The sequence below is a fragment of the Myripristis murdjan genome, chromosome 16, assembly GCF_902150065.1.
Source record: "Myripristis murdjan chromosome 16, fMyrMur1.1, whole genome shotgun sequence".
NCBI lineage: Eukaryota > Metazoa > Chordata > Actinopteri > Holocentriformes > Holocentridae > Myripristis > Myripristis murdjan.
In genome coordinates, this window is record NC_043995.1 from 1,350,347 (window position 1) to 1,422,435 (window position 72,089).

Here is a 72,089-nt window from a genome sequence, read left to right on the forward strand (position 1 = left end):
AGATGAAATAAAGTAATTTATAAATGAATGAATAAATAAAATAAAATATATAACGTGTTTTATGTTTTATTATGATCATGATGGTTGACCTATAAACGTCTACCAGTAAACAGAGAGGTAGGTGAAGTACAGTTGTCAGAGAGTTAGTTAAGCTTTTGGTGTATCAATCCTGAGGGAGAATTCTATAAGTGTTTTATATTTGAAGTGTTCATTTGGAAAACATCTCCAACTCTATCCATTTCTATAAAGCATGTTTTCTTCTGTTTGCTTGGGACTGCAGGGGCTCCCTGTGACAGTCTTTGATGTGTTTTGCTAATAAAATCAAGGTGGGAGAGATATTACTGCTTTCTGAACTTTGGACAATCCCCTGCACACATATGATCCCACACTTGATGCTGCTGTGCATGATATTATTTGTGTGCGCCTCTTGTCACAGGAGGAACAAGTCTCTGATCATTTTCCGGTAGAACCCACACCAGAATGGATCAGAAATCCTTTTACCACCACCATCTCTGGAGTTATCATCTGATGAATTTTGAGAGACCAGACTTTATTTAAACAACAGTTCCAACTGAATTTCTCGCCATGTGTTTGAGGCGCCCTGCTGTGGACCCTGACATCGCTCCGCTGGGTTCCACTAAACAGGCTCAGTCCTCTCACTGAAATTGTAATTGCTAGCTTGTTGGATCAAAGCCAGTGATTTGCATGGAGTGTTTGTCTCTGGCTCTGATGAGGTGACCTGTTGCTAGTGTGTGCATGCAGTTTTGAGCCTGCATGGCACAGAAAAGTTGCTTCCTGTGAGATCACAGTGAAATGGTGAGATTGTAGTTGGTACTTTTGTGATGAGAGGTGATACTTGTTCCAAAAAGTGTGAGAATCACTGTCTTGGGTGTGGATTTGTCATGTGACTTGGACTTGACTTGGACTCAAGTCACAAATTTGATGACTTTAGATATCAAATATATATTATATACGACAGTCACATTTTAAGAGCAGGTGACGCCAGTGGCCCCTGCTCTGGCAGCGCATTTGGAGCATGCAGCCGGCACCAAGCTCAGACAACCAGAGGAGGACAGCAGCAGGACTGTCCTGCAGCCAGGAGCCGAGGGCAAGAGAGGTCCTTTGTCCCAACGGGACAACTATTCCTGTGCATTAAGTGTCTGGACATTATATGAATGTTTAATATCTTTAATAATACAATGAATACTGAGCCACAGGAGATCATAGCACATAATCAATGACTTCATACATTACATCACAATGAATCATGCATTTGTTATGCATAAATTAAAAATGAGTTGTGCACCCTTATTTTCAGTAAACCTTGAAATATTTTCTCTTCTGACCTGTTGGTTTTTAGGACAGTGCTGTAAAAACTGGGTGACTGGAATTCAATAAAAGCTGGAGAGACACATTTCAGTCGGCTAATGTGGCCGATCTTCTCCGTTACACAACATTCATGTCACAGTGGTAAAGACTAAATATAAAAACACTATGCTATGAAGAAAAAACATTAATAGAAAAACTGAATCATAATGAATGATCAACCATTTACTTAAAAAGCTGAAATTTGACTAAAATGGAAAGATGGCCATACATGAGAATAACCAGTTATGTTGGACAGTGGCGTGTACAGGATTTTTGAAGGGTAGGGCAAAAATGAAAAAAGGGCACTCTCTCGAGTGGGGGCGGGGGGCATGCTCCCCCGGAAGAAAATTTTTTGAAAATTGTACATTTAAATCCATCAATCTGGTGCCTTTTGAAAGCAAAATCAAGCTAGATAGAATAACAGTGGTACTCAGACCTATAGGTCCAGGGCTATGTGAAAATACAGGTGCAAAAAAACCTCATGAATTTGCAACTCTACTGTGACCAAATACACAGCAGCAGCGGCATTTTCAACCAGAGGGCACTGTAGCGCGGCATTTTCAACCAAGAGGGCACTTTAGCGCAGCATTTTCAACCAAGCCCCCACCACCCCACCTCCCCCGTGCACGCCACTGATGTTGGATATCAAATTGAGTTTTCAGATAGCAGCCTTTATCATTTGCAAGCAGGAATCAATATTATATATAAAAAAGCAAAAGTCATACATTACATGAGTCCTATCACTACATGTTATATACAAGACTTTTTTTTTTTTTTTTGGTTTTCTTTTTTGGGCATGCAGCAGTCAATTATGTAATACCTTCCTGTAATAACTGGCACAAACGTCATCATTTTTCTGTGCTCAATGTAGTAAAAGTCAATCATGTAATAACATTACTGAACCAATGACATAATTACTTTTTGCGCATAATGTAATAAGGTAGTACATTATTGGCAGGTTATTACATTTTTAGCTAGGCTGAATCATAAAAAAAAATATAAAAAAATTTATAACTGAAGCCCATAATGTAATAATATGGAATATTATATTTATATCACTTTAATTAAGTTTTATTTCATGGCTATAAAGTGTCACACTTGCATGACACTTACCCTTACTGCTGCCTCTGTCAAATAGCTGCTCAAAATCTGACCACACAAACAAACAAACACACACACACACACACACACACTCACATATCTCTAGGAATTATGAATATATTTGTTTGTGCTACTTGATGGCTAATATGAAATCTATACCCCTTTGAAGATGCTTTGTCCTTGAATACAAAGACCACCACTTCATTTGATGAAAAATATCATCTTTAATTGAACTTGAAAATTGAAGTAACTTTTTCCAGCAAACTGTTTGACCCACACTCCTCCAGCCACTCAGCGCTCCCTCTTTCTCTGTGTCTGTACCAAAGCTGACTCCTGACACGTTACATGAAAATGTAGTACCAAATCACAATTATTGCCCTGTTTACATCCCTGGCTATTTGAACACAGTCATGACCAGCTTGCCAGAGTCTAAAACCGAAGCAAATCATATCTATAGTCCACTCTTAAGAACATGTATTTTCTTTGGCAGTCCCCATAACTGACCAGTAAGTGACAGTTATCCAGTCATGTGACTCTGACATTAGGCTTTCCTCCTTTGTCTTCCTTATCAGACTTGTTGAAAGGTAATTAGTGATTTGATTTAATTTAGTAAATACAGTTCATTTAATTGAGATTCATGCACATGGACTAGCATTTGTTCAATATTTAGTGGAAGAGGATATACAGGTTTGTGAGCTCACTCTAATTAAAGTTAACTACGACGGTGTCTTATTATTATTATATGGCCACTGTAGGGAAAGAACAAATTATAGAGACTGGGGAGGGGTGTAATATTAAGAGAAAAAAAACGGGATTTTCAAAGATTAATGTGGTAAATTTATGAGAAAAAAGATTGAAAATGAGTTTGAGTCTAGGTCTGGGTCTGTAAAGCCACAAATTTATCAGAAAAAAAGTTTTTGTTTTAGTTTTTATTTTATTTTATTTTATTTTTTGAGTTTTTCTTTTTTTTTCACAAATTTGTGACTTTATAATCTCAGAATTTTTTCATGTTTTTCTCATAAATTTGTCAGGTGTTTCTTGTAAATTTACCACTTTAATCTCAGAGAACCTGACAACAGTTTGATAATAGCAGTGACATCATATACACTGCAGACCTCAACCCTGGTCCTTCACTGCTTGTGTGAAAGACAATTAATGAAAATCCCAGTGAACATAGTTATGTGTTCTGTAAACCACTGTGTATCAGCATCTTGTCAATATTATAATATTAAATATAATTTCTACATATCAATAACATAATGGGGAACTGCTAAGAAGAGAGAGATTGGTAATATGTTTATGTAAGATACCTGTGTAAATGAAGCTAAATACACTTGATTGAAGATTCTATTTTTCATGGGAAGAAGTATAACCTACTTCTCATTTGAGAACACAACATCTTCAAAGAGGTATACATTTCATATCATATGACATGAGAGGAAGTGTCTGTGGTTGCAAACGTGTGCTCGCACTTCATTTGGTACTCAAAAGGTTAAGGAGTACAAGGCAGGGCTGGAGATCAGTCTAACCATCCAGAACCACAAACAAATACACAGGCTATCCCTTTACAAGATATATCACAATATGGATATCAAAAAAAACCTTATGAGTATAATTAGGTTATTTATTATTATTGATTAAAAAAATCAGACTGCAGTGCAGCAGTAGGTTAATCTTGCCTACATTGATGTATGAAAGCTGATATAATTATTTGTTTATAAATGATTTTTTTTTTTCAACCCAACTTATAATGGTGACCAGCCAATAATGTAATATCGTATTGCATTATGGGCAAAAAGTTAAAATGTTATTGGTGTGTAAATTTGATCACATTATGGGTAAGTTATTATATAATCGACTTTTATTACATTAAGAAGCAGATTTGGCACATCAGATGTGCAGATGGTCAATAAAGTCACTGTCTGTGTTCTCTCTTGCTGGTCATTTGCTTATAGAATATAAGCTGTGTACCAAAAGCACACTACTTATTAACACTTAACAGTACCTACAGTATACTTATTTCCACAGTACCCTATGCTGTTTTGGCAGTCAGTATGATAGAAATTCAACATACTACACTGTTTCCCTTTTTACTGCATTTTCATAATTTTACAGTGTGAACACACTACATGCTCAAAGCTTGGTTTGAATGAGTATGTCGTATGCTTTTGAGATACAGCTTTAGTCTTTGTCTTGATCACAAATAGCAAGATAGTAGCCCTTTAAATATTCAAAAAAATCTAGTTAACAGGGGAAAAACACTTTACAGGGAGGAGAAACAGATCATTTCAACAATGTTCTTGCAAACAACAGCAATTACAACAGAGCTCAATACTGGTGATTATCAGGCAGCTACCTGGGATGAAAACTTTGCTGACAGACTCACACAGTGCACTGTATGAATAAGCTTGGTAATATCTACATTCACTCATCATACTAGAATTGATTAATAAATCAGCATGATATGGAATACTGAATGACAATTATGTTATGAGATAAAAGCAAAGTATATCTACAGTACTAACAGGTCAGGACTTTGCTTGGATAGATGTTAAACAATGTCAGTTGATAAGTGAAATACCAACAAGAGGTCAATAGCATATGAATAAAGCATACATTCTATTATTTATCTATTGACATTTTATTGTATGTGGAATGTGTTCGGGGCATACCAGGTGAGTCACTGGGATACCTGTGTTTACTGAATTTTAAAAAACATGTTACTGTGTTCTGGAATGGACTGGCAACCTGTCCTGGGTGTTTCCCCTGCCTTCAGCCCAATGCATGCTGGGATAGGCTCCAGTTCTGGGCAAGATATTGTCTGTTTTAGGCAATCCTGAAACTCTCCCTGCGTCATCTGACAACTGGACAGTTGATTGGAGAGCTTTGGACGAGGCGCAGGCTGTCACATTTCAGTGATACATCCCATCCTGGAGCCCCTCACTGCACACAAGCATTGAGTCACTCAGCAAGACTTGAAGGAAGTTTCAATGAACAAGATGATTCCCCACAGACTCAGTCCAAGGGTTAAGGTTTGGGTCTGGATCCATGTCCAGGTTCAGGTTAGGCAAATGGTCCAGGGTGCAGTTAAGGTTAGGCGAGGGGTCCAGGTTGAGTTTAAGGATGGGGTTCGGGTTGGATTAGGGCTTATGTCAAGCCTGTTTTAGCAAATGGGCAACAGGACAAAACATTTGATGACCAATCACAGTAGGTGGTAGGTGCCTCTTGCCCAGAACACTGGTGGAATCCATTATAATGCTTTACAGACATATTTTTGAAATATAATGTATGGCTTATTGATATTATACTGAATTCTTGTTGATATTTAACTCATGTAACAATTGACATTCTTTTGAATATCTACGGGACTATCCAAAGAAAGATTTACACTCTTTTTTCATACAAAGTATATATATTGAAATCTACCACAGATGTCGAACAATATTACTGACAAATTATTACAGCACTACACAATAAATACAGTACTACAGAATCATTAGCCTGGAGATATACTATTTCTGTGCTCAATTAGAGGCAACAGCCATCATAGCTACTGGCCTTCAGGGTGGCTAGTTAGAGGACAGCCAAAGCACGTCAGCAAGACATGATTATATTCACCAGGTGAACTGAAGTAGGAACTGGTTTTAGGAAATGTGGGTCCTTGTGATGGTTCTGTCTCTATAAAGATACTGTGTTGATGGTACGTTGTCTGTTGCGCTTGCCGTGCGCCCGCTTCTTGTACCATGCATGGAGAGCTGTGATTGGAACACAGCTGACTGACGACACCAGCAGCAGTCCAATAAACACTTGACCATAGACAGGATACTCCCTTACCACAGACTTACCCTGAGGAAACAACATGCATGGTAAAGGTTACCAAGTGCCTTCAGAGATGCAAGTGACCAACTCCACTTTTTATCACCTGTCACCAGTTTTAACTGAGGGTATTACCATACAATATATTTTTTAACATGTTCCAACTGTTTAAGACATGGTTCCAAGTTGAATAAATTATAACAAATTATAATGTCAGACAGAATAAACATCAACATCTACCCCAAGCGCACCTATTCATCATTATAACACGTCAGGGCTCATAAGGAAAACAATTCTCACAAGGTCTTCCACCAAATCTGTTCTTTTGTCTATTAAACAACTGCCGACAGTTTTTCTTATTAAATGAAATGCTAGTGGGTCATAAAATCACAATTGTCCATAAATGTCTCAAAAAGCTAATAAATTCCATAAAAGTTTCGATAAGAATAATTGCAATCACTAAAACAATATTTAGTTATTACTGTGCAACAATAAAGGTCCTTCAAAAAACAAATAATAATAACAATTAAGAGGTCTAGATCCAGTAAAACAGGCATCATCCCAGTTACTGCCAATTATTTTTCAAATTGTGATATGCAACCATGCCTCCTTGAGTAGCATCCAGCTGTTTCATAAATAAAATAAAATAAAATAAAATAAAATAAAATAAAATAAAATAAAATAAACTGCTGGGAAGTCACTAGACTGACTGACAGGGACTGAAAGTGATCAAAGCCACACATTGCTAACATAAATAAAGTGGTGAACATCAAATTGCTGAAAACACACATCCTTGAAGGCCAAGAAAGAGAAAATTCAGAGTGATTACAGAATGACATCATCAGTGGCTTTGCTGTTTAGCCAAACTGAAGTTAAGATTTGAAACAGAATGTGGAGTGCTGTATTTGCCAGCAGGGCATAGGCGGTTCTAGGGGGTTGCAGGGGGTGGCAGCTGCCACCCTAGAAAAATGCCTTGCCACCCTAGCTGCCACCCCAATTTCAGACAATTTATTTCTTTATTTTTTAATTGTGGCTGTTCGGAAACTCGCTGTTACGAGACTCAAATGTCCGAGTGCAAGTAAATGCAGCAAAAGATGACACACTTGATAAATAAATAAATATTTCTAATGCCACCTTTTGGTTTTCTATTCAATGCTTTACTCATGTACCACAATAATAGAATGTTTTTGAGTTAAAATATCCTCATTTGGGGGTTTTCCAAGCAAATACTGATATATGTGATTGTTTGGTATTAAATCAGCATATATATTTCTGCCACCCCTTAAAGTCTCCATGCCACCCTCTTGCCACCCCATGAATATTTGTCTAGATCCGCCCCTGCAGCAGGGACAGGTCAGGTTGCAGGAATTGCATTATTGGATCAAGTCAGGCCCAGAATTGATTTAGAGAAAATTGTGGGTTACAGGCTGAGTGTGGTGTTGAGCTTTGTGGGTTGGACACAGGTTTGTAAAACTAGACCCATGAAGGACTTTGGCCTCTACCAGTGCCATTCTGTGGCTCAGTGGAAGGGCGCTCCCACTGGTTGAATAAGCCTGTGTTTAAGAGCAACTAAACCTCAAACCCAGATCTCTGTGAAGACGGAAAAGTAGGGTGCCTGTTGTTCGGTGGCAGGTGATATCACCACATCAGCACAATTAGAGATCAGGCTTCACAGAGGTTTGGGCGTGAGGTTTAGTTACGCTTTAATTTGGGCTACATCCTCATACTTGCCTACCTTCCTGATTTTCACTTTGAGACTCAAGAAGTTTATGCTGCTCGAGTTTAATTTCTGCTGATTTTCCCTCATACTTTGATCAAATGTCACACTTTGCTTTCATTGTACTTGTTGCAAGCAATAGAAGTCTCAGACATATATTACTATTTAGTATTACTGTTTAGTTGCCATAATTGCTACCAATAAAATACACTACACCAAAAATATAGTGTCCATGGTTCCCTTAGTGGTGTATTTACAGAAAACACATCAGCACGACTGTTTCTATTTTGCCTGTGATTTGGATGACACAGTGGGCTCTATTTTCCCGGGGCAGCGCAGGGTGGTGCAGTGAGGCGAACCGTGTGCAGAGCTAGCTTCGAGCAGCGCAACCCGAGGGGTGCTCAGTTTGGTAGTTTGGCAGACCGAGGTGCGCTGAGATGGGAGTGGTGGAGCAGCAGGGGGAGGTGCTGACAGATTCAGCTTGGTGCAGTGACAGTTTCATGCCAAAAGGCTTCACCGAGGTGCGCCCAAAGCTCACCATCTGAAACCACATCTACTTTCAGCACAAGGTGGAGCACAGCCGGCGTAGTGGAAGTTTGGCTGACAGGCGGGCAGTGCACACACGTCACCAAAACCTCACAATCAGCACAAACGGTGCCAATCTCCTTTGATCTGACATCAGTTGTGACGGGACAGTTGATATGGAGATACATTTATGTGCTGATTGAGATCGTAGCATTGAATGGTGGTTTTTGTGGGTATTTATTGCATTGTTAATGTGCCTGACATTCTGGACACCTGCCGTGAGGTTTTGGTGACGTGTGTGCACTGCTCGCCTGTCAGCCAAACTTCCACTACACCCACTGCGCTCCGCCTGAGGCAGTAGACCTCCATGTCAGTTGTGTAAACTTTCATTACGCCTTCGCTCAGCGTGTTTTAAAGGCGAGGACAAGGGCTCATTTGATTGGTTAAAAGTGAATCAGCTGTGTCAAACCCACTCCACGCCTTCTCTCCTCCCTTGTGCCGGTAGGAGGGACGGCGGAGTACTTGCACCACAGTGCACAGTGTGCCAAAATTGCAAAATCCACTTGGCCACACCAAGTTGGTGAAGCGCAGCTGTGCTGCGCCCCCACCTCACCCAGTCTGCGAAACTAGAGCCCAGTGTGTTATTCTATTGAGACAAAATAAGCTTTAAGTCGTGTTTAAGGTATTGGTGAGGAACAGTGAGATCCCGACTAGTCTTTGTATTAGTGGAGCTTTATTTTTGAGAGTACAGTAAGTTTCTAAAAATATGAAGGGCTCACCTGTTCTTTGTCCCATGCTTGGTAGGTAGCGGTCCCTCCCTGGATGTAGTTGATGATGTAGAAGAGGAACAGGGAAATTAAGAGAAGTGGACTTACCACAGCCCACATTATTTTCCAGAACCAGTTGGGTCGATGACCCAGCATGTCTTCTATATCTTTTTCAAACCTATGGAAGTTACATCATACAGAATTAAACTTAATGTAATACATTGTTTTACATAGCCTGAAAGAAAACATTGCTGTGTATTCTACACTTTACACTGCAGGGCGCTTTATCGACCTGAAATATTCTACCAATGGGGGGATTAGATGTTTTATTACATTGGAATTTACTTAAGTCTTGTCCCAGGGGCAGGGGAGAAAGAGTTATTTTGACCCATGGCTATTTAAGAAACCATACATCAAATGGAAATGATACATATTTGTCTGCATATAGAGCGGGAGAGTGAGATCTGATCACAAATGGGCAGGTGAGACGCATGTGGAGATGCATTTGAACACCAGGTGTGAACAGACAGACTGAGAGCTGTCCACTTCTGATTGTATCGCTAAAGACACATTTCAATGCCAGGTGGAGACAGGGCCTTTGTGCACATCCTCGCCATTCTATACACATTGTTGATGGTTCATTTCGATAGTTCTAACAAACACCGGGTAAACTGTGAGGAGTGGGATGGGGTCTCGGTCCTCTCTCGTTTGTGTGTCACACAAGGACAGAAGAGCAAAAAATGACATTTTACTGTCAGGTGATTTTATCAAGGTACAGTTTTTTTTTTTTTTGGCATTTCTGCTTTATCTGACAGTCACAGCAGAGAGAGACAGGAAAGGCAGGGGAGAGAGAGCGGATGACATAAAGCAGAGGGCCTATGCTTGGATCTGAACCCAGGACGATGCGGTCAGACCTCAGCCTTGACAAGTGGTGCACTCTACCATACAAGCTACCGGGGCAACCCCCATTTGTCCATCTTTTAGCTATGTGGCAGTACATGCCAAACATGCAGAATATTCTACAAGTCTCTGGAACTCTACTACAGGGAATACCATTCTTCTAAAAGATACTAACCATAGAGAGGTGTATTATAATAGTATGACTAAGACACGTTATGTTGTTTTTTTCCTTGAATCTGTCACCCGTCTATATATTTATTAGTCTTGGGTGTATGAGGTACAACATGAGACCATAAACTTAAAGTGACATGTTGTGCCAGAAAGTGCAAGGTGACAAATTGCCCAAAAACACTTCCTGGAATCTACTCATCATTTACTGCGTCATTTGACTGTCAAATGCCAGAAATTCAGTCTTCATGGATTACACGCTTTATACATGGACCCTGGTGATTAAAAACTATCTGGGTGACCTACACGGCAATTTCCTGATTCACAGTGAAATATTTAAATACAGTGCTACTATTTGCAGTGATTTTTTTTTTTGTATAATGCAACACACCATGTGTATTACCATGGCAGGGTTATATATGTATAACTTGAAAAATGTATATGTGAAAGATGTGATGGGAAACTACTGAAGACACAAACACACAGATACACATACCTCTTAATTCCGTAGATATAACTGACAGTGATGATCTCAATGAGAACAACGAAGAGTAGTGAGAAATTGGCTGCATAGTCATTGAACATGGTAAACCAGTAATTGCCAGGGGGTGTGGAGAAAGAGAGGCCAAGAAGAAACAGGAACAGACACACCAAGCCTGCAACAAAACAAAGGGCTCATTCACCAGCACCCATTCAATCACATTTACATTTCTGTCCACTGCATCACATCCTATAGTGTGGTAGTAGACAAAAAAAACAAAACAGAAACATAATATAATGATAAGAAATATTACTTCATTTCTCATAATTCCCACAATCCATGTATCTTTTGGTCATTTGATTTTCCTCTCAGGATCATGACTTAAAAGAACAGAAAATTAGTGATTGTGTGATCTATGTTTTAAAATATAACAATACAAATTGAAGTACAAGGCAAAGTACAAAGTTATCTTTTTCACAGAAAAAAAATAGATGATGGCGATCCTGATGCTACAATCTTTTAAATTCATTTTTTCTCTCATTAATGTACACTCAGTACCCTATAATGACAAAGTGAAAACAGAATTATAGAATTTTTTGTAAATTTATTAAAAAGAAAAAAGTGAAATAACAAATTGACATAAGTATTCAGACCCTTTGCAACAACACTTGAAATTTAGCTCAGGTGCCTCCCATTTCTCTTTACGGTTGCTGAGATGTTTCTACACCTTGATTAGAGTCCACCTGTGGTAAATTAAGGGGCTGTTTACATGACAACGGTTTTCACAAAGGACGGTAAACTTTTGTTGCGGTTTGGCCTTTCATTTACACGACAACTGGGTTTTAGGTGCTTGAAAACGCAAACTTTTGAAACCGGGCTCCAGAGTGGAATTTTTTGATAATGCTGTTCTCCCCGCCGCCGTGTAAACTGGCAATACGCAATTCTTGTGAAAACGATGGCGACACGGCCCCACTTCTTGCGTGACTATGATGTTTTCAGCCAGGCGCGAACAGGAAGACAACAACAACGCCGCGCCACCAAAGCTTTGGTACGCAGGCGCGCAGTGCTACTCTGTGGTGTTACATTGCAAAGTTACACTGCCACCCACTGGCCTGGCATGCACACTACAGCGTTTTCAGTTGTTTTTGCAGATCCGTGTGTACGAGGATCGTTCTCACAGCATTACTGTATAAACATGGAACTTTTTAAAAACGCAAAGGAATGAGTTTTCCATTTTCATCAGAACTGTTGTTGTGTAAACGGGGCCTAAATTGACTGCCAAGCCATGAGGTCAAAGGAACTGTCTGCAGAGCTCAGAGACAGGATTGTTTCAAGGCACAGATCTGGAGAAGGCTACAAAACAATCTCTGCTGCTCTGATGGAGCACAGTGACCTCCATCATTCTCAAATGGAAGTTTGGCACAACCAGGACTCTTCCAAGAGCTGGTCGCCTGGCCAAACTGAGCAATTGTGGGAGAAGGGCTTTAGTAAGAAAGGTTACCATGAACCCGATGGTCACTCTGACTGAGCTCCAGAGATCCTGTGTGGAGATGGGAGAGAATTCCAGAAGGACAACCATCACTGTGGCCCTTCACCGATCTGGGCTTTATGGCAGAGTGACTAGACAGAAGCCTCTCCTCAGTGCAAAACACATGAAAGCCCACTTGGAGTTTGCAAAAAAGCACCTGAAGGACTCTCAGACTGTGAGAAACAAGATTCTCTGAGCTCTCTTAGAACACAGCCAGCCAGACAACACAGGAGTGGCTTAAGGACAACTCTGTCAATGTCCTACAGTGGCCCAGCCAGAGCCCTGACTTGAACCCTATCCAACATCTCTGGAGAGACCTGAAAATGGCTGTCCACCGACGGTCCTCATCCTACCTGACCGAGCTTGAGGGGATTTGTAAAGAAGAATGGCAGAAAATCCCCCAATCCAGGTGTGCAAAGCTTGTTGTGTCATAAAAAGACTGGAGGCTGTAATTGCTGCCAAAGATGCTTCAACTGAATACTGAGTAAAGGGTCTGAATACTTATGTCAATGTGATATTTCAGTTTTTTCTTTTTAATAATTTTGCAAAAATTTCTAAAATTCTGTTTTCACTTTGTCATTATAGGGTACTGAGTGTAGATTAATGAGAGAAAAAAATGAATTAAACTATTGTAGCATCAGGCTGCAAGATAAAAGTGAAAAAAGTGAAGGGGGTCTGAATACTTTCTGAATGAACTGTGTTTCCTCATAGGAACAGTTTCATCTATTATCTTTTATCAGTATATTTATCAAGCTCTAGTCTAACACCAGCAAAAGGTGATGAAATAGCTAAATTCTTTTATGCCTTGATGCTTATAGATCCTACACCAAAAGGAACTCATTGAGTAGCGCGTATAAATCAGAACCAAGGTCTTACCATTGAACACCTCGTTGCTCATGTTGCGGGAAATGACCTTGAAATCTCGGAGCGGGGTGATGATGGCAGTGATATTGCCTAGCATGCTGCCCATTCCCAGCAGCAGCAACATGAAGAAGTACAACACTGACCAGAACTGAGACAATGGCATATTTTTGATGGCCTCACTGTACACTATGAAGGCCAGACCGGTTCCCTCCACTGCCTGAACCAAGAGACAAAGACAGAGACAGAGACTTTTGATTAGTATTGGGTGCAAGACTGGACTGGAAGCTGAATTCTATTTACCTATTTATTTATTTGATTATTTGCTGGGCGACTCAACCTTGCCAAGGGTCACTGAGGCTGCTATGGGAGGAGAAATTGGTAAAACCTCTCCAATATATTCCAGTTATTCCTGTAAGGCTGTTGAATGTTGGTACAAAATGGCAGCTCCAGAGGAAAGCAATTTGTTTGATTCTGAGCGGCTGACACCACAGTCTGATTTTTAGATGTGTTTTAGATTACTCAATTATGATATAACTTCAATTTAAGAAAAAATAATCCTGCTTTATTTTAAATTTGGAAGTAAATTACACTGTATATACAAAAATTATACTACATATTATACTATATCATCTGTGATCCTTTCATAAATGGGGTACTCTTCCTTCAGCACACCCCTATTAAAAAAGGGAGGGCTACAGTCCATCTCTGGTAGAATACATCTCTTAACTCAGCCAATCCTGTACCTGACATGATTCAGACATTCTGAAAATGATCTGATTTCTTGTGTCCACAAACGTAACACCTTACCAAATGTCAGGAGCATTATGCAAGCCAAAATATTTTTTTTGGGTGGGTGGGGGTACACAATTTGAGCAGGTGGTGATTTCTTGCAATTTGACATATACATATATATTCAAAGACTTTAAGGCTGGAAGTTTTAAGACTTCATGATGTCAGTTTTAGCAGCTCAGCTCACTGCCATGAGAATCACACAGCTCTTGTATACCTGTAGTAAGTCGTTAGACACTAACATTACTACAAGTGAAGCCTTGCTAGTTAGCCAGAAAGCTTAACAAACACACTGAAGCTAACTTTAGCTGCAGATATGAGCCAACTATCTTACAAAGCACACTGTCTTACTTTTTAAGGTAATGGGATAGAATAATTAGATTAATACATGTGACTGATAATATAAAATGTCTGAAGGCACATTATATAACAGGAATAAAATAGAATATAACATAAAATAAATATGCAAAAAAAAAAAAAAAAAGATACGAGAAATCTGAGGGGGGCACGTGTCCCACAGTTTGAATGGGCATGACACCTCTGCCAAATGGAGACATTTATCAGTTAACAATGGGTGGAGATTTTAATTTAGCACTTAACCCTAGCTTACATAAGTAACTGAACACAATACTGTAGAGATAGAAATGAAAGGCAGGGGAGAGAGAGGGGTTGACATGCAGCTAATGGCCTGGGTTTGGATTCAAAGCCAGGCCACTACAGTGAGGACTCAGCCACCTACCAGGGTGGACACACAAAATAACAGATTCTTGGAGATTGATATTTCTGAATCAACGCAAATCATCTTTCTTCTATCCACGTCATCACGCTCTTTTTCCAGGTCTGACTTCTTTCTAACTGACTGAAAACTTCTATTTGTATGTATTTTATTTAAAGCTCAACACACACATCCATGTATGTTAAGTGAGGAAGGATCAGTGCATCAAGACAGAGTTTTGCACTTTCCGTTGTAATACAGTTCCCCAGGTACTTAACACTGGACAAGTTGTATTTAGTATTGTGCATATTTTCACTTTTTTGAAGGATAGGGTAGAGTGAAGACAAAAATGCAGAGACACCTGTGAGATACAACTGAGACACAACTTGGAATGCCTTGCCACATACAAGGACTATTGGATCAGGGTCTGAAGCAGAGTATCATTGGAAAGAATATGCACATTGTTTTCTTAATGTTAAGACAGCCCACTCTCACATGAAAATGTGTAATAGCTGCATTGGTCCACCAGAGGGATTGTGCCATTGTCACATTTTGCCTCACCTAGATGTGAAAAGTACATGTTTGTATGAAGCTACAGTCCCATGGCATAGTATAGAGTGACAGAGTCCATATTAGGAGGCAGGTGCCCTCTTTGCAGATCCCCTTTTTACCCTTGTCCAACAGTTAATGCCCACTCTGCTTTGGGACCAGGAGGATAGCCCACAGCCACATTTCCCTCTCCCTGCCCCCAGCAAACAGGATACTAAAATAACTAAAAACAGAGAGCGGGTGGCCATCTTTTTATCCCAGCGAGCCTCTTTTCCCCAAGACCATAAGTCCAGCACAGAGCTTAGAGGCAAAAAGTGGAGGTGCATAAACCTTGCAGCTCTGTTGCACCACCCCCGGGTCTCTCCTTCAGGCTCGCTCCAGTGGATCCTTCTATGTCCCAGGGCAGTGCAAGCTGTGCTGCTCCTAGTGATACTATGGCTTATCACACGGCTCACCATAAACTCACTATTTCCAACAGGGACTCTCTGGATGACCAATCAGTCCTTTCTATTTCTCTGGTGCTAAAGGTTACTGAAATTATTGACCACATCCCTAAAATGTTGGGGTTATTCCCTCATACTGTGGATTTTAAGTAACATATTAAAAGTCCAACTCATAATCAGGGCCACACCTTAGAGTTAGTCCTCTCACATGGCATTACTATAAATATATCATCCACTGATGATGTAGGACCACCAGTATATCTTCTGTAATGTTTTCAATAGCACTGTGCAGTTAAAGAATGAGTGCATCATTAAAAGACACCTCCTTACATCTGAAGTAGTCACAAGTTCATTGCTCATTTCTTTGTAACCAACCCTCCTCTTGTTACTATCTTGTCTATGATTTTAATATTATGCTGGACATAGTGGCTCCTATTAAATTTAGAAAGCAATCAGAGTCTATCGTTGATGAAAAAAGTGATGTGCATCTGTGGGTGATCATCAGGTGATCGCCAATCGCCATAATTACATATTTAGTAAATTCTATCTATATGTCTATTTGTATATCTGTAGCTACATATGTATATCTTGTGATGTTGAAGCTGAAAAACATCAGATTACGCTGGGGAATTCAGCATATAAACCCCCTTAAACGGTTGTTTCCAAAATACACTAAATACCAGTGAAAGGCTAAGCAAGCAGTTAATATACATTTTAAATGATTAATCATGATTAATCCATGCCTATCTTCTGATTAACGTGATTAAAAAGGATGAACCTTTTCACAGCCCTTAAATTCCTTGAATTGTCATTTAATGTAAAGTGATGCAATATAGTGGGTTGTTGTGGAGCAAATGTTGCCACCATGGAAACATAATATAATTTCATTTAACCTAATTACTCCTATATAACAAAGTTATGATAAACATACAGTGTTCAATTCATTTTCCAGGCTGCAGGTTTCCACTCTGTCAGCAAGGCCAGCAAACTTGTCTGGATAGGTGCTATTCAGCTTCACCATCCAGTCCAGCACATCTTCTATGTTGATGGTGTCCTCTGCTAGATCAAAGCCATTCAACATCAGCAATCGCATCCTGAAAGAGGAGAAAAAGAGGCATTATTTGAAGACTATACTACCCTTGTCTTCACCTTTAGTATGACATCTGTTCCACACTAGAAGTGAGTGAGCAATAACTCAATGACATTGCCTTAGAAAGTGTTCTGACAGGATCTGACAATGTCGTAGTCACAAAAACCCATGAGATCAATTTTTGCCCTTTTTCCATGTCAAACATGACCGAGCACATACCTATGGTGACTAATGTTAATTGCTTGAATTTAAACTCTTTGCAGTTTCCACATATGCCTCTTTTTTGTTCAGGTCCTTGTACTGGTGATGGAAACATCAATAAGAAACACACACATCTCTATGATTATGCTCAGCATCCATCTCTACTTTCCCCAACATGAACAATGCAGACGTTCAGTGCTTCAGTGTTTCCAGCCAGTAGCGGTGCTTTACCCACAACATGTTGTTGAATTAGGGGAAATCAGTGAATTTTAATAAGGCAAACTAATCTGAATAATCCAACAAGAGCCTTGTGAGAGTTAAATCCACTGTTTCTGTCTGGGGCGGCGTGGCTCAGGAGGTAGAGCGGTCGTCCGGTAACTGGAGGGTTCCCGGCTCCTCCAGAGTGTGTCGAAGTGTCCTTGAGCAAGATACTGAACCCCTCACCGCTCCTGATGGACAGCAAGGTGCCTTGCATGGCAGCCTCTGCCATCAGTGTGTGAATGTGAGGCAAAAACATCGTAAAGTGCTTTGAGTGGTCATTAGACTAGAAAAGCACTACAGAAATGCAGACCATTTACCACAAAAAAGCCTTTTTCTTTTACTTTTACCCAATTAACCCTGTCTCAGTATAACATACTCTACGCTGTGTGTGAATGTGTGTGTTTATAGAGTTAGCACTGACAACACCAACACCACCAAAAAAAAGAGTTTTGTCAGTGGAACATGTACTACTTATCCAGGCTGTGTCCTTACTGCAGTGGCCTGTGTTTGATTCCAGTCCCTGTCCTTTGCTGCATGTCAGCCCCTCTCTGCCCTGCCTTTCCTTTCTCGCTCTACTGTCACTATCAAAATAAAGCTTCTTAATAATTAAAGCTTAATTAACAAAATACAGAAAAATAAATTTGTCTGCTCATTAACGTGCACTTCATTTCTGTGCATAAAATAAAATGAAATAAAATAAGAAAGCAAGACTACATTGTTTATATATTGTTTATATTATCTTAAGATCTAATGTATAGAGGGTTTACTTTATTTCAAATGATTGTGGAGGCTCATCTAAGTTACAACTCCAAATTATTTTCCTTTTTGTGAAACCAGTTCAGGAACAGGCTGCCATTTTTCTCATTTCATATTTTAAAACACAGGACAATTTAGAATTACAGAATCACAGTTGTTTACTGAGACTTTATCCTTACAGAAAAAAAAACAAAAACAAAAAAAAAAAAAAACAGGAAGCGTGCCAGTCACAGGCTGTGATGTTTGTTAAGTACTGCTGGAGAAGGAGCTCTTCTCCTTTTCTCCCCACCCCAGGTAACACACAACTGTAGAAATGAATAAAAGTAGGAAAAAATGGTTTGGATGAAAGCATCTGTTAGAAACTTACAGCTCTCCATTGCATTTTTTTTTTTTTCATAAACTGTTAAAACAACATACCATTTTGTCTATAATTTTTAATAACATTAGTGGCCACTGCAAACGATATATAACATAATTCAACCCAGTAATCTCCCTTACAAAAGACTAATCTGCTGAGACTATAGGTTGTATAATAATACAGCAGAATAATGTACGGGTTGATGCAGCTGGACCCAGGCAAACTGTTTTATTGTTAGCCCTTATGGTTCAGGGGTTATGGGACAAAACTATAGGCTTCTCAGCACAACGTGCTTGGACTCCTAAATGAAGATCATTATTATTCTGCAAACCCATAATTCCTGTCTTGTTGAGGGTCAGTTCCTTTGATGAAGTGTCTTTAAGCCCCATTACAACTAAACTCCAGTGCAATGAATTCTGGACAAAATCATAAAACTGTTTTTATAAAAACTCATTTTTTATATTTCTGCTTTCTTTGATAATGGCAGTAGAGAAAGGGGATAACAGCAAAGAACTTGATCACCCATCGGAACTGTATTGCCATTCTAAATCCTCACCCTTGATTCTTGATAGGGCTGTGCAATATGAAAATATATATCGTGCGCCGGCAGAAAAACGTCATTAGTTCCGTATTTTCCTCTATCGTTCATTTCATTGTGTCACAAATCAGCTCCCCAGTAATTTATTATCCTATTTCATAGTCTGTGATTTGGACGATGCTTAGCGTTCCTCTGCACTCCACACATGAGCGTAGGCAACAGAAACAAGACACGCAAACCTCCTCAGTTCCGGCTGATTGGCGAGACATGAAAATCGGCATCATGTTGTCCTCATCAACCCGCACAAAACGTGACGTCACGCAGAAAGTGTAGCAGAGCCACACGGCCTGGCGTCGCCCGACGTGCAGGCTGAGTTGTGGAGAGGTGCAGGACGCCTCGGCCACACACACCTGCCGCGGCTGTGGCGGCGTGTGGACGGTAAAGTAAACGGCCTGAGGAACTGACTGAGGTAGTGTCCTGCCATATGGCGCATTCATGGCACTGTTGTTGCCTGGGAAAAATGGTGCCTGAGTCGGGAAGCATGTACAGATCGCCGATAGACACCTTCCATCATTACTCTTGCATTTTATTTTGCTTGCTGGTGAATTGAAAATTTGCACAAAGGCTCCAATTAAAAGGAGAAAAATAATAAAATATGATCAAGTACCTTTTATTTGTCATTCATATAATTCGAAATGTATTAAGAGATAGTCCTCTTCATGTGGTTATTTTATATAAACTATTTATTCATGTAACTTACTAAAAATGTGCTATATCTCGATAAATATTGTTATTGGGATATGGAATGACCTAGATTGGGATATGAGATTTAGGCCATATCACACAGCCCTAATTATTGATATAGGCTCTAACAAATGAAATTTGAATTGAGCTTATCAAATCTAAAAAATAAAGCATCCATAAAACTACAGTCGTTTGAAAATTTACTCACAATAGGTTAGAAGACTTCAAATCCCCATTCACTCTGCCTCATTTGGAAAAACAAACACTACTGTATGTTTGTTCTTTACTGTATTTCTTTTACAACCCCTACTCTTTTTATTTGCTTCCATTAGTCCTTTTAAGAAAAATGGACTTAAATTTTCTGGCTTTTTATCAAAGGCATACTGTGTTTCTAAACGCCAAACCTGAAAGCTTGATCAAGTTTACCTTAAACAACCTGTAAACATAACAGGTTATGTGTGAACATATACAGGCTAAGTTACTAAAAACAACAGGTTGGTCCTGATGAAGGTTGATAGACTGAAACGTTGACCCAATAAACAGCAGAGCTTTAATGTGAGTGCGGGAGCAAGTTGTGATTGTTTTGCAGTGAATGTGTCTGGGGATTTGCTCCTAGCACCACCCATTTCAGGAGAATGTGCACGTTGATCAAGCTTTAAGTTACTAACATACCTTTAAACTTTTTGGAGACAGTAGTGGAGCTTACTCCAAGTTAATATACCAAGTTGAGTTGGTAAACCTGCTATCTGGAATACCTCCCACACCACTGATGCTGTGCTCACTGCACCAGCACTCCTGATCACATAATTATCAATAAAAATCTGACCAAGCCCAAGTCAACTAGTGTGTTAGCTTGTAATACAGCTTGCATGTGCACCTTGATACACAACAATAGTCTATCAAAATCTATGGAAATCTGACAGACATATATATGTCACTATCAAGACAATGAAAACCTCACTGAAAATGAAGAATAAAGGAAACATTTTGGGAAAGGGCAAACAGAAAGGATCAGTGAGACTTCCTCTCATCCAGTGACGAGGGGAGACCGGGGACAGTTGCAACAGGGCTGGTTCAGCCAATCAGAAACAAGCTAGAGTGATCACACTCACACTGCACATGCTCAGTAAGATCCTCAACTCAGCAAGAAGACTGAAGACAAAGTAGGAGGCAGTTTTCTTCATTTATTTGGAAAAATGTGTTTTTGCGGTATGAAAGTAATTTTCATCACAAACACTTTTGTAGTGATACTATGTTATGTGAATTAATCCAATTTTTATTTTGTTTGCAACGTGTTTATGTTGTTTTTGAGCTGATATGGTTAGCATTGCACAGTGGCTGTCTGTGTAGCTAGCACATGCTGTTCTGTCATGGCTGCCAGTCCGGGGACGGTTGCAACACTGCACCAAGCTTAGCAGTTATACAAAAAGACCACACAATAATATGTTTTAACATTATGTGGTAGATTTTTTATCATAACATCTCATTTTAAGGTGGTATTTACATGTTATTCATCATTCTAAATTATATTATTTTTGTTTTCAGTATGCCAACTTGTTATACTTGAATACAGTATTAATACATAATTAAATTAATGAATACACAAATAGATAAATAGATAGATAGATAGTTAAAGTGCTCAGCGTTGAGTTGTGAACAACATGTTAATTAAAGGTTTACTGCATTTTAAATGGTCTCATTTCTCATTTCGAAATTGAAATATCAAGAGATTAAATTGCATCTATAACAAAAAGCTGTTATTCGTCAAATAGATCGAAATTGCTTTGATGTTATTGTAAAATAATACATATCTTAAGAATAGTATGCTCATTGAAACAAAAAACTGATAAATATTGGTGAAATGCCCTATATTTATAACATCTTGCTACCTTAATGGATAGTGTTGCAACTGTCCCTGGGTCTGGGGACGGTTGCAACATCTGACTTGAGTCATTCAAATGCATATTGTGAACAACATGTTTTATGCAACCAACTTTAAATGGTATGGGAAATTAGTAGACAGTTGAAGGTTAAATATATAAAAATTTGGTTGATCTAGTCCAAACAGTCCCGGAGTAACAGAGAGAAATGTAAAAAGTGTTGCAACTGTTCCCGGTCTCCCTACTTGACACTTACCTCTCCAAGCAGCTCTCATAGTTGATGGTGGCCTTGAAGCCATAAATGGCAAAGGTGACAATACTGGCAAAAATGGAGGTCCCACTATTAATAGCAGAAACAACGATGGCCTGCCGTTCAAAGTTGTTGTTGTATTCGTTGTAGCTGGCAAAGGCTATGAGGGACCCAAAACCTAAACCCAGAGAGAAGAAAATCTGGGTGGCAGCATTGATCCATGTGATGGGGTTGGCAAGGTGTTCCATCTAAAGACAAACAAACCCACACATGCACATGCATGCATGCACGCACACAAACACACACAAACACAAAATATTAATTGTCCAAAGTTCATGATATAGTTGCCTGATCTTGTCTAACTTAAGATCTATCTGATTATTTCATTATTGTGTGACTGACTGACTTAATGTCAGCATTTAGGTAGCTAACCATAAATCTCATGGTGTTGTGTTGATAATGAACAATTCATTTAAAAGACAAATCTTTTGAATGAACAAACTGAATTGAATCATTTCCTGAAACAATCCATTCATTTCTCAATCAGTTCAGTTGAGCTATAAATCAGCTGCTAGCGAATGTGCAAGGATACATGCGTGCGTCCGTGCATTGGCTAACCATCACAGTCTTTTCAACACATCCGATTAGTACTAATCAAATGTACAGTAGAAGCTACTGTTAGTTAATTCACTTAGCTAAATCAGCCTGCTGACAAAGAGTGTTTTGGAGTAGAAGACAAAGTTTACTGTGTTACAGATCCTAGATTCATACTATTCACTTTTACTGGTAACACTACTAAATGGATCTGCCACCACATCACAGTAGTCTTTTTCTGCTAACCCTCCTTTGCTGAGTACTTATTTAGACATTTGAACAGCAAATTCTTCAACAGATCTCCATGATGGAACCTGGCTGAGATTTGTGACCCAACTAGAACATTTCATTGGGCAACACTTGTGTTCTATTCTTCTGATACCACATAAGCTCATACATTTTAAGTGGTGTATACTGTGAATGTGATGTCATATTTCTGTTGTACCACTTCCAAACTTAAAGCTCAAGCCTACCTTTGGTGTGAACATGTATTTGAGACCGTTGATGGCACCATGAAGTGTGACACCCCGGATCAGGTAGACAAGAAGCACCAGGTATGGGAATGTGGCTGTGAAATACACCACCTATGGAGTCACATAGCATGTTAGGGTCAAAGTTCAGCTATGTACTGAGGTTTTCCAGCACATTTCAAAACACTCAATTTGCATTGAAAATTACCTTGCAGTGACAATGAATGTTGTTAGCACATATAAATACAACCTGAGCTTTTTTGCTGTTACAAATTTGAAGGCTGCAGAAGCCCCCTGCGGTCACATGGTATACTGAATCTGAACACACACATTCATAAACCATACCCTTGAATTATGAAACCCTATCTTCAACCAACAACTGACCAAAAGGTCATTTGTTCATAGATTACAAATCTGAGGGTATGGTCAATGGTATGGTATGGGGGGTGGGGCGGGGTGGGGGGTGAAGGCATAAGGATAAGGGGTGTCGCTCCCAGACATTCAGTGACCACAGCAAATGTCTTTGTGACCTCGTCAGACCAGGTATGAAGGAGAATTTCACTTTTTGGTTTAATCAAAACTGAAATCATTTGCTTCACAAACAAGAACAATAAAAAAGCAATACGATTTAGCATAATGCAACAACTTTAAGCACTTAAACTACAAAACTCGTAAACTGCTAGCAATAGCAAATTCAGCTTTGATACTTTTGACCCTGGTAACAGAGCATTATCAGACAATGATTGCATTGCCAATCAGCACTGTCAGTCACAAGAATGTGTACACATGTACTGGTACTGGTACTGCTGTACTGCATCGCGGTGAGTGTAAGGTGTAATTGGTCCGCTGGGAAACAAACTGCCCACAAAAATCAGTGGTCAAATGGTCAGTCAAATTCCATTTCCAGTCAGAGTAAGCTCTCTGCTAACCTGAACTTGACCAAAAACTCCACCAGGTGATTTCACTGATCACCTCGGCTTCAAGCAGAGAGAAAGGACTAATCAGTGAAATCACCTGGAGCACTTTTTGGTTGGAATGACAACCTGTTGTTTGTTGGCCCTCCATGGCACCAGTCTGACACCCCTGGGGTACAGCTTCTGCTGCTGGGTGGCAGGAGAAGGCCTTCAGAAAATAAAAATAAAATCTGAACATATTTATTTAAGTGCATTCATTTAATTTTTACATGTTAATGTTAACTCACTTCAATGCTAAATTAAAATATAAAATATATACATGCACAGGTACAGGGAATTATTATTAATATACTCCCCTCCCTAATAACCAATAAAATGTGTTGTGCATGTCCGAATTTAGATAGCCCCAGCACCAAGGCCAAGAGGACTTTTCAGCTGCTTGGAACATCAGCATGTTTATGAGTCTGCATGCAAGCAGCAGCCTAAGACTACTGAGCATCAAAAGGAATAGAAGTTGAAAAAAGAAAAGCTGCCTGAGAGATTCTCCACTATGAATTCAAGAATGCAGACAATGGACAATCAGTTCACAAACACATCCTTTTAATGAACTTGACAAGGACTAATCAATGATGCTTGCGTGCCATTGGTGCATGAACTAGCCAGACATTACCAACAGTGTACTCTTTGTGTTTGCTATCCTTGGTATTGAATGATGTTTGACATGGTGTTGATGATTTTGTTGCTTGCCACTTCAATTTTTCCTTTTTAATAAATTTGCAAAAATTTCTAAAATTCTGTTTTCATTTTGTCATCATAGGATACTGAGTGTAGATTAATGAGACAAAAAATGAATTTAAAAGATTGTAGCATCAGGCTGCAACATAACAAAAGTGAAAAAAAAAAGTGAGGGAAGTCTGAATATTTTCTGAATGCAGTGGAGTAGGACAATAAAGATAGCCTTGCACCTTGAACTTCGGCTAGATTTGACTGCATTATTGCTCTATTGCTGTGGTTTTATGATCTACATGTTTTATTGTTTTGTCCTACCCATTATTAATTTATGGAAATTAAATATTGGGAGCAGTAATTTTAGTTGTGGTAGTTGTTAGTCTTTGGTTGTTGTGGACAAATGCCATGGTAGAGCACCAAAATACATAGGGTATCAGGGTACCAGTAACATGTGAAAACCAAGTGCTGAGTGCTGACAAATATGTAAGGTGTGTTCATTGCCATTTCATGGGATCCCTGCTCTGTGCCATGCCACAGGCTGAGGCAGCTGAGGACAGTGCCATGCAGTGCAAACAGACCTTTATCCACTAATCACAGGCTTGATGGTCCCAGTGGATGGGAAAACTGTCCTGAGAAGGCAGCAACTGAGTGCTTCACTCCACGGATTAAAAAAAAAAAAAAAAAAAAAACATTTCCAATTTTGTATGTTTCCAGCTTTGAGAATGCAGGCCTAACATTCAAACTTATACACCCCCACCTTATCTCTGTGTAAATGGGAGGAGGAAATGAGGGGCCAAAATGTCCACACACAACTCACATACAATGTCAGCAAGATTCTATGCTGACATTTAATGTGAACTGGCTGATTGTGTGGTTGAATTGAAAAGCAGACTGAATTGATCAAAAGTACCACAAACAGTTGAGGCATGCTTGTCATAGAACAATTTCCTTTGAACTGGCCCCTAGCCATAACAAATAACATTTGGCATGTAATTTGAATTACTTTCCATTACCCCCTCCCATATTTTTGTAGTCCTACATCGGAAAGCCCAAAAATGCATATGCAACTGGCTGCACATACAATTTTCAATGGTGCCATTTTTTTTTTAATTGCACCAGTGCTGTGGACCTTGGAAACTCAAGGACACATGCTATTTACCTTGTTTGCACGTGAACTGCACTGCAAATCCCTGATAAATAAGTGCTGTAGTTGTGATGGCTCATAGTACTTTTTTCCTGAACGTTGCCTGTAAGGTAGCACTTCATTTAATTGTGTGAGTGTGCGTGTGTGTGTGCCCCATCAAAAAATTGTGTGCATGATGCCCTTGCATGCTGTCAAACATAACAATTCACTTGTTATGCCATAATAGTACTTTGACAAAAGTGAGTGTAGCAGAGACATCAAAACAGTCCCTCATCAATACATCTCACACTCTGCGCCCCTCTCTGGATGGACGCCCAGGATCCCTGCCGTCTAAGTGCAGTTCAGTTCAGTTCAGATTTCTTATTTACTTATTTTGGGATAATAAATCCCAAGAGGAGAAATTTATCTTGCAGCATGGCTCAGCACTCACAAACTACAGAAGCACAATCAGTTAATCAGAGAAAATCATGCTTGCACATGGACCCCTCATGACCATGCAAGAGAGGATTTTGCAGAAGTGGTCTTTGTAGCAATATTTGAGCAAAAATACATGTTTGGGAAGTCCTGAGCATACGACGGGACACCATTGATTTGGATTATACAGCATGACAATGGTGAACTTTTTAAACAACACTTCTGATAGCCTTCTGTGTTTTAAAATTGTGCAATTTCAGACCCAATTTTTTTCCACAGGATCAGAGATGATGGGCATTTTTGGAGTACGAATTTACCATGCTAGAAAAGTTTTCTTTGTCAGAAAGCAGCACATGGTGAGTGCTACAAAATTATGTATTATGGATTCGGATTTCTGATTACTACTGTTGTTGGAACCGCTATTAGTATTGTCGTCACTGCCATTATCACCACTAGTATTACTATACAGCCCTATGTCGAACTGCATCATTCTATGTCCTGCAATGTGCTCCTTCCTCTCTCTCTCCCTCTCTCTCTCTCTCTCCCTCTCTCTCTCTCTCTCTCCATCTCTCAATCCTTCTGGTCAAAGCAGATGGCTGCCCACCCAGAGCTGGGTTCTGCTCGAGGTCCTGTTAAAAGGGTTTTTCCTCGCCACTGTTACCCTGTGCTGCTCTTGGGGGACATTTTGCTCCATGGATTTGGCCAAGATCTGTTGGGTTTCTGTAAAGCGCCTTGAGATTACTTTTGTTATAATTGGACACTATAAATAAAACTGAATTGAATTGAATATGGTTGCATGTATGGAATGAGAGCTAAGCAATACAAATACATTTACAAATTCTCAGCCCTGTGTCATCACTGGAACCCTCTACTATCATTTAGTATTGAATTAAGGCTGCTGTTATGTGCCAAGCAGGGGCGTTTGTGTGGTTTTCCTCCCCCTGCTTTTCTTTCCCTCTTGCTTTTCTCTCTCCCCCTCCCCTGTTCTCGTTCTCCAGGTGCCACCTGTGATGTCCTGCCCTTGCGGCCCATTGGGTATCTTGACTTTGTCGTGGCCAATCCGACTCCAGAGGTCCCTGTAAAAGGAGCCTCCCTGCAAGAGTTGCTCTCTCTTCTCTTTTGTTGTCCTGCTGTCAGCCTGTGTGTTTGTTGGGTTGACTAGTTTTTGTAAAGGTATGTGGTGGGAGGTTGGTAACTTTAGGTAAATTGGGGGTACCCTATACATTTTTCATTCACGTAGAGGAACTATGTCTAAATACACCAAGAGTAGTTGGTTCCCCTCTGTATTTTTGGAGATGACCATGTTAGGTAAGTTAGTCAGGCCTTTTTCTTTCATATTGTTTTCATGATTTAGTCCAGACAGGCCTGGTTTTGTTGAATTAATTTCATTTGTTTGGCACAACCATTCAGTTCCATCCTCCCCCACTTATAGAACCTTGAGTTTTTTGTATAAATTAAAATGAGTTGTAAATAAATAACTTTAATCCCCTTTACTCGTACTCTGACTCCTTCAATTGTTGGTTGTTGTGTTGTCTCCTTAAAATGGGGACGCAACAGCCGTGGATAGTAAAGCACCAAGTTGGCTGAGCTGGCTAAGACAGTACTCTCCTGGCCATGGCTCAGTACATTCCCACAAAGCCCTGCTATATAATCCCTGGTAAAGGGTGACACAGCATTTGCTGTTAGGGCCCCAATGCTTTGTAGCAACTGACCAGAGGAGCTTAGACTGACAAAGTCCCTGTTATAAATCACTTATCATTTATATGGCTTAATCATTTATTTTTATCAGTTAACTTTTTTAATCAGTTACTCTTTTTAATTGCTCTTTTGTTTTTCTATTTCCTTTATCTCTCTCTGATTGTGATGCACTTTGTTACTCTGTTTACTATTGTACATCTTTATTAAAGCACCTTTCAGTGATTATATAAATAGTTATTCAACCGTTAGATCTAGCCGGCTGATTTGATTGAACAAGAGGCATGCTATGAGTGCTGATTCAGCAGATAAAGTACAGCTCTCTGATGTTTAACAACATGTATTTGTCTGCTTTACAAGTGCTCTGTAATAACTATCACTAGAATTAACTAGGGGTCTACCAGGCCAATTATTGGAGCAGACATTCAGCATTTGCAGATTGTTATTGATGTTTTGTTTTGCTCATGACAGAAAAAATTTAGTTTTTTAAAAAGTATGCTACTTTTTTTTTTTTTTTTTTTTTTCTCCCATCCACCACCCCCCCCCCTAATGGGGACCAAATTTTTTTTTCTTTATTTTTAATCTTTTTCTTTCTCTTTCATTTTTATATACACCCACATATATATATATATATATATATATATATATATATATATATACATATATATACATACATTCACATACACACACACACACACATACATACATACATACATACATACATACATACATACATATACATACACATACATACATATATACATTCATACACACGTACACATATACATATATATACATACATACACATGCACATGCATACACATTTTTTCTCTTTTGGGAAAAAAACCAACAAATAATCAGGTGGCAGTAACAGGCAAACCATCCACTTCACAAGCACAAAGGCAGACAAAAACAAAAACAAGACAACATAAGAAAAGTATCCAATAAGCGAATGACACCAAACAAAAACAAAACAAAACAAAACAAAAACAAAAACAAAAACTAACAAGTACAAACACTGTAACAAGGGGATCCTGTCTATAATGCTAAACACTGCAATGGCTCAGCATTGATCGTTTAAATAATCAAATTAGTTTTTTTTTTTTTTCCTCTCCTCCTTCCCTCTCCTCCTTGTTTCCTTTCTTTTCTTTTCACCACCCCTCAGCTTCAATGAACTGTCTCCATCTTTCCATGTGATACTGTCTATCTGTGATAAAAAAGTATGCTACTTTGGCTCTGCTGCAGCTGTGTCTCTCTGTTTTAATTCACCACTCTGTCTCACTTGATGTCCCGTTCACAACACTATCCGATTGGCTAGATGTCACATGGGTAATAGCCAACCAACACTAAAGCCTCAGGGTATGAAACATTCTTTGTTGGCATAGTAAACTGTAATAACACACCAACAAATGAAAACACAAATACTGAATATCCATCAGCTGTTAACACTGCCCACAGACAAACTCATTTCCCAGAAGATGATAAATGGATAGCACCACTGGACATGAATAGTACTATTGGCACACTGTATTTGGACACTGGTGCCAATGCAAACTTGACCATTATGTCTAATATTGTGGCAATGAAAGAGAAACCAAAAATAAAAACAGTGCCATTGAAAGGCCATAATACAAAAGAAATGGACTTTTTGGGACATGGAGACTCGAAGTGAAAAACTAAGGACATGCGTTTTTCTCTGTTGCTGAAGGGCACAACTCACTGCTAGCAAAGAACCATGCTTAAAGTTAGGATTAGTTAAAAGAGTGTATCAAATTAACCTTAACAGCTCAGCCGAGAGCAAGTCATGACTCTGTGAGCACTACTGTGTACAACTCGCCAGATGTTTTTAAAGGGCAAGGGACACTATCCTATACATACACTACTCACAAAAAGTTAGGGATATTGGGCTTTCGGGTGAAATTTCAGGATGAACCTAAAATGCATTATAACCTTTACAGTTGAACTTAATGTGACCTTCTGTAAACTTTTGAATGCACATGTCCAACTGTTCAGTGTTTCAGTACTTTTTGCACAAGTTGCTGTTCTCTAACAAGGAGTTTAACGGCAAAATTCACAACAAGTGTTTGATCCATGAATCAACCAATAAATTTCCTGGTTCAATTAGAATTGGCATTTAAACAGTCCTCCTCATCATGCTGTTCACATCAGCAGCACCTCGCCATTGCGAGGCTTCAAACAGGATGTTCTCAGACGGAAGTGGCCACTGAGCTTAGAGTGTCACAGAGTGTCATCAGCAGGTTGCAACAGAGATACAGAGAGACTGGAAGAGTCACAGAAAGGCACAGAAGTGGACATCCTTTGGCCACATCCCACACTGATGACCGCTTCATTGTGAACAGTGCCCTGCGGAACCGGATGATGAATACCACTCAACTCCAGGCACATTTAAGGGAGGTGAGAGGCACCCAAGTGTCACGTCAGACCATTTGAAACCATTTACATCAGCATGGTCTGCGTGCTAGACGAACTGCAAGGGTACCTGACCACACCACCAGGCACAGGTGTCATCGTCTTGCATGGGCCAGGGAGCATTTACGCTGGACGAGGGACCAGTGGGCCTCAGTGCTGTTCTCTGATGAAAGCCGATTCATGTTGAGCAGAAATGATGGCCGCCAACGATGTTGGAGACGTCAAGGAGAGCCCTATGCATCAGCCACTGTTGTCACCAGACGAGCCTTTGGTGGTGGTGGTGTTACAGTGTGGGCAGGTGTGTCTAGTCAGTACAGAACTGCCCTACACTTTGTGAATGGTACAGTGAGCCCATACTACCTGAATAACATCATTAATCCAGTCATTGTGCCCCTGCATGAACAACACAGGCCTAATTTCATCTTCATGGACAACAACGCTCCAGCTCATCAAGGTCGCATCATTAGGGAACGGCTGCTGGAGACTGGGGTACCTCAAATGGAGTGGCCTGCACTTTCTCCAGACCTGAATCCCATAGAAAACCTATGGGATCAGCTGAGTCGCCGTGTAGAGGCTCGGAGCTCTGTACCCCAGAACCTCAATGTCCTGAGGGCCGCCCTTCAAGAAGAGTGGGATGCCATGCCTCAGCAGACAATAAGTCGACTTGTGAACAGCATGAGACATCGTTGTCAAGCTGTAATTGATGCTCAAGGGCACATGACAAGTTATTGACACTGACATTTTTTGTTGTGGTATATCCACCACTCTTGTTGCATGCTTCTACTTAAATGCCCTACTTTCTTGATATAATATCACTGTAGCGTGAACTTTTTACATTTTCCATAAATTTCACCCAGAACGGGACAGCATGTCCATACTTGGAGTGATCAGGAATGCTGAGGTGCCCACAGTCTATGTTAACACTATGGCATGTGTCAATGAAAAGAGCAGAGAATTGAGAGTGTGCATGGACCTGAAGGATTTGAATGAAAACATCAAACGTGAATATTACCAGATCCCAAAGCATGAAGACATCACAGTGAAATGGCAAATGCCATGTTCTTCACAAAGCCTGATACGTCTCAAGGCATTTGGCAACTGAAACTGGGTAAGGACAGTACAAAATATTGTGCATTCCACACACCTTTGGCAACTGGTCTGCAAAGTCATCTGCCATGTGTGAACTCCTGCACAAAGAGAATGAATTTGTATAGACACTTACAGCTGAGCAAGGATGGCAGACTCTCAAAACCACGCGGACAACAGCACTTGTGCTCATTTTCTTTGACCCAAGAAAACAGCCTACAGATGCCTGGAGTAGGATGGAGTAGGTGAAGAGGGCCACTGAAAGCCTGTAGCATACGCATCCAGGTCAACACTGAAAGTCAATTTGAAAAAGAGTGTCTTGGACTGGTGTTGAGTCTTGAAAAATTCCATAGTTATGTCTACTGCCTTCCTACTTTCACTGCAGAGACAGACCACCATCTGGTGATTGCCATAACAGAAGTTGGATGAACTGTCTCCCACAGTTCAATGACTCATGATGAAATTGCAGAGGTACAATTTCAACTTGATCTACATAGCAGGCAAGTACTTGGTACTTACAGACACTCTATCATGACACGAGGCAAGAGTCTGGTGCAGCCACTGCTGAAGAGCCGGCGTGGGTCTGTAGAGAGGCCGGCTAGCCCGAGGAGCACCGGCGTCATGGCCACTGGTGGAGGGGGAGACGAGAGGAGGCGCTGTGGGATCTACGGAGGGGTGAAGTAAGCTTCATCCCTCCTCCCAGCTAAGTACCTCTCCTTATTGTATTAATGACATTGGAGTAGCCTAGATTAACCACCTTATGCAGCTACCAGGCTATATTATGCAGCTACCAGGCTATGTTATGCAGCTACCAGGCTATATTCGCTCGAGAGACGTTGGGTCTGAGTTGTAGTGTGCATGCTCTTATTTGTGGATTTCACTGCGGTGACTTAAGTGGACTTGTTTGTAGTGGTGTTATATTGGAAGCACCTAGACCCACCGCACTCTTTTAAAGCCACAGCCTGAGTAATAGCAGCGCAGACTCGAGTAGCCACTGTGGAAGGTACCGTGCACCCCTTAATGTTGCCATTTGTGTGCAGGCTACCCTCCGCCACCGGACCCGCGGACGTGGGCGACGAGAACGCCACCTCCAGTGACGCCTGGACTACGGCCCAGCACCAGCACTTTAGACCTTGGCTTTTACTTGGACTGAAGGCCTGGACTCTTTTTAACCATTTTAACTATTTTTTATTGTGAATAAACAACTTTGATTTTAGCTATTGCTGTTATCGTCTGTGTGCTGATTTGGACAGAGGGCTCCTCAGTGGGACAGAATGAGAGTTCGGGGTTTTCAACACCCGTTGCATTATCACATCAGGAGTGATCTAAGTGTTGTGGATGGTCTGTTACTCAAACAAAGGATTGTCATACCACACAACCTGAGACATGACATGTTGCAAAGAATTCATGAAGGCCATCTCGGTGTGGAGAAATGAAAAAGGCAGGCAAGAGAAGTAGTCTTCTGGCCTGGCATAATGCTCACATGGCTTTTCATACCATTCTTATGCTGACAATACCCTGTTTCTCCTATCGTTCCAGCCTACCTGGCAGGGCTCCCAACAGGCATGCTCAAGCCTCTGCAGATGATCCAGAACATAGTGGTACATCTAGTAAACAACCAGCTGAAAACTGCACGTCACTCCACTGTTCATATCCCTCCACTGGCTCCCAGTTGCTGCTCACATCAAATTCAAATCCTTGACACTGACCTATGAAACAGCAACCACAACTGTTCCTACCCACCTGAATTCCCTCTTTGCACTCCCTCCTGCCCACTTCACTCCACCATAGAGTGGCGCCTGATGTTGCCAGCAGAACAAGGCCCTAAATCACAAGCTTTAATCTTCTCTTCTGTGGTTCCTCGGTGGTGGAATGAGCTTTCGAACTGATTTTGATTTGCAGTTTCTCTTAATCCTAATGGATTGTGTAATGCCCCATATAAAAAATATGCCTCTATGCTTTCTTCCTTCCTCTGTGCACTTTATGCACTCTATACATTACCTCCTTGCACTGCATTGTAGCGCTGCCTTGTAGCACCTATGTCCAGAACCAGAGCTTTATGGTGCTTGATGTCATTGTTTTCTCCTGAATAGATCTTTGGTTGTGGTGAATAAAAATCTCATATGTTCGTCACTTTGGATAGGAGCGTCTGCCAAATGAATTGTAATTGTAATTGAGAGACTAATAAGTGGATGTGGAAATTGTCACAAACAGACAAACTAAAGAACCAATGATGGTGGGCGGCCACCATCATTGACTTTGTCCTTTTAATTTCTGTCATCACACATGCAAAGTCTGCATTCTCTATGTATATGCCATTCTCATGGCATACACATAGCTGCTGTGAATAATAATGATCCATATTTCAACAGTAAAGACTGGAAGGACGTTTCCACACAACATGACTTCCAACACAATACATCAATTCCATAGCTCCTGAAAAAGGCTGTGGATAGCAACTTTGATCCATACCATGCCTTACTCACATATAGAGAGATCTCCTGCTGAATTATTGATGAACAGAAAGCTCTGGACCACACTTTTGCCCTGTTGCTTAGTGACAAAAACAACAAGATTCAATTCTTGGACAAAAGCTTATGCAACTGAGGCTGAAGCAAAAGTGATCTTATCACTAATCTTTTCTTGAACCACTGTAAAGATTTAATGTGGTCAGGGCTTAAGGTCCTGATACTTGGAATAAAAATCAACAGTGCTCCAGGAAGTTGCTCCAAGATCATACAAGTTGAGGACAGAGGATAGACATATCCTCAGAAAAGAGACTGTACAGGAACACAGTGACTGCTAGTGACATGCCTGAGTCAGCATCTCCACCAGTTGAGACATGTAACATGAACTGTTACCCAGACTTGCGTACCAACACAAACACACAGGACAAGCAAGTGTCAAGGAGATCCAAAAGACCAAGACAACCTGACAGACTTAACTTGTAAAGTAATTCAAATATTATTATTTTTTAAAAGCACATGTGACCAGAAAGTGATTTCAAACATTTGTAAAGTTTGAAAGTTGATTGTGAAATATGAAGTTGTGAAAAAACACAAAATATGCAAAGTTTAATCTCTTTTTTGAAGTATTTGTGTTAAGGAGTATATGTTATATATGTTGTATGTTATATGTTGTATATGTTTATCAGTTGTTGTTGTTGCCACGTTGTGAAAATACTTATTATTATTGTGTTTTCCTTAAGGGAAAGGGGATGTTACGATATTTGGTCAATCACATATCTAATGACCAATAGGTGGTAGCAGTGGTCTACAAGTGCAGTATGGATTGTTTATCATGTTTGAACTCTTTTTCTTGTTAGAAAATAAGGAATAATACATCCATTAAAAGACACAAGAAGTATTTACATTCAACTATTCAATGAAGTTTGTGATCTTGAGTAGAATGAAAGTTGCTTTATTTTGCAGTAACACAACAATCATTTGACTGATTGATCCCAGGCCGCTATTCACCTCACCAAACATTGAAACTGTCCCAGGTGCATGACGGGTGGGGTTACCAGGTCTAGAATTATGGGAAAAATAGCCCAGTGGCTTGACCTTCAACATCTCCTTGACCTCTATCAGGACCATTAGTAGAACCTCCTCAGTAACTGTCTGCCCTCCCAGTGCGACCTGCACATAACTGATTTGACCTCTCCCACAACTCTTGTGTGCTTGTGGTCGATTGTAAGTAAAGCAAATCTGGTGCTTTCCAAGAGGGGTTTGCAAGTCAGGGCAAAGTTGAGCTTCTTTCAGTCCCCCTAAAATCTCCTCACGTCAAAGGCTGCCACCTACATGAATTGAACCTGTAGCAAGATCATAATATGGGGTGAGGCTCAGAAGTCTACTTCTTAAAGATACTGATTTACCAGTTGGCAGCAACTCATACTCCTTGGAAAAATCCTCAGTCTGAACTTGCTGAAGGAGAACACACTCCATGCAGAGGAAAAAGAAACAAACGCTAGCCCCTGAACTTGTATCCAAAGTTAAGGAAAGTTCCAGGTTCACCCTTGACAATAGATAAGGGCCATGCCTGTCTGTGTGCATGCATACTACCAGTGTTTGCAATGTGGTTGACTTTAAGCTCTCTAACCTTTCCAGTTGACTTGACTCCTCGGACAACGAACAGGTAGACCATCACCCAGGCCAGCAGCAGGCAGAGTGCCTGTCCTGTATGTATGCTTCCTTTTTCATCAATGGAAGGGGAGATGTTCAGTGTTTCCCGGTAGAAGAAGTACTGAGTGGGCGTGGCACGTTCACACTCTTCTAGAGGCCCTGTCAAGTTGCTGTTGACGGGGCACACTGCCCAAGGCAGGACTGGCTAGGGGGGAAGTGAATATAACATAGACATGTCTATTTATGGTCCAAATGTAAGTCCAACACTTGGCACATTTCTGCTAAGAAAAACATACAGTAGATTCTTAATAAAAAAACTCACCTGAAATGAGTGAAAGAGGTACCAGAAACTCCATGCATTGATGATGTTATAATAGAGACAGAGATACAAGGACGTCACGACACTAGCAAAACCTGAAATGCAAAGACAGTACAATAGATTAAAAAATATGACTTGTATTGCTCATGTTACATGTACTCATCAGTATCACATCTACACCAGCAATCCTTCAAAGTCATTTATGCATGTCTGAGTCAAGGCCCAAGTCTTTGAAACCTGATACCCAGTCAACTCTCAGTTTTTCAGTGTCAAACAAGAGTCATGTCAGTGTCAAGTCTGTAGTTTTTAGGTCACAATGCATGACAAGTCTAAAGTCGAGTGGCTGCGGCATATCAGATGTGCTTACACCATAACATTAGTTCCACACAGAATTTTAAATAGATGCTGAATCCAAACTTTTCCTTTGTATAGGAGACTTTCCGTTCTCCATGCGAGCATAACAGCAAACACCTGTATAGTTATTAACTTTGTCACTTCTTGGGGTTATTATTTTATGTTTTATGTTTGTGTTGTTTTGGTTGTTGTGATAATGACTTCACAAATGTGACAGTTAACCTGAAATGAGTTACCTGTGTGTAGCCTATGCAACCTGTTGGGGCCAGATGCAGAAATGATGCATATGCACAAAACCATGCAAACACCATACACAGAAATGGTATTTATTAGAAAAACATTGAGCGCTAAGATTGTATATTCATCCATTCATACTTGACACCATGCGCCATACGTTTTTGCCTGCAGGCTGATGGGAAAGTAACCTGAAAGAGGGAATTTACACAATAACGCTCTAAGTGTCCTTAAAATACAATTTCATTGTGAGTGTATGATTTTGTACAAGCCTATTTCTCTATTTTATATCCTGAGTGAAAAAATACCGCTTGCACTGTGTTGCACATAATACTGTGACGGCGTACTGTAGGGAGACAGCAGTTATGTAGCTGGGGGAGAGAGGTAATATTCTGAGAAAAAACTCAGAATTCCCAAGATTAAAGTTGAAAATGTATGACAAAAAAACTAAAAAATGTATGAAAAAAAAAACAAACTAATAAGTCACAATTTTTTAATAGAAAAATGTCTTGGTGCTGCCGCGAGCCCCTCCCCCGCCCCAAAGTCCTCACAGGTGGTCAGAGCCTCGAGCCACGCGCGGCAGTCGCAGGCAGCTGCAGTCAGGGAGGAGCAGAGAGGAGACCCTCACCACTCCACGTCCAAGCAGCAAATGAATCGCACATGCGCAAAGCCGCCGTTGACACAATTGCAGAAAAACAATACTATGTTAATAAAAATAATGCTTAGTAGTTTGTAGTAAATTTGTAGTTCTAAAACATGTCATTGTTATTTTTGCACTATTACTTAAAATGTAAAATTATTATGTTATTTGGCTTATTTTTGCAATTTGCACAGAGTGAAAACAAAAAGTGATTTTATTTTTCATTTTTTTGATTGAAATGACTATTTTTGAGTTTTAATTTTAATAAAAATATTTTTATGCCTTTAAAATTGTTGTCATTTTTTTATCCCCACAGTATCGAAAATGGTATCGAGTATCGAATATTTTCCTGGGTATCAATATCAAGTTTGAAATTTTTGTATTGTGACAAGCCTAGTGTACATAAACATCTACAAAACATTGATGAGGATTGTTTGTTACCAAAGGAAATGAGAAATGACAAGCACATAATGCTGTGGCGCAGCTACAGAAAATAAAACCATTTCAGTGTATACTGCTACATTTGATGCACAGATCCACACACACACTCTACAGTGTGCATATAACCTGTATTGTTTTCATACAATGTTATAGCTGACTAACTACATCTTGTATCCACAATTTTCCTGGGGGAGTTGCTGGGGAAACCATTATCAGCAATTATGTTCCAAACTTCCGGTGCGCCAGCGGAAGAAGTAGTTTAGGCGGAAAAAGATTCGAGCTGGACGGTAGAAATGTCAGCAGTCCTACGGAGTTACCGTAATGGCAGTGGGTAAAACTAACCCGTTTCACGACGGTCTAATCCCAGTGTGTTTCTCCGGTTTCCGACGTTGTTTTCTGTATGTCATAAACGGTCTAGGAGATGTCGATATGTAAAGTAGGCATGCCGAATCCTGTCGGCGCCGACATCATCAGTTTAAGAGACATCTTTGCTGTCTTCCCCGGGCTTCATGAACCTGCGGTCCATCCTGTGGGTTGCAGTGCGTCACTGTAGTAGCTCCGGGATGGCGGAGCTGAGCACAAAGTAGCGCGCTAACTAACGTTGTAAAAGACGAGACCGTAACGTAAACAAATAGCTACTTCCGCGTTCCGCCCGAGTCAACCGGATGTTTCACCCACAACCCCGGAAGCGCTCCAGGAAAATTGTGGATCCAGCCTTTACCACTTCACATGCAACACTTGCTTAGTTATTGGCACTAGTCATTGTTGTTATCACTGTTGTGAGATGATTTTATTTATTTATTTAGTTAGTTATTTTTTAAGACTTTTTTTTTTTTTTTTTTTTTAAGCATTTCTGCTTTATTGGACAGTTACAACAGAGAGAGAGAGAGAGACAGGAAAGGCAGGGGAGAGAGGGGATGACATGCAGCAAATGGCCTGAAGTCAGACTCAAACCCAGGACGCCGTGATCAGGACTCAGCCCTAACATATAGTATACAGTGAACTCCTGGGGTACCCTCATTTTAGACACACAAACACACCAAGAAGAGTAAATCCCAGTAAATCCAAATCTTTTTTAACAGAACAACAGTCATTCAGCTGTTTGAAAAGTTGTGCATCAATTCTCTCATGGTAAACTAAACTCTTTTGCCAATGTGCTGACAATAATGAACATTTACAGCTGTTGCCGAAGCATGCTGAACCACCCAAAAATATTCTGATTTACCCATACCTGTCAAGTATCCCGTTTTGGCCGGGATTTTCCCGTATTTTACCCTCCTTTCCCGGTCCCCTCCCGTATTAGTATTTTCCCGTAAATTTCCCGTATTTAACCTGCATTTATTAAAAATAATAATAATACCCCGGGGCGAGCCGCCCATTCCCAGTCTGCCCTCTGCCACCCGCTACAGTAACCTACTGCATGTACTGTAGGTGGCAGTTGTCGTGAGGTTAGTGTGACATTGTCAGAGAAGAGTGACGATTGACCTCTGAAACTGTAGAGGTAAATAAACATCCCATGTCTGGTGAAAAGGACTAAAAACGGTTTTTAGTTAAATGGAAGACATGATGAATGTATTTGAACTATTGATTATAATGATGTGGGCCATGCCTGTGTATTTCAACGTGATGACGTGCATACCGGGGGCAATCGTGCTTGGGCGCGTTTGGTGTGTGCAGGCCAGCTGGGGACCGGGGTTTTTGGCTTTAGCACAGTATGGGCCCAAACTTGACAATGATGGCTGAGGAAAACGACAGGCGCGCGTGGCGCGCGCGTCGCCCGTGGTACGCGCGTGATGCGCGCGGCATGTGTGTGATGCCCGTGAGACTAGAGAACCAAGTCAGCCCAAGCCAGGAGGAGAGAAAAAGAGACCTGTAATCTGACACCCCACTGCACTCATCACTACAATGATTGACAGCATCTGCATCTGACCAATCAGTGGTCAGATACACCGACACTGCTGCAGGTGAGGAGAGAGATGGCTTCTAAGAGGCATTTTGAATCTGGAGCTACTAAGAGGAAAAAAAAAATCAAAACAAGAGGAAGCTCGTGCTTCACTTAAAGGTGGGTATGTTGTTGAAATAAATTTAAAACTTTGTGGCTCCTCATCAACACCTTAGCTGCACCTCATAATGAGATAGAAGAGAGACGACTGTAAGTCTCACTCACCTCTGTGGAAAAGGAGTGGTAAAGTGACCAGTTGGTGGTCATATATTAGCTTAAGTTTATGGCCTATCAATCTATTCATCAATAAAGAAGATCAATTTAAGGCTATTTGAATTGAATTTATTTAATTTGTAACACACATGCTTGTTTAGTTCATTGACCTGTTTTCAGATATCTGCCAGGTTGAAGTTACTTTTTTTTTTTTTTTAGGAAAACATCTTTTGTTAAAATAATTTTTTTATATGATGACTATTTTATTATTTATTTATTATAGTTTGAAGTTATTTTTTTAGTTGACTCATACAGTACTGCTTATTCCACTTACAGTACTTTGTTCTTACTAATAGAGCTTGTCAAGTTTAATGGAATGTCGTTATGCCATCATTTTATTCCTATTATACATCTGGGATTGTGTGTGTGTGTGTGTGGGGGGGGGTCTTAGGGCCCCAATTTGGCCAGGACCGGCCCTGAGTATGGCCCAGTACTCCTCAGTGAAGAAAGGAGGGATCTGCAATGGCTGGAGAGAAAAAGTCAAAGGAGTAGAAGACCCAGACACTGCCATGACATCAGTCATGGAGGGGACTGTCATGGTGCAAGGAAACCACCAATTTGAACTGAACTTTGTCCTTATAAAGGAGAGGGTCCTACAGGAGGCCTACTCCCAGTGACACTCACACCCTGCCAGATGCAGACACCATCCCCACTCCCACCTGCCCGCTACTAACTAGCTCCCTGAGGAGAATGAGCCCACCAGAACAGAACAGGCCCCCAAACAAGAACTCCAGCTGACAACAACATGAAGGTGAAATTCAAAGAGTTGGAGAGCAAGCTAGTACAGTTTAGACAGCTGATCAGCCAACAGCCAACCCACACCACCAAAGCGCAGCAAGACACCTCTTGGTCACAGAGTTGACCAAACTAAGATCTGAAGAATACTCAGAGCTGAAGATCTGACTGGCTAATACAGAATATTCCTCGCCACCCCCTCTGGAAAAACTAATTTATAAGACATGTGTATGAAATATCTTAGGAAAGAAACCTTATAGCATGCTGCACCAACATTTGGCTATATTGTATAAATGTAAAACCTTTAATAAAAATTTAAAGCCTCTGAACCAAATGAAATGGAAGGACATGAGAAAGTAGAATTGAAAGAGGGGTGAGGGAAGGAGATGGCATAAACAACGGTGAGGAAAGAAAAAGTAGGGATGGAAGATGAGGAGAGGAGAGAAGGAAGGAAAAGGAGGAGATGAACAGGGTACATGGAGGGAAATGAAAAAAGGAGCGGAGACAAGGGGAGGGGAGAGATGACCATGGATAGCTTGCCTACATGAGAGGGAAAAAAAAGACAAGAGTTTGAAAACAAGGCATGCTGTCACTGGAGTGAATATAGATATGACCCTAAAACCTATGCAACTAAGGAGGCTAAAATGAAGGAGGGGACACAGGATCATATCACATCATCATCTGGGTACAACACTTCAAATCTGATCCGCCCTTGGGGAAAGGATCAATAGATGGCATGTGATCATAGAATACCAACGCCATCTTCCTTGGAGCGCACCTAAAGAGGACCTGAGCAGACTCCATCCCTATATATTTCTATTTCTATTTCTATTTCTATGTATATTTCTATGCATATTTCTATCATCGCTGCTTCAGTTACATTGCGCATGTGTCATAACCCATGGCTCCCATGAGGTCAGAGTGAAAAGTGTACTACTACTACTACTACTGTATTACTGCCGCTTACTGTCTTGGAATGAATACTGAAGAGCTACTTTCTTGCTACCAAACAAAGAAATACAATTAAAACAATAAATACAGCAGTCATCATGAAATATATACCAAGGGACCAAATGAACAAAAATAAAAAAAAGAAATATTTATATTTCTCAGATTCTATTCATTAGTCTTGCTATTCCTAAAAGCTCTGTAAGGAGTTTCCAACAGTTGCCACCTGAAGATTGTTTCTGAATGTTATTGATATTTTGCTCTTCAACAATAAAACAGAGGCAGAGTGAAGGGGAAAAGCTACATGCTTTAGTACAAATGCTTTCTCCCTGGGATGCCTACAGGAGACATCTGTGAAGCCTGACCTTGTGACCTCGAAAGAATGCGCTTATGGTGGGAGGAAAACTGCCTTTACCACTGCATCTTGGTCTACAGGACCATACAGAAGCAGCAAAAAACAAACACGACCACTACAGAGGAAAATCACAGTCATCAGAGTTTTGAGTGTAGTCTCCTCTTCAAGGTGTTTGGTCCAATAATCAAAATCTCTTGTCAGCATGGAGGAGCAGATATTTTAGGAGTATTCAGCATTTTTAGATTTACAGGTTATGAGAGTGGAGCATCGTCATTATAGTAATAAAAGTGAATGGCAAGTTTGACAGCATCCATCCTTAAAACACCAGTATATTCTCAAAACAATAAGACGATGAGTATGTTATTCTGGACTGCGTTGAAAGTTGTGCAGGCGGAGTAGTATCACAATGACATTTAGATCATAAAGGTTTATTGCCATGGATTAACTTAACCCTCCTATTATGTTCAGGGTCAATTTGACCCAGGCCAACGTTTAACGTCTCTAAATAAATGATTAACATCATTTTTTTTGCTTCATATTTAATGAGTGTTCCTAATGTAATGGGCACTACCGGGTAAAGATGAAATTGACATGATGATATGTTTTCAATGTCCTGTACACACTTTCATGCATTCGTTATAAATAACAAAAATCTGTACTTAGAAATAATATAAAGCCATTAAAACACCAAAAATTAATATTTCTTTCCAATTTTAGATCAATTAGTGAGATTTTATGGTGATTTGAATATTTTTCCATTTTTCCAAAGTACTTGACACATAAACTTTGATAACAATTTTAGTTATAATAATTTTGTGGAAGTTTAAACTGCAGGGGTCATAAAAGATGAAACATGAAAGATGTTCAAAAATGTGAACATAACAGGAGGGTTAACAGAATATGTGGAGCCCCCTGGTGACCCCCGGATAAGAGCGTGTAACACATGTTAAGGCTGTGTCCTGATTACAGCGTCGTGACTTTAAACCTCAGGCCATTTGCATTTCCTCTCTCTACTGTGTGACTGTCAAATAAAGCAGAAATACAAAGACTCAAGAGCAGGGATCACACAGAGAGGAGCAGGTGTAAAATCAAACCGTTTACTCAAAGTCAGGCAGTACAGACAGTACAGAAAAGGGTCAGGTTTACACTCAAAATCCAGGTACAATCCAAAGTCAAAAAATCCAGACTTACACAGAAGCTATGGAAAAAAATCTGAATCCAAAAGGCAATGCAGAGGCAGTGTTGCCAACTTGGCGACGTTCTCGCTAAATCTGGTGACTTTCCAACTTCCCATGGCGACTTTTTTTGTCAAAAGCGACTAGCGACAAATCTAGCGACTTTTCCTGGTGTTACTGGAGACTTCTGGCTGGCTTTCTATTGAGCTGACTTCCTGAACTGTGCAGTCATCTGAACTAAACTCCGTGCGTCCTTGCGGTTCTAGTTCCTTAGAATTCAAATGATCGAGATGAAGCCTTTCTGTAACTTCACAGTGTCAGTGACTGCTTAAAGAAGTGCACAGCTTGAGCTTTTCACTGGGCAGTTAAGCTAGCAACACTGTAGACTGACTGGTGTTAGGATGAGTTATGGGCACACAGGCCGTGCTGCGGCCACAATACACAGGCCAGTGGCATACTAACAGGAAGTTCAATCAACATCAAAAGTAGTATTCTACCATAGAGAAGGAAGCTATGCCTCTTGTCTTTGCTGTCCAAAATTTTGGGTTCTCTGTTGGTAGTGGTGGAGGTGATTTGCTGGTTTACACAGACCACAATACCCTCCTTCTTGTCCAAGTTGCAACTGTCCAATCAGAGAGTGTTCAGGTGGAGTTTGATTCTCCAGCTGTATGAACTGTCCATTGTGCATATCCCTGGTAGGGAAAAAAATCACTGTAGATACTCTTTCTAGGGAATGAGAAAGAGACATAAGTGTTGAAGGTTCTGATTTGTGCAACTTGCGTCTTAGGTTGAGTGGCATCTTTACCTATTAGTGTTTTACAAGTGGTGCTGGATTTCTAGAGGGTCTTGTAAGTAGTTATAAAGAACACATAAAATAATAAGGGGAAAGTTAAAATAGTAAAATAGTAAGAACATTTGTAAGAAAAAAGAAACTTCTTGTTAGTTGGTCCTTTCTCTTTTTGTTAAGGGGGGAGGAAATAATGTTACAAGCGGTGAGCCAATTGAATTAGTAAAATTGTCAAGGGTCGCTCACTCCATAAAATAAGTGTGTGTATACCAAAATGAGGAAAACAGAGGCTTGGCAGTTTGTTGGCTGGGTTGACAGGGCCTACCTGACCAGAGAATGGACCGAAAAGACAGTGAGGGGTCCCCAGTGTGGTCTTCCACATTGACCAGCTCAAGTGAAGTACGGATGGAAGTTCAATTTTTTGTGTGTATGGGCTCTAGTTTTGCACCTGCGCTTCGCCAACTGGGTGAGGCCAGGTGGATTTTGCAAGTTTGGCATGTTGTGCGTGCTGGTGCAAGTACTCCACCATCCCTCCTACCGGTGGAAGGGAGGAGAGAAGGCGTGAAGTGGGTTTGACACAGCCGATTCACTTTAAACCAATCAAATGAGCCCCTGTCCTCACCTTTAAAATGCGCTGCGCGAAGGCATAATGAAAGTTTACACAACTGACATGGAGGAAGAGAGCAGCAGCAACACACACTCAGGACAATGAGGCCAGTCTTGGCTGCTGGAATGTTGCTGGAGCTACTTGCCATCCATCTGTCCATCCATCTGTCCACCCATCCATCCATCCATGCATCTATCCTTACATTTGTCTTCCTGAGTCCCCTGTCTTTCCATTACCTACCTGCCTCGCATCTCTCTTTTTCCAGCTCTGTCACGTCTGTTAAAGTTATTGATTTTTACGAGTAAATATAAATTTGAGGTAAAAACATTCATTAAAATGGGGGCTTCACAGTTAAAGGATAATCCTCGCCATCTTCATATAAATACATGTTTGTTTTGCAACTTTCGACTCCATCACTTACTGATGCAACAACACACTAGAGATTAACACAAAATCTGGTTCATTAAAGTTTTTACATTCGCTGTTCTAAACGCCCAGTGTCTGGCAAGGAACTGATGCCTTTTACATTTTCGATTAGTGTGGAATATTTATATATGGAAGAAGAACTGGGTAGTTAACATGAGCAGTGCCAGACACCATGGGCCCTATCTTGCGCCAGACTCCCTAAACCCGCCATTTGCGGATTTAGGATTTAGGAAGAGGCGTTCCCCTGTAAAAGTTGCTATCTTGTGCACCTCCCGCTATCCGCAAAACACCTGCGCTACCCGCTATATTATGCATAGGCGTGTTTTGGGCGTTATGCCAGTTAAACCAATCAGTGTGCCAGGTGCCATTGCCTTTAAGGGCAGGATGCGCTATCCTAAATCCTAAATCCTAAACCCGCGATGGAGAGAGGGAGGTAGATTTTCTCAGGGCTTCTACTGAGGCTAAAGCAAGTTGGCTTTATATACATATTATATATTATATTATAGGTGAGTTAATTCGGGAGGTGGAGCCAGCGACTGCGATGTGCATCAAACAGTAATGCATCCCCTAACGTGCTTTCAGTGTGCAGCGTGCACAGTGCAGGGGCAGATGAAAAACTTTGGGGAGCAGTGTCCTAAGTGTATTTTTATCATTCTTTCTAGATGACCACCTATATGACATATAGCTGGCCCTGTGAACAGCATAAAAGTTACCATTATATTGTGTGCATTCATGCTCCCAGAGTCTGAGTTGAGTCTGAAGTCTCCTGAGGAAGAGTCATGTCAGAAGTCACTTTGCATATAGAGTATGTGCAACTCATGAGATGAATATTCAAGGGTACCAGTTTGCATTTAGCTCTCCATTTTTACCATCATCAGTGCATGAACCTGAATCTACTTGCAGTTAGCATACTCACCCACACCTCCCAGATAAGGGCTTATGGCAGCCCACGCCCCAATGCTACCCAGACGCATCTTCTGGCCAATAGCGAGCTCCATGTAGAATAAGGGCACACCCTCCAGAACCAGCATGATGAGATATGGAATCAAAAACCCACCTGAAGGTGCAAAGAAACTCATAATTAAATAAAAAACAAATTAAATAAGAACAAAATACCTGACAGAATTTGATCTCCTGTAGTTGAAATAATGTCGATTTCTAGTGAACTGTCATGGACTCTGCTGGAGCTTCCTACTCATTATAACCTCCAACCTGTCACACCCACTGCCACTGCTCTGTATCACCTGTCAATCAAATCAGTTTTTTGCCCACTCATTCTGCAACACACCTGACACAAGTCAGCCTTTTACCTTCAGTATTTAAACCAGTCAGTTGCCTTGATTGTTTTGACCTGTGCCTGTTTATCTGATTTGAGCCCCTGCCTGACGTTCTGGTACTGTAGCCTGGTAAATCTGATCTTTGGTTTTCTGGACTTTTGGAACGGGCTGTACCACCCTTTTTCTGCAAGATTTCCATAAAGTCACTGTTTGTTGCCCACTCCTGCCTGTGCCTGGTGATTCTGCATTTGGGCCCTTGCTGATTTGTGACATGAATTGTGAAATGTGCAAACACACATCAATCCTAATGAATGTGTACACGAATCTATACCAGGTCATTTTTCTCTCTTTTTCAAAGTCCTGATATTGTAAATGGTGGGATCATTAATGGCTGAACTGCTGAGCCAAAGAAATTTGATGCTACTCTAGTGTATTTTTAGTGCTTAGACAAAGCTCTGGTGTATTTATTTAAATGCCAAGCTATGCACACACTGAGTGACAATGGGGCAGATATTGACAGTGCAGGCAGTGCACCTGTACTGGCTGCACTCCAACAAGGGGCCCTTCAACAATGTGTTGGTCAGAGAATGGGACCAAGTGAGTGATTAAGATTGCCACCTCAGAAATATGACTGTATTCCAAGAACTTAATTTAAAAATGGTGCCATTTGCTATATATGCCTTTGAAAGACAAATCTATCTCCATTACAGTTTTTTGTTTTTGGTAATATAGTCTATAACAATCTATAACAAATGTATAAGCTTATTTTAGAGAAAGAATTAAAACTATGAATAAACTATGATTGTATACATGGACTTGAGTTTCCTGGTTGTGATCAAGTTTTTGAAGTATTCCATTTTTGTGTTTGGACATATAAACATCATATCCTGATTTCAGAAACATTGATAAGCCCATATCTTGGCTCTCAAAAATAGTAGTACTCTGGGAAACTGGGATACTGTTGCATGTATGTTTACATGTTTACATGTATACATTTTATCCTGGTTTCTGACTGCTGCTGACTGCCTGTGCATGTGCAGCTTCAGCCAAGGGACATAACAGAAATGCAAACAAGGGCAGCAACAAGAGCATCTCACTTCTTGAGAGATGTAGAAATGTAGAAATGAGATGTAGAAAGTTTTGTCTTTGGTGATAAAAGAATTAAATATTCGCGGCAGTTTAACTGACTACCGAATTATTCAAGTCTGTAGTATACAGGATGTTGGTTGGTCAACAGGATGCTGGTTCCCAGCATGCACAGCAGAGCAAGTCAGGTCATGGGGAAAAATACTAAAGAAACATTACTATGTGGTCAAACATCAAAACAAAAGTAGTGGCTGTGATCCAGCAACTTTAAAATGAACATTTTTCAAATTTTCTCTCCACTTTTAATCACTGATTAAAAGTGGAGAATGAAAAGTGGAATCACTGATTAAAAGTGTTGGCATGTCTGCTTTGACAGAGACAGTGGAGAGAGACACAAGAAAAGCAGGGGAGTGAGAGGGCTTGACATTCAGCAAATGCCCTGTGCTGAGATTTGAACCCAGGCCGCTGCGGTAAATCTGCATCTGATCATGTGAGGAGATATGATATAGCTATTTTATGTGCGGAATTTGAACAAGCCAAGCACGTCTGCAAGCCAAGTGAGCAGTCTTTCAAACAAAAAAGCTGCAGTATAAGGAAAGATGAGAGAAAAGAACAGGAGGAGGAGAAACTCTCTCTCTCTGTCCAATTGCATGATCAGGAAAGCAATATTGAGCAAACTATTACTGTACAAATCCTGCACAAATGATTTACACCCCAACGCAGACACAACACAACACGACACGATTTATTTGCAAGCATAGAGGATTTTGAACTGCAGTAATGACACATCGGTGCATGATTTAATTATTACTTATTTGAAAGTTTGCATCCCTAGCAACAATGATTAACATTTCAACATTTAAGCTGATGATCACTCTATTCTGAGGCCAACAGCAACAAGCAGCTGGTTAAACGGGCTGCAGCTGATCGATGTCAAAAATAAACTAATGTTTGTTCTCGTCAGCCATACATAGTAGTTTATAGGCTAGTTATCTAGTTATCTATTTGACTGAGTCTCTGTTTACATAACGGCATGTCAGAGATCTGCCCATGGATCTGATAGCTTTCTCTTTGACCTCGTTCCACTATAAGATGCAACACATTGTTGGTCAACTAAAGATATGCCTCATTGTGTGTGTGTGTGTGTGTGTGTGTGTGTGTGTGTGTGTGTGTGTGAGAGAGAGAGAGAGAGAGAGAGAGAGAGAGAGAGAGAATGTGGGCCTCATAACTAGTACCAGAATAATGGAGTTAGTTGTAATCTTAGGTCACTTGATTAATTGATTGACGGTACCATAAAAAGTATTCACCCCCTTGGATGTTTTCCCCTTTTAATGCTTTTAGAAACAGAATCATGATCAATATCATTTGGCTTTTTGACGATTTACAAAACAAAACACAGCAAAACAAAACAAAACAAAACAAAACAAAACAAAACAAAACAAAACAAAACAAAACAAAACAAAACAAAACAAAAAACAAACAAACAAACAAACAAACAAACGAAATAACAAACAAACAAAAAAACAAACACACTTTAATGGCAAAGTGAAAACAGATTTCTACAAATTAATGTCACTTAATGTAAATATATAATGTAAAATAAGGTACTGCATAAATATTCACCCCCTTAAAGTCAGAATTTAGTATGCACCTTTGGCCACAATCACAGCACTGAGCCTGTGTGGATAAATCAATCAGGCCTGCACATCTGGACACTGCAATTTTACTCCAGTCCTCTTTGCAAGACTGCTCAAGCTCTGTCAGCTTGAGGGTGATCATTGTCTTGCTGGAAGATAAATCTTCTCCCAGGTCGTAGTTCAATTGCAGACTGAATCAGATTGTCCTCCAGGATTTCCCTATATTTTGCTGCACTCATTTTACCCTCTGCCTTTCTAAAGCTTCCAGGCCTGCTGCTGAGAAGCATCCCCACAACATAATGCTGCCACCACCATGCTTCAGGGTGGAGATGGTGTGTTTGTGGTGATGTGCAATGTTTTGTGGCTGCAAAACAAAGTGTCTAGACCGATGGCCTAAAAATTTTGGCCTCATCAGACCAAAAAAACCTTGTTCTGCTTGATCTTGGAGTCTCCCACGTGCCCTTAGGCATGGGAACTCTAGCTGAGACTTAATATAAGCTTTCTTCAACAGCGGTTCTCTCTTTGCCACTCTCCTATGAAGCTTTGACTTGAGTTGTGGTTGGGGGGTTGTTGCCCAGTTGTCTCAGCTGCTGAAGCTTTTAACTCCTTCAGAGTAGTCATAGGTGTCTTGGTGGCCTCCCTCACAACTCACCTTCTTGCAGGGCCACACAGTTTGTGAGGATGGCCAGCTCTTGGCAGATTTACACGTGCCATATTCCTTCTATTTCTTAATCATTTAATCGTTTAACTGAACTCTGGGCTGTTCAGTTTTTGTTTCCATTCCCTGACTTATACTTTTCAATAATTTTTTCTCAGAGTTGCTTGGAGTGTCATTTTGACTATATTTATGCTGGTAACCTCTTTGTATGTGCAGTGTGATGCAACTACATTTTTGGTGTCAGTGAACCAAAATAATCCCTATTTAGTTGCCCCCATCACACTTAAAGAGCCCTGTCACATGTCTCCATTGTTTTTCTGCCTGGAAGTTACAAATCCAAGACGGTAATTGCAGGAGGCAGGCGCTCACTGCTCACTGACCCGTACATAGAACCAATCAGTTTGCAAAGACCTGGAAGGGGCAAGGGCAAAATTCTATAAATGGGCCACTTTTGAACTGTCCTGGTAACTTGGTCAGTATCAATAACTGCTGAACTTAACATTTCTGCACTTAATCAGAAATGCTAGTGGCATGAAGCTTGTTCTATTTTTGCTTTTAAAACAGTAGAAGATCTCTTCTTTTACCTTGCCCTACACTGGAAAAATAGAGTTAAACAACAGACACATTTTTTAGTCTATGCCTATCCCTAAACCTAGCAGCTCGAGTAAAAAAACACAATATGTTTCTTTACATATAGGAATAATCCCAATGAGCTCTATGCCGTTAGTTTTACACATTTTAAATATGGGAAGACACAGCATTAGCATTGGATCACAACATGTGCCCCAGTGGCTAACCACTTAGAGTGCATAACACCTAATACCAAGGCAAGGGCTTGCATCTGGCCCAGACTCTTTGCCACATGTCGTCCCTTTTCTCTGCCTTGTCCTTCCTGTCTCTCTCCATTGTGACTGTCCAATAAAGCAGGATGCCCAAAAAAATAATCTTAGAAAAAAAGAAAAGAATCAGGGCCAGAAGAGAAAAGGTTAGATTGGTGTATCCCTAGTTTACACTGCTTTTGTAGACTGACAACTGGCAGACAAAAAAAATGTAAAGAAAATGAAGTGTTAGCCCTAGGGTGTGAGTCATACCACTGAGATTCTGTTTTCCTCTTTTGTAGTGTCTCTTGAAAATGCCGTGGAAAAGGATGCTCCTCAGAAGACACAGAGAGGGCAGTGTTCTCCAAAAGAGGCCGGAACAGTGATGCAACATTGTAGTGAGCACAATACCGAGGGGGAAACTATGCACTATAGGGCACTAAAGGTATGTATGGACATAATTCACCATATCAGACCATTTGTGGTAATTCTGGTATGTGCCTGTCTGTGTTCCTCACTTCAAGAAATAAATGTGTAGACATGGTAATGCCATGGGCATTACCATGGGCAAAAAAACAAAAACAAAAACAAAAACAAAAAAAAACAAAAACAAAAAACATTAGAAATAAAACTTTACATTTCTGAATCATAAAATATATTTTGGAAGCATTTGTGTTAATTATAGACAGAATACAATGTGTTTTTAAGTTTAGAAAAAGGGACACACACCCCCTTTTATGCTACATAGCGGTTTGGTCCATGGCACTTTGTGTGTGCGTGTGTGTGTGTGTGTGTGTGTGTGCGTGTGTGTGTGTGTGTGTTTGTCTGTTTGTCTGTGTGTGTATGTGTGTGTGTGTCCTAATACCTGTCTGTTTACGGAGGCAGGACATCTGTCCCCAGTTCAAATCCTTTAATTCTCCACCCATTTTCAAGCTGTTTGCTTTGTTACAAAAGTCAGATGTTTATTTCTGATTATGAAAATGTTGTTTAATTATAAAGACTAGTTTTCATGCCAAAATACTCTGTTTTGTAGATGGTAGCAGTAATAATTCTATCATTTTTAAGAGTTACTTCACATAAACAGGTTATGTGTGTCTCTCCTATTCTTACCACAGGTCAGTAAATATGACTTAAAATGAGTGTACATGAAAGATTTTAAGAGTTAAACATGTAACCTGTTAGATCGTTTTGCAGATGTAGGTCACAGAAATGATTTGTTAGAGAATGTGATGTAAATCGGTATGGAGAGCTGTAGGCGAACTTTTGCTAATGCTAGTGGACTTTTGTAGTGTGGAATAGTGTGTGTATGCGTATGTGGGGGAGAAGCTAACTCCAAATGACAGGAAAAATGTGTGAATTCACTAAACACACTTAAATCATTATGCACTTAACTTCTGAAGTAGTTTGTCGTGCAAGAAGTTATTTCCTGCTTATCTGTATTATTCTGTGTAACTAAATGGTATATTCATAGTTTATTGGCAATACCTAAAATGCATTTGGGGTATCCACAATCTTTAGACATATTTCATAGAATAATTATGATATTGTGGTTCAGTAGTGTCAAAAGGTGAAAATACATTACTAATTATTTTAAAGGTTATAAAAAGTGTTTATGTTGCTGTAGTGTTTCTGCTACTGTGTTTACATTCAGTCTCAAAGACTTTACACGTTTTAGCCAAGTGGTATTTCCAAGTGAATGTGTTTTCTGAGAATATTGAATAGCAGGAGTGTGTTTAAGGGGCTTAAGCAGCCTAACTGAGTTATAGTCTTGTAAAGTAAATGAAAATGTGAAGAACTGCTACAGTTATAGCTCAGTGTTGCTAAATGTCAGTGTTATACAGATCCAGGGCTGTAACTAAGGCCATTAGGTGACAACAAATATGTTTGATACCTGAAGTATGTTTTGCAAAAAGGAAGAATAAGTCCTCCTGTCGTGAAGTAAACACCAGCACAATGTGTGTGTCTCTTCTATTCATACCACAGTGCACAGCGCAGGCGGGACGGAGAACCTGCTGCCCCCTGACCACCAAGTTAGGGAGGCAACAAGATCAACAGACCATTAATTTAACATTTTGAGAATGTTAACAACATAATTTAACATTTTGAGAATGTTAAATTAGTGTTTTTAGAGTTACCATTAAATTCCAGACCTAGTGAAGGCCCAGTACCACTGTTTAGGTTGTCCTGTCCACCAAAAGAGAAACTGGACAACGTCCGGGACACTGAGCTGTCACTCTTGCTGTTGTTATTGCTCTCTGTGAAAAGGTTCCCTCTATAAGCTTTTCCCATGCCCAGACTCCCCACATTGTTTAGATCAGTGGTTCCCAAACCAGTCCTCAAGGCCCCCCTGTCCTGAAGGTTTTTGTTCCAGCTCTACTCTTGCACACCTGACCCAATTAAGGCCCATGCACCTTTATGCATGCCCTCTTCAGGTAGATCTGTTTCAGCCAGTCAGCATGAAGCCCTTAAATGGATCAGGTGTTGTTGTTTTGGTGGCAGCTTGTGGTGAGGCTTTATTGTTTTGATGGCTGCTTGATATTAGGCAGTATTGTTGCAAATTGTTTTTTTTTTTTTGTTTTGTTTTGTTTTGTTTTTTTTTTGTTTTGTCAGTTTGTTTGCTCTGTTAACTTTTCTGGGACTTTTGGTTTGTTTGTTGTTTTGGTAAATAAAACAATTTTTTTTTTGCATGGACTTCTGCCTTTTGGTATCACGTTTTGGTATCATTTTTGCCCATTTCCAGTACTATACAGCCACATCAAAATCCCACATGTAGTATTACCAGCCGTAAGTCTTTCCCCCTTGAAATTCAAATACGTCTAGCATTATATTTTAAATTAATCAAGCTGCTGGATCATAACTCAAAGTGCCATCTGTGATTAGTGTTTTAGAATAATCTGATGAAGTCCATTTTATGGACATTAAGGTTACTTTGTGGTGACATGGCAATGCATGTGCTTGCATTAACTGTCACTCAAAAACTCATTAGCCAATGGGGATGCCCCCCTGAAAAAATCCACCCACGCAAGACGCTTGTGTGTATATATATTGAAAATGTAAAAGGACAATAATCCAATAATTTGTTCGACTACACAAATAATTTGTTTGCAAGTTAAAGGTTTTACTTTTGAGATTTTTTTTTCTTTCTCAAATTCATGTTTTTGCTTGATACTGAGGAAGTTTTGTTTGATCTTTTTGGCAGAAATCTGACTACATAAACTTCCACTGGGATTTTCCACTGGGAGAAAATAGTTCCACTGGGGTGTTATTAGACAGGGTGATCACCCCAACCAGGGGCGGACTGGGACCAAAATCAGCCCTGGACTTTGACTAAGCCCGGCCCAAAACAACAAATAGATGTTTTCCAGTAAGCTTGACTCCAATAATTTAACAATATGTTAAATTATTTGTTTTAAAAATGTAAATTACTTATCAAACAGACCTAACAATTCAGCTACCAATGAATGAGCAGTAGTATGCCTGTGATAACACAGATTGAAAAATAAACCGAAGTGACACCTCTTCTCTGAATAGACAAGCTAAGCCAGTGTGCTGCTGTTAGCCAGTGAAAATAGAGCGGAGTGGCAACTCTTCACTTTGTTACACAATCTATGTCAGTGCACTGCTGTAGCTGGAGAGTTTCTCGGCCTTTTGGCTCGTGCGGTGCCGGTGCAGTTGTTATTATGTCAAATTCCGCGTTAAAAATAGATTCCGTTTTATTTGGCTAATTCCGCGATTCCGTGATCGACTTATCGATCACAGATTAGCAACACGAGTGGTGTCCGTGGTCTCTCTCTAGTCATCCCAACTTGCACACACTACCACGAGTATCTTTGACACGGCTGAGTGGCGAGTAAGCCTGCGCATCTGAGGGCCTACCGGCGCATTTTTGCCACCTATCGGTCTGGACATGGAACAACAGTGGATTCAAAGCAAAAAGAGGAGGAAAAAACAAAAACAAACAAAGACCGGCCGGCCGGCGGTCTGGTATTCTCCAGAACGTCCAGATGGCCAGTCTGCCCCTGACCCCAACCTAACATACAGCTTCTAACTGACCAAAATCCCTGGATAAATGAAAATAATCTATTCTTAAAATCGACATGTGATTTTGAGAAAAGAAGGTATACTCTGTTTCCTGGGGATTGGCAAGCCTCCATACAGTATCTATCAATCAGTGGTTTTTTATCATCAGTTGTATAGCTGACCTATCTCTGGGAAGTGTCTTGTGATACACTGTCCAGTCTAAAAGGGCATCCTGTATCTGGTTAAAAACACCTGTAATTATTAACTGACCTGCAGTTTCACCTCCCGTTTTATTTATCATATGAAAAAAAAACAAAAAAAAAAAACATCTTTGTTGCATAATTGATTTGATGACATTGATGGTAATACATCTCCACCTTCCCCCAGGCTTCTGTTGAATTAGCACAATTAAAATCAGCTTTTTATCAGCTAATATTGTCACCCCATTGTTTTTGCTGCTCCGTGAATTATGATATACTAAGTATTTCTGTTTTGCTACCCTTAAGTGTTTCCTGAATCAAAGCAATGTCAGTGTGGTTTGATTTCAAATAGCTCAACCATTTTTTCCCTCTTAATTGCGTTTTGAGAACTGCTTATGTTCCACATAATGATTTTTAAAATATTTATTCATACTAAAACACTTGATCTAGGTAGGAGTGTGATATATGATATGAGATACGTGAGATATGATACATCAGGAAAATAGATAGGGTGGGAAATCCCAGACCTCGTGTCCCCAACCTTATCTAAAAATAAGGTGAAAACTTCTCACAGTCAGCATTTGAAAAACTGGACACACCAGGTGAAGGAGAGTTCACAATGTAGTTGGTGACAGGCAGTATTGAATAAGAATATGAGATATTATGCAGCTCTTAACCCTGAAAATAGCAGTAATAAAAATGCTTTTGCACCTTTCATACAGGCTTTTCTGACTGATGAACTTACAGCCCCTCACCTGAAAAGAGCTAGTATTTCCCATTGGGCAATACTATATAAATGCACACACACACACACACACACACACACACACACACACACACACACACACACACACACACACACACAACTATGAGATCAATACAGTAGCAATGATTATTACTAGAAATACTTTTTTATGTTTAGCTGTTTTTCATTCACTTCTAATCTTAATGCTTCATTGATCCACCAGGGATGAATTACTTTATGACCTACAATTAGCTTATTGCTAGTTTCCACTTGAGTGAGCCCAGACCTAACAACTGCTTGAACAATAGCTCATTGTCTGATAAGGATTACTTTGAAAGTATTGCAAGAGGCAGGCGGCCTGTAAATCTTAGATAATACACAATAAACTAATAAACAGGCGGATGGAATAAGAATTGTATGTTAAGATAATGTCAGTCAGCTGATGAAACCATAACACACACATTACTGCTTAACCTTTTTGTTTTCTTTTCTTTTTGTTTGTTTTGATTTTTTTTACACTTTTTTTTTTTTTTTTTTTACACTTTTTTATACTGCCTTCACTTGCCCAACTTACATGTTATGACAGAGACAGCTTTGAGAGATTGTACTTGTTTTCATTTTTTTTTTTTTTAATGTTGTTTAACCAAGCCAAATAAATGCATAATTTGACACAATGGAGCCAAACCTTCACTTTGAAAGATAAGTGAGGGAGTTAATGTCTAACAGGTATTTGGTGAATTTTTTTTCACATTAGCTAATGTATTTCTAAACTGACAGAGCACACATTAATGCAAGTTGAAATGAAAATAAATGCACTGCATAAAAAAAGATATGGTAAATGCTGATCCACAGATAAAAATGTTGCATAACAGAAGAAGTCTGTCAGAACTGAAGAAGCTTTTTGGGTGAGAAGTGAAATGTCTTCTGGGATCTACAAACAAGTCCAGTTGACCTCAAGTCAACTCTATGTGCATAATAGAATCAATTACCACTCATGTAAACTGCTTAATATGGTCTTTCTTTCCCATAAAACACAATATTAAGTTTCTGTAATGGATAATTACCTACTTGCTTTTCATGCCCCAAACATTTGAACATAAGAATTTGAACATGTAATTTAAGATTAACTGTTGTTATTACATTATTTTCCATTAGATATTGTATAAAAACATTGTGAAGTGAATATGTGTAAGGTTAGAGATACACTAGTGCATTCACTACATACTGATTTGTACCTGTTGTTACCAGTAGCAGAATAGAAAATGTGGTTTCTTACCTCCACCATGCATTTGACACAGGTATGGAAACCGCCACACATTTCCCAATCCAACTGCATATGATACACATGCCATTATAAACTGCATGGGATTATCCCAGTTGGGTCTTGAATTCTTTTCCATGTCTGGATCCAAGTCTATCCAAGTTGCTAGATTGACCTCAAAAGCCAAACCTGAAAACTGCTGCTCTGCCAGTACACTGCTAAATCCGAGGAAAGAATTCTGCCAGGCGTGTGCAGGAGGCTGCGTCTTACTGTATGTCCCAGCCCAGAGTTTAACTGAGGTTCCCACTCACAGGAGGGAGGGTCAAATGCTTGTAGGCCAGGTGAATATTTGATTTCATAATTTCTTAAGTCAGCCTGACTCTTCCTTCCATGGGAAACTTCAGTTGTTTTGACACTGAGGAGAACACAGTGGACACACAGGACACAACAAGTGTCAAAACAATAGTCAAGGTCGCTAAGAACAAAACCAAACAAATAAATAAATTAAATTAAATAAATGAATGAATAAACAAACAAACAAATAAAAGAAATGCAGTGATAGGTTAAGCAGGTTTAGCAAATATTTTATGATCACAGACATGACATGCACACATGTTACAACATATTTGTATGACCACTCACTGGTCTGCTTGACTCATTTGTATATATCAACAAGTCTATCAACCCCACAGTTATATTATGATCCTGATGTGAGATGTGGACCACAGGAAGATTCTTCATGCACTTTTAAATAGTCAAACTAAGAAATGTATCTATATTTGCATATTACGCAAATGACTAAATGGGATTTCAGTCTGATGACACTGCTTTCCTGTAACAAGTTACAAAGTATCATGTTAACTAACACAAGGTAATTCCTTCAATATAAAACTAAATTCTTATCAAAATGACAGTAATTCACTTCCTTTTAGGTAACCTTAACTCTCAGATGGTGGTGAAACTGGTTAATCAATGACCCATGTGTAGTTGCTTGCTTTGTGTCAGCATTTGAATTGCTAGTAATCCAGGTCAATATTTGATTTCACAAAAAAATCTAGCCTGGGTAGATAAAGCTTTAAAACAATTAAATTACTTATGCATAATTATTATTTGAACTTAATTAGGTGTAATCTGCTTTTTCGAATCTTGACTTCTCGGCATGCGGCAAGCAGCATACTACTTAGCATACTACTTCCAGGTCACACCAAAAAATCACTCCAAAATTGAGAAAAAGCTTGCCACGCACATTTTTATTTATTATTTCGATTTATAAACACATTAAAGAACATCAGGTAGCAGTTTTTTCCCCTTTTTTTTTATTAACAAAGCAAGAAATAAATAATGGATAGTTTTTGTTTCCCTATTTCTAAATGGTAGTCGGAAAACGGCTCGTTTCCCAATTTTGGTTTTCTCATTTCAACACAAAAATCTGTTGGCCGACAAGTCAAGCAACTGCTTTTGAATGCCAAGAAAAAAAAATGGAACTACTTTTGTTGGTGGATTGACCTGGTAGTTTCTATTGCTGCGACTTTTTTTGTGGGGCTATAACCCTGACTCTTACACCCAAAATACACAGGGGAAATCTGCTAATGAGAGGAAGATGTGTCCAAAGCTAAATGCAAACACAGGTCAGGAAGACAGAAAATCAAACTGAGGGCTCTAGTTTCCCGGCGCAGCGCAGGGTGGCGCAGTGAGGCGCACCCCGCGCAGAGCTAGTTTCGACCAGCGCAACGCGAGAGGGGGACGGTTTCCAAGTTTCGCAGACCGAGGTGCGCCGAGATGGGAGTGGCGGCGCAGCAGGGGGAGGTGTCGACAGATTCAGCTTGGCGCAGTGACAGTTTCGTTCCAAAAGGCTTCGCCGAGGTGCGCCAAAAGCTCGCCTCCTGAAACCACGTCTACTTTCAGCGCAAGGCGCAGCGGGCCGGCGCAGTGGAAGTTTGGCTCACAGGCGGGCAGTGCGCACACGTCACCACAACCTCACAGATTAACAATGCAATAAATACCCACAAAAAACACTATTCAATGCTATAATCTCAATCAGCACATAAATGTATCTCCATATCGACTGTCCCGTCACAACTGATGTCAGATCAAAGGAGATTGGCACCGTTTGGCAGCGTCATGGAAACCCAACCTGATCACCTGTCAGTCAAACAGTGTGTCCAGTACGGTGATGTCTTTTTTCCAGTCATGGTGTCTGGCGCTGCTCCTGTTAACTACCCAGTTCTTCTTCCATATATATAAATATTCCACTCTGGGTTTCCGTTATCCGGTAATCACCGGACTATGACTGGTAAAATCTGCCAAAGTCCGGTAATTTTTAAATGTCCGGTGAAAATATTCACAATTTGAATTTTATTAAAACAGTCAATTTCCACGTAATTTTATTTATAATTAAAAAAAAAATAGCCTGCGTGATCCCTGTCTCCGGTGTACCAGAGGGAGAGAGAGGGTTTTTCTCTGCAGAACCGGATCAAAACAGCGCAGCGAAGTTGCCTGGGGGAGAACAAGGTCACAAGACTGATGCGCATTGCAAGTTGCGGAGAGACACTTGAGACTTTTGATTTTAATTCAGCTGCTGAATTAAGTTTTTATTGCATCTATTTGATTTCAAGTTGGCAGCACGCCGCGTTATTAAAATGATATGAGCCAGTTTTTTTGTTTGCAAATTGTAGTTGCAATTGTGTGCAGTGTTCATGTTAAAAGAGCACAGGCTTGTGCAATATTTATTTATTTATTTTAGACGTTACGCACGTGAGTCAATTGACTGCACTCATTTAATTTGATACAGCCTGCTTTTCAATAAAAAGATTACACTATAAATTGACATGCCTTGATATCATTCTTATGTAGCCTGCATATAATTTTAAGAGTTAAAATCAAATCATTGCTGTATGTACAGTATTGATTGTAATTCTAACCTTTTTGAAATTTTGACGTGTTGTTTTGTGAGCAAGGACAAGGTTCTGGGAGCACCAGGTGTTTGATAACAGAGCAGTGCTGAACCTACCCAGAGTTTTTCTTTTTTCTCTTTATTTTCTGACCTACTTGAATCAAGATGTCATCTACCACCAAAAAACTGGCAGAGGAATTGGCAGAGATTAAAAACTCTCTCAACTTTATGTCTGAGATCAGCGAAGTGGTGAAGCAACAAAAAACCCTCACAGGCCTAATGGAGGAGATCCGTGAGCTGAAGGCTACTATCAAGCATAAGGACCAGAGGATTGAGATGCTGGAACAAAGGATTGATGACTTGGAGCAGTATTCCCGAGCTGATGACCTTGTAATCACCGGGCTGGAGACCAAACATCAAAGCTATGCCAGGGCTGCTGGCCTAGCTGGTGACCAACAAGGTGAGGAAGCACCACCGGAGGAGCTGCACACTTTGGAGCAACAAGTCGTTCAATTTCTGACAAGTAAGAACATTTACCTGGAGAGTCAGCAAATTTCAGCCTGTCACACTCTTCCACGTAAGGATAAAAAAACTAAGCCCAGAATTGTTGTCAAGTTTGTAAACAGGAAGCACAAAGTGGAAGTGTTAAAACAGGCAAAAAAGCTAAAAGGAACTGGGGTGTATGTAAATGAACATTTGACAAAGAAAAATGCTGAAATAGCTTGGAATGGCCGTATCCTCAGGAAGCAAAACAAAATACAAGCAACCTGGACAAGGAATGGAAAAGTGTTCATACGGTTAAATGGACCACCAGAGCAATCTAAGGTGCTTGTGGTAAGAAATTTGAGAGACTTGGATCAATATAAGTAACAAAGGCAGGTGGCTTGCAGTGAAGATCTCAGTTTGTTTGTTTTTTTCTTTACATATTTTAAATTATTTTCCCTTATAAAATGGAGGATGAAGAATACATTTGCTTTTCTGCTGAGGAAGATGGTGATGAGCATTCTGAGAATGAAGATACTCCAGTTGAGAACAGCTTTAAGGAAAACTGTTCACCAATTATTATCTCTGTTAAATGACTGATTCATTTAAGAGTCAAGTGTTTACAAGATCTGAATACACAGAACACACAAGCTATGATTTTGAAAATGATGTGGATCCGGAGAATCATGTTTTTAATCATATAAATGATTCTTGTAGATATTATACTGATGAACAATTTAATGATAGTGTGGAACTTGATAAGGCTTTTTCAATTATACATTTCAACTGTAGAAGCCTACCTAAGAATTTCACTAAAATCAATGAATATTTGGATACATTTAAAAGTAAATTTAAGTTGATTGCTTTATCTGAGACATGGATAAATAGGGAGAATAATATTGACTTGCATATAAGTGGTTATGATTTATATGTTACCAGTCGAGCTAACAGGAGTGGAGGGGGTGTGGCCCTCTATGTGGACAGTGACTTAAAGTGTAGACCAGTGGAATGTATGACATCTGTAATTGATGATCTAATGGAATGTATTGCTGTGGAAATCGAGTTAGAAAGAACAAGAAATATTGTTGTTGCATGTGTTTACAGGAAACCAGCGTCAAATGTGGACACTTTTAAGGATAGTTTAGAAGAACTGATGAATGGTTTAAATGAAAATAAAACACTTATAATCTGTGGCGATTTCAACATCGACCTCTTAAAGGTATCTGCACATAAACAAACTTCAGATTTTTTGGATGCATTATATAGTAGAGGGTTGTACCCACTGATCACAAAGCCCAGTAGAGTAACCACAACTAGTGCAACATTAATTGACAATATTTTCACAAATGTTTTGGAGAATAGTATCAATAGTGGTCTAGTAATAAATGATATAAGTGACCATTTGCCTGTATTTGCCACATTTAATTACCAATTACAGAGAAAGAAAGATGAAAATTACCACAGATATATAAGGGTAAGGACTGATGAGGCAATTAACGCCTTCAGAAATGACCTCTTAAAACAGGAGTGGAGAGGGGTTTATACAGATGAGGTAAATACCGCATATGATTCATTCTTAAAGTGTTATTTAGCTCTCTATGATAAACATTGCCCAATAGTTTTATGTATGCATAAACGTAGTTACAATAAAAAACCCTGGATAACAAAGGGTTTACTAAATGCTTGCAAAAAGAAAAACAAATTATATAGAGATTTCATAAAATCTAGAACAGAGACGGCTGGAAAACAATACAAGGTATACAAAAACAAGTTAACAAACATATTGAGAAAAGCAAAAAAGGAATATTATAATAACATATTGCAAGTAAATAAAAACAATATTAAGGGTACATGGAACATTTTGAACAATATAATAAGAAACCAATCTGGATCAAAAGATTTACCAAACTACTTTATAAAGGACAATAAGGTGATTAAAAACATGAATGAAGTGGTCAATGAATTTAATTCTTTTTTTGTAAATGTTGGGCCTAGTTTGGCAAATGACATTACAAAAAAAAATGGCCATACAGGAAGTGGTTGGAGGGGGGAAAATAAGGTGATGCAGTCAATGTTTCTGGGTGAGGTGAGTGAGAATGAAATAACTTCTGTGGTAGCTAAAACAAAAAACAAGACATCAACTGATAGTGATGGAATTGACATCAAAATAGTAAAAATGACAATTGATTGCATAATTAAACCACTATGTTATGTTTACAATCTTTCATTTAAAACCGGTGTTTTTCCAGATAGGATGAAAACAGCTAAGGTCATTCCACTTTTTAAAGCAGGAGATAAACACAGCTTTAATAATTATAGACCAGTATCACTGCTTTCACAATTTTCAAAAGTGCTAGAAAAATTGTTTGTTCAGAAATTAGATAGCTTTATTGAAAACAATAATTTATTGAGTGAGAGCCAATATGGTTTTCGGACAAACCGGTCTACAAGTTTAGCAATAATGAAAATAATAGAGGACATAACAACAGCAATTGACAGAAAGAAATTTACAATAGGGGTATTCATTGATTTAAAGAAAGCATTCGATACAATAGATCATTCAATTTTAATTTCTAAGCTGAATACATATGGGGTGAGAGGAGTTGCTCGAAACTGGTTAACAAGCTATTTACACAACAGACAACAATATGTCCAATTTGCTGGTAATACATCACAATATATGAAAATTGAATGTGGGGTCCCGCAAGGCTCGGTTTTGGGGCCTAAACTTTTTATTTTATATATTAATGACATTTGTGAAGTTTCAAAACTCTTGCAGTTTGTATTGTTTGCTGATGACACCAATTTCTTCTGTTCTGGAGATAATTTAAAAACTTTATCAGAAAACATTGAAAATGAAATGGTTAAGCTTAAATCTTGGTTTGATGAAAATAAGTTATCATTAAATTTGAAAAAAACTAAGTTTATGGTTTTTGCTAATAAAAGAAAGGATGATGTCACATTATCTATTGATGGAGTTAATATTGAGAAAGTATCTGAGTTTAGATTTTTGGGCGTCATAATAGATGAAAAGTTGACATGGAAATCTCATATATCATATGTTAAATCAAAGGTGTCTAAGAATATTTTTATTTTGAACAAAGCTAAGTATGTTTTGGATTGTAACACAATGAGAATACTGTATTGTGCACTTATACTGCCTTATTTTAGTTACTGTGTAGAAGTATGGGGAAACACGTATACAAGTAATATAATGCCACTATTTTTAGTACAGAAAAGAGCTGTTAGAACAATTCACAAAGCTGAATTTAGAGAACATACCAACAGATTATTTGCTAAGTCAGGGTTATTGAAACTTAACGAGATAAGAGAACTGCAGACATTATTAGTTATGTTTAAAGCCAAAAATAGAGTATTGCCAGAGAACATGCAAAATCTTTTTGTGTTTACCTCAGAAGATGAAAATCACAGAAGGAGATTTGATTTTAAGCATCAAGCTACTCGGACCACTTTAAAACAAATGTGTATTTCTGTTGCCGGTGTAAAACTTTGGAACTCTCAACAGAATGACTTAAAGGGTTGTACAGATATTGTGCAGTTTAAAAAAATGTATAAAGACAGACAAATTAGGAAATATGCTTCTGAAATTTAATTGGATGTCCATCTTTATTTGTTTTGAGATTGTACATTTTTACTTAATGGGTTATTTTGTTTTAAGTTGTTGTAATCAAGGGTGCAATCTATGATGAGCAAAGGGTAGGTAACTGGAGACGACGGCCCATCTAGGATTTCTTGTGTTCAAGTAAGGGGCAGACAAAAATAAGAATTATATTCTTCTCTCTGCTCCTTTCTAATCATGAAAAGCATCAATCTGAAATATGTGATGTGAATTTTTTTTTTTTTTTTTTTTTTGTACTAATTTCATTACTGTGCATTTTCATGAACGGAATAAATAACAATGAATGAATGAATGAAAGCTCAATAAATTCAGATAATATTTGACCGGAATTTCAAACATTTGTCCGGTAAATTGAAAACCTGCCGGTCACGTTGTCCAGTGCCAATTTTTTGTCTAGGGGAAACCCTGATTCCACACATATTGAAAATGTAAAATGCATTGGTTCCTTGCCAGACTCTGGGCGTTTAGAACAGCAAATGTAAAAGCTTTCATGAACCAGATTTTGTTTTAATCTCTAGTGTGTTGTTGCATCAGGAAGTGATGAGTTGAAAGTTGCAAAACAAACATGTAGGCTATTTATATGAATATGGCGAGGATTATCCTTTGAGGTAAAAACATTCATTAAAAATGCGGGCTTCACAGTAAAATTTATATTTGCTCGTAAAAATCAATAACTTTAACAGACGGTGACAGAGCTGGAAAAAAAGAGATGCGAGGCAGGTAGGTAATGGAAAGGAAGACGAATTTAAGGATAGATGCATGGATGGATGGATGGATGGGTGGACAGATGGATGGGTGGATGGATGGATGGCAGGTAGCTCCAGCAACATTGCAGCAGCCAAGACTGGCCTCATCACTGTTGTGAGTGTGTGTGTGGCTGCTCTCTTCGTCCATGTCAAATGTGTAGACTTCCAATACACCTTCGCTCAGCGCATTTTAAAGGCGAGGACAGGGGCTCATTTGATTGGTTTAAAGTGAATCAGCTGTGTCAAACCCACTCCATGCCTTCTCTCCTCCCTTGCGCCGGTAGGAGGAATGGGGCAGTAGATGCGCCAAGGCGCACGGCGTGCCAAACTTGCAAAATCCACTTGGACACACCCAGTTGGCGCAGGGCAGCTGCGCTGCGCTCGCGCCTCGCCTGGTCTGCGAAACTAGAGGCCTGAATGTGAATGACTCACTTGAACGTTTACCTTTAGTTATTTTCTTTTAGGAGGGTAGGTACACTAAATTTACATTTCCACGGCCTGGTTCTTCCTACAGCCTTTTTTCCTTACAGTTTCTGCCTGTGTTCGTACATACTTGACATACTCATTATGATTCAGCTTCGACCCAAAAACAAAACAAAACAAAAACAAAAACAAACAAACAAACAAACAAAACAAAAAAAACAAGAAAAAAGTCAGCTCTGTGTTCTCCCAGCCTCTATCTAAGCATCTTATCTAAGAGAGAAAGACAGAGAGAGAGAGAGAGAGAGAGAAGAGAGTGAGCAAGAGAGCTGCTGTATCTGGGATTGACGCAACTCAGCCACTGCACTGCAAAATGGAATATAGATAACAGCTGTGAGCTGACAGTTTCTGACCATCAGTCAGGGAAAGTCTCACACTGAGGCCAAAGCCTGGTGCACTTCTTTCACATCCCTGCAACCTCTACATCATATTGAACCTCTACTTTTTAGCTGTATGTATTTATTGTCTCCATTTAAAAAACAGCCTAAAACGATGGTTACCTTGTGTTTCAGTCAGTATTCATCCAGCACTGCGGCTTGTCACTTGGCAGCAATCACAAATATTCATCAGGGAATGCTCCTTTTTTAGATGGTAATTATGTATGTATGATGCCTTGATACCTATGATATTTTTTTGTATTTTTAGATGTATTGCATCACATTGCATTATCTTAACAATGAAATCACTATGAAAGTAAGTCCTTATTAAAATGACACAATGATTCCCTCCCTTGTGGGCCATCTTGACCCTCAGATGGTGGTGAAACTGGTTGTGCAATGGCCCACATGTGGTTGCTTGTTTTGTGTCCCACTTATTCATTGTTGACCTCACCATATTATTGGACCTGTCTGTCAGGCCCACAGAGGGCCAGGGGCATCATTTAGGACTGTGGGCTGAAATGTCAAACAATCATTTTCTGGTGGTTGTTCCTCTATGATGATGGTAATAATAATAATAATAATAATAATAATAATAATAATAATAATAATAATAATAATAATAATAATTGTTGTTGTTATTATTATTATACGTTTAAGAAGCAATTGCTGAGTTTACATGCACCCTAATAGTCAGTTTATTTGTCCTCATGAAACAGTTATTCAATTTCTAAAATGTCATGTAAATGAGAAAGTCAGTTTCCATAATTGGGCTAAGGGATTAAGAGAATTTGGCGTTAGGCAGCTAGATTTTTCTGGAAGAAATCTGATTACACCCGTACAGTGATGTCTGAATGGCTTTTCAGATTGCATGTATGTGCAGCAGGAGAGAGCGGATAAGGAAACACAATAACAACATACTGTACAATACCTGGGAGAGTAAAAATTCTAATCCTGGGGAGTGCATATACAAGTAATCACAGTAAAGTAAAACATGTCAACTTGCTACCTAATTTCCTGTCATAACCTGGTTACTCACAATAACCTGGTTTCTGGTGTGCATGTAAACATAGTCAGTGTTGGTCACACAGCTTGGTCTACAGACTTATGAGGAAGGAAAAATTGCAGTATTACTAAGTAGTGTTAGATATATCAGGCTGATATTGGCCTTTTATTAAATATTGATAAGTGATTCAAATATAACTTTATACTTGATGTATATAAGTCAGTGTCATCCATCTCTGATATAGTATAGTCCATGTTCCTTCTTGCTGCTCATCCTCCTCCACAAATCAGGGTAACAATGTATCCGTTTGTATGGCTACTAACCCTCAAAAAGCTTTATTAGCCTGTGCTTCACTGAAGAGCGTTTCAGCGTTGCAATGGTCGCAATGCTGTGTCGATGCTCTTGCAATGCTCTTCCTACCCAGCAAGGAATAAAATGGGTTTAAAATTCTTGGCAATATCTTAAAATTCTGCTCAAAATAAAACTCTTGGAAGAGTGTCAAATTCTTGGTAACACTGGAGATGTTTTTAGCATGAAACTGGACAAACTTAAAGACATTGAATATCATATATTGGCAGCTTTAATACAAAAAGAGGTATTGGCATCACCATTTGAAAGCTCATATTGATTTAGGCTTTGCACTGTGATTCTTTTTGTAAAACAAAAAAACAAAAAAAAAAAAAAAAGGGGGGGGGGATGTCACTGGATGGAGTCGTAGACACATTGCCTTTTGGCCTGTTTTGTTGCAGAGCATGTGATATGGAGAAGCTACACTGTAAACAGCAGACCTGAGAGGGCTGCAGCTGGACAAGTGGACAACTGAGAGGGATCTGTTTTCCCTTGTATCCCACAGACAAGACACCGGATGCAGCTTTCTGTCCTAGATACATCCCTCTGGCTCATAAGCTGTGTTTATTTGAGATTTCATGATGGTTCTAGTTGGGTGGTTAACTGGCTTGGAAAACAAAATATGTGGCCACTGAGGTGAAAAAAAGTTTGTGAAAAGAGGTTTCCTGAAAAGGAAGACATTGGAACAGCCTGCCTGTTTGGGAGGGCGGCTGGAGGTGGGGGGGTGGGCCATGTTTTGTCGACAGATGTGGAATTTAACAACACATGAGCCTCAAGAAGTTAGTGTCCTGTCCTCTTTATATAAACTACAACTGGTCCTGTGAACCATAGTGGCCTTTCAGTTGCTCACATCCTAAAGAGAGGGACCAATGAGTCTGGTCTCAGACCAGAACAATCCGGAAAATGCTAGTCTGTGACTGGATGTCAGAACCTGTTTGGTTCTATATTGAGTCTTTCAGACATCCTGCCGCTGAAACACATAGACCCCGTGTCCTTTTCCTCCCTGTCAACAATAAGCAATTAGCAGTGCTGTTACAGACAGCATATGAGGACTTCATTACTTAAAGTGGCATCACAGTATTTCTGTCTTGATCTATGTTGACAGCGCAGCTTTGGTCCTCTCTCTCTGTTTTTGCAACAGCCATTGTTAAAGGACCACACCAGTGATTTTTAATATTTGGTCCATTTGCTCCAGTTTACCCACATTTTACAAACCATTTTGCAAATCATGCTGAGGTACTAAGGATTTCACAACATATAATCAAAATCCTTCAGTTTTTAAATATGAATTTTTGGTTGAAACACCCACCTTATCATGCTGTGCCTGTATAACTAACAAAATTGTCAACATGCATAAACTGGAAGTAATAATTTGTGGAAAGTTGTGGAAAGCAAATGTTGCCCTGGGGACTTTTTTTCCAGCAGAGGGACTGTTTCATTCTGCCAAATTTCAAGTCATCAACACTTGACAGTGCTGCTGCCTTAAGGGAATCTACTGTGGATGACTTTGCGATGGTGATGGAATATTGCTGTGAAGAAAGTTTGAAGCCTCTGAAAATCCATATGCATATGGTTTAATTTCACTCTCAAAAAGATATACTGATTTGCTGTTGTGGAATATAGGCTACTCAAAGAAACCACTGCATGCTGTGTGTAGTCTCTGAATACTTGACCACTGGAGTATGACTAAAAACCGACGCTAAACAGGAGACCTTGAAATGTGTTAACAATTTATATCTGGTTTAGAAATTTGAAGATGGCAACCACGGCAGAAACAAACCTACAGCAGTTTTTTTCTGTCTCACTGGGTGAGGATGCCTGGATATTTGAGATTTAGTCATTTCCATTAAGTAAAAACATCAACAAGTTCAAGTTCATTTATTTATATGTAGCCCTTCTTTACTAACATTGACAAATGACCTTACAAAAATGATTCCTTAGAGAATTAAAACAAGAGGAGAATTAAGACAAGGCAGGACAAAAACAAGCACAGTCCACATAATAGCAAGTTCTTGCAGGACAAAGTCCTACCTACCCCCTACAGCTTTACCTACATGCCACCACCAGCCTGAGAGCATACATTTGCAATACATACACTGGGCAATGCTATGTTACAGTAACCTAATGTGCAGTATAGCATAGGAGTGTAAAAACAAAACATTTTGGCAGGTAATTGCATTGGAAACCCTCTACTTTGCTCTGCTACTCCTTGTAATTGTATTAATGTATGGTCAATATTTGGGGGCGATCACTAATAATGCTTTGATTGTAATGAGTCTACTCAATGTCTAGTCTAAGCAGTCTACCTTTAGTTGAGTCATCTCTAAAGATGAGTTTTCATCCTGAGAGCAGTATAGTCTTGTGCTCTGCACTAAGGTAATAAAATAAATTATATTTATGTAAGGTGTAGAAGTAAATTCATATAGAAATTAAGTTAATTCATATTTGAGTTAATGTAATAAAACAATATCTATATTTACAATTTTACTCAGGTAACTATTTACATATTTCTGTTTTCTCAGTTATTTACATATTTATATATTTAAATAGTGACATTGGCTCTTTAAAACAGTTACAATAATATCCTACCATAATCTCCTACCTCAGTGGATTTACTCACATTCACCTTAGTTTAGGTCTTCTAGTCTCTCATTGGTTAGTTCAGTGACAAGTGAGTCAGGAAGAAGGAAGTGTTATTGTGAAGTTGATGAAGAGTGGGAAAAAAAAAAAAAAAAACAGTTAAGTAGTGCTTAAGAAAGTTATCTGTCTCCATCCAACTGTTTCTTGTAACTAAGAGTGATCCAAACACCACATTATCAACCCACAAGTTACATTCACAAAGACAAAAATCATTTTCAAGGCTTAATGTGACAATACAGCTGCAAATATGAATTGATCAGATGAAAGTAGCCTATTTCTTAAAAGGCTGAGACATTCTTCTAAGACACATTCAGTCTAAGACACGCTTCTTACACCCCCCATTTGGTAAATTGGGGTGTGTTTTTTTTTACAACTCGTAATTGGTACTACGAGTTGTAAAATTTTAACTTATAGCCATTTAATATCTGGATTCTTAATCGAGTGAAAGAGATCTTTTTACTTTTAATCAGTTATCACTTTAAAAATTAAGTTTATACAAATTCAAGAAACACAAAATGATGAAATGAAGAAACCTTTTCACAAAAAAGGGAATGGATTATTGTACACTTTTACTGCAAACCAGTAATAACAAGCAGGAGACAGACACAGTAACAGCAAGCAATGGATTTTTTTTATGGGAATCAAACCCTGCTCTCCAAAATACAACACATGAGCGCTATCTGGTGGGCCAGCAAATCAGCCAACATAATAAAACAGGTCTGGACAATAGATGCTGTTGGACTCAATTGTATAGCTCTTATAGTGCCATCTGCTGGTGGACAGGAGTAATTTTTGGTGTCTGCCATGTGTGCACCAATCTACTTTTATGGTTTAGGCTGCAGAACCACTTTTATCAATGGAGTAAAAAAAAAAAAAAAAAAAAAAAGTCAGACATTGCAGGCAGACATTTCTGGAGTCCAAGCCCCTTGTGCAAGTCCCACCCGGAGGATCCACAAATCAGACCAGGAGAGGCTTGGTCCCGATGTAAGTCACAGGGGGACTTAAAGAGGGCGGTCAAAGGTGTGGAGGAGTCAGGTTAAGCAGCTGCAAAATGAGCGTCACCTATTGCTTGTATTGGTACAAAGCTAAGATGAAAGTGTGGTGGTGTCACACAGGATATACTGTATATGGTGAACATTTTGTTAATAAGGCAAATAGGGTTTGTGAACTGCCACATGATTGATGGTGAAGCTGTCATGAATGTGGTGTGATTGTACTTGTCCACTGTAGAAACATCTAATGTTTTAAATATGAAGGCAAATAAGGTCTCACAAACACACACACACACACACACACACACACACACACACACACACACACACACACACACACACAGTCACCATTTGTGATTTTGGGCTGGAAGTTTCTTCAAAATAAAAGTCTCAGAATATTCCATTTTATTCCCTGATAGCTTTTGCAATTATTGCAGTAACAAAATTCTTTAATAACATTTAATCACGACGGTGTTTGTCAGAATAGGTACTGTAGTTCAAAGCCAACACTTTGTGAAGGCAACTGACTCAGTCATATAGACATCCCAGGCTCAGTAAACATCAGCACCAATGCCTCCTCATGCTTGTTGTGTTGACAGATTTGACCAAACTGACAAAGACTAAAACTAAAGACATTTTCTGTATATTTTAGAATTTATTGAGAACCATGGTGATACAGTGTCAGCACTCCGGCAGGAAATAGTTCCCCTCTTTTGGAAACCATCTGAACTGAAAGTGAAACTACTAAAAGCTGGTGATTGTTTTCCAGTCTGTATCTTCATTTTAGAGCAGTATACCACAAATAAATCTCTCGTTCTTGAGACAGGGAAGGACTTAATGGACTAGACTTGGTGAATGTATTACATTTGCATACAGCAGCAAATACTATAAGGTAAGAATCCAAACTATCACTTTAAAGTGAACAAAACAAACAAACAAACAAACAAACAAACAACAACAACAAAAACAAAACAAACAACAACAACAACAACAACAAAAACAACTAAAAACAAAAAACAAAACAAAACCAAAAAGTCAAGTCTGCCATACAGCCAGAGTGGTACATTAGTGGTAGTGTCCTTGATTCCATGCAGGTCTTGTTTTCATTAAGTAAGGAGAGAAAGCACTTCATCAACCATCTGATTTCTGTGTGAAGGAGGACATCACCATATTCTGCAAATAGTTTCTGAGTTTCTTGAATGGAGCTGATCATTTTAACAAAAGATGTAATGACAAGATAAAATCCCACTTGAGTGCATACAGCCTGCTGATGAAGGATACAACTGTAGCTCAGAAATGAATGAAAACATTGCATTGGTGACATATTTGTGGAGCAAGTAATGTCAACAACTCCACTTTGGTGGAAAAAATGATCAAACACCATTCACACCTGACCATGTCTCATTCCAACACAGACATACAGTCATTCTACTTGCCACTGTGTTAGCACCAAGCTGTACTTCAGCAACAGCAGACATGATTTCTGTCTTACTTTTATGGTCCTTGAATAGTGTTTCAGCCGTCACATCACAGTCATCGCTTCTTTTACTGTCATCAGTGAATGGGCTCTTGTGCTTTGTTAGGATGTGTGCAACTTTACCTGTTGCCACAGGGGCCGTCGTCGTTGGTTTGGTGAATAGGGATTACTTTCTTTTAAGTGTGGCTTTCAGCTCATTCACCTTTTCTGTCCATAGCCTGCTCCTCTGCTCAAATTTTCTTGAATGAGATGCTAATAATTCAATTCAATTCAGTTTCATTTGAATAGCGTCAAATCATAACAAAAGCTATCTCAAGGCGCTTTACAGAAACCCAACAGATCTTGGCCAAATCCATGAACCAAATTCTCCCCCAAGAACAAGCACAGGGCCACCGTGGCGAGGAAAAACCCTTTTAACAGGGCCAAAAACCTGGAGCAGAACCCGGCCCACACACAAATGCTTTAACATTTCACATGAAAATACTGTGCTTTCTTGCTTTTCTTGGCCTGGCCAATTTCTTTGTTCATCATGCATCTTGAAATTTTATTCGGTAAACTAGTTTGCTAATACCACCATGACATCTTGCTTTAGTTCAGTAGCTAGCTGAGATAGGTAACTATGGTGATGACATCACTGCCAAATTTGATAGTGCCATAATTTCA

General features: G+C 39.6%; 1 protein-coding gene across 1 annotated transcript; it reads right to left on the reverse strand.

Moving 5' to 3' along the window:
* Nucleotides 1-6,147: 6,147 nt before the first annotated feature.
* slc6a20 (solute carrier family 6 member 20) lies at nt 6,148-56,504 on the reverse strand. Its single transcript, XM_030072044.1, has 11 exons — nt 56,360-56,504; nt 45,559-45,699; nt 35,729-35,820; nt 35,384-35,611; nt 22,877-22,987; nt 21,816-22,057; nt 16,663-16,825; nt 13,248-13,452; nt 10,859-11,018; nt 9,307-9,472; nt 6,148-6,315 (listed from the first exon to the last, which is right to left on the reverse strand). The coding sequence occupies exons 1-11, from the start codon at nt 56,481-56,483 to the stop codon at nt 6,148-6,150; spliced, it is 1,800 nt and encodes a 599-aa protein (XP_029927904.1). The 5' UTR covers nt 56,484-56,504.
* Between the last annotated feature and the right edge of the window lie 15,585 nt (nt 56,505-72,089).

Excerpts from the sequence above, each read along its gene's own strand:
- slc6a20 (XM_030072044.1), bottom strand. The coding sequence starts at position 56,483 with ATGGAAAAGAATTCAAGACCCAACTGGGATAATCCCATGCAGTTTATA. Across the intron at positions 22,988-35,383 it reads GAGTCAAGTCAACTGGAAAG|GTGGTGTATTTCACAGCCAC; the intron begins GTTAGAGAGCTT and ends GTGACTCCATAG. Across the intron at positions 9,473-10,858 it reads TATATCTACGGAATTAAGAG|GTTTGAAAAAGATATAGAAG; the intron begins GTATGTGTATCT and ends TAACTTCCATAG.